General features: G+C 38.3%; 1 protein-coding gene across 1 annotated transcript; it reads right to left on the bottom strand.

The window, feature by feature from the left end:
- Window positions 1-14752: 14752 nt before the first annotated feature.
- SUCLA2 (succinate-CoA ligase ADP-forming subunit beta) lies at window positions 14753-63195 on the bottom strand. The gene is made up of 11 exons (XM_059903168.1): window positions 63072-63195; window positions 55958-56138; window positions 46976-47075; window positions 46591-46753; window positions 35481-35609; window positions 32638-32776; window positions 25890-26051; window positions 25653-25795; window positions 20945-21065; window positions 20119-20207; window positions 14753-15532 (listed from the first exon to the last, which is right to left on the bottom strand). Exons 1-11 carry the CDS (start codon window positions 63159-63161, stop codon window positions 15458-15460), a joined length of 1392 nt encoding a protein of 463 aa, XP_059759151.1. The 5' UTR covers window positions 63162-63195; the 3' UTR covers window positions 14753-15457.
- Between the last annotated feature and the right edge of the window lie 8894 nt (window positions 63196-72089).

Below are 72089 nucleotides of genomic sequence, written 5' to 3'. Positions count from 1 at the left end.
GGTTCCTTATCTGGTCCTCTTGAGGACCTCCAACAGTAAGAAAAGGATTAGATAGAAAGATTCAGATCTATGCCTTCCCCCTTCACAAGAGTCTTGGTGCACCAGACACAAAGTAATCATCACTCAAACCAGTATTTCCATTTCTTCCTTATCTGCCCGCACAGCCTTATACATCTGGTGTCAAATATTATAGCTTATTTTTCCTCTAGTAGAATCTGAATCATCAGAAAGAGGAAAGTTAAATTTTTCACAAATAAACAGTGATAACTTTGATAGCTAAATGACTGAAGGGGAAACTCCTTCACCTGTGATAACTTGTGCCATGGTTTCAACATTCTCCTACCCCAAGTAAAAGTTAAATAAAGAGTGTGTCTGTAAATGCTAATTTCATGTACACCGAAGAACACACAGGAAGTTGGTATATAATAAAGATGGTATTCTAAAATTGGTGGGACATGGATGAAAGAGTAAACAAATTGTGTTTGTGATGTTGGCCAGCCATTTAGGGGGAATAAATATACGCATTCATAACTCAAGTTCAGACCTTATGCCAAAATAAATTAAGCCTTTCAAAATATGTCACGAAAACCAGAAACCACAAAGACTGTACTTTTGATTATATTAAAAAATTACATATGAGAAAAATACTATATGATTCCACTTATATGAGGTATCTAAAATAGTCAAACTCACAGAAACAGAGTAGAATGGTGGTTTTCCAGGGGCTGGGGAAGGGGGAAATGAGGACCTGCTATCCAATGGGTATAAAGCTTCAGTTATACAAGATGAACAAGTTCTAGAGATCTGCTAAACAGCACTGTGCCTACAGCTAACAACACTGTTATGTGCACTTAAAAATTTGTTGAGAGGGTAGATTTCCTGTTAAGTGTTCTCACCACGATAAAAAACTACAAATGATAAAACATATGTAGTACAACAAATGGTTAATCTCAAATATGCAAAAAGTTCTTAAATATCAAAGAATAAACAGTCATTGGAAAAACAGTCAAAGGGCATGAAATGGAAGTCATACACATACACTCCTCCACAAAGGACTAGTAAACAGATGAAAGCCTAGTCAACATTCAACAGGAAGAACATGCTTTTTGCCCATTTGGAATTAGTGACGCGCTGTTGTCAAAGGTTTGGAAAAACCATCATGCACTGTGAATGGGAGAGTAACCAGTACAGATTTTCTGCAAAGCAGCTCAGCAACTGCCATGGAAATATTACATACAGTTATGATTCTACACAGCTATTCCACCTACAGGTTTTTATCTGAAGGAGAAATTAACCACGTGATAAACACAGGCACCAGGGCATTCACCTCTGTTATTTATAATGCTAAAAATGTAGAAACTAAATGTCAATAATGCAAGACTGGGTTGTGTAAGATGATAGTACATGCATTCTCTTGCGTGTGTAGCCATTGAAAATGATGCAGACCTATATCGGACACCATGGAAAGTTACCTAAGTGTTTACTGAAGAAAAGCAAATTGTAGAACATTATATATAATTTGATCCCATTTGTGTAAAAGTATATTCGTATGTCTGTGCACATATGTTCATATGTAGAGAAGACCAGAAGTATGTTTACCAAACTGTTAACAAGTTATCTCTGGGATCTGGCATTGCAACTGATTTTTACTTGTCTTGCACTTTCTGTATTGTTGGGGGTTTTTGTTTTTACAATGAGTGTGTATCATTTTCACTAAAACAAAGGTCTCTTTTTGTAAGACGATGCTAGTCTCATCAAACACATATATCAAAAACAGAATAAAAAGATGCTTTCTGTATTTGGAGCTCATCAGAGGAAAAATCATGCACTATTCAAGGTGTCTCCAGTTTCCTTCTTATGAAATGTCCATCCCATTACCCTGGAACATGTTGCCTGAACATGCAAGATCTCAACTGGTGGTCAGATCACTCCTACCAAAGACATTGATAATGTTAGTATTCAGTTAGCATCATACAAACCAGACATGAAACTCAGGCCACCCCTGGCCCTTTTACTGCATCCCCCTCTAATTTACTAAACTGATCGACTTCTATATTAGAGTCAACTAGACTCTAGAGCACACAGAAGTCACGTGGCTTTTTTGATGAATGGTAATTGCTTCAGAGATTTACAAAGCTGCGAGTACCATAATGTTCACTAGAAACTATTCAATGTTGAGCCTCTCAACCCTAGATGTTTGTTTACATCCTACTTCCAATTCGTGTGTTTACATCCTCACAGATTGGTGTGATAGAGTCTTCCTTGGTCCTACTCAAAATGTGATATGTGTGAACTCATGCTTATCCACGGACAGTTCACAAATCTCGAAGACATAAGAAGATATTTAAGAGTAATTAGAAACTCTTATAGCAATTTGAAAGAGCAATTTTATGCTGTTGAATCAAAAATAAATAAAAGAATTGGGGCTTATAATTTGTATGCTTTTAAAAATTTTATTTCTTTAGGAATAGTTTTTATTGTGTGTTATAAACGAATCAGTCCAAGACAGATTAGAAATGTTTAAATTGTTAACTTTTAAAAAAAGCCCCTTCACCTCAGTTTCGGGGGTGAAACTAATTTCCAGCAGTATGGATATGTTAGCATATTGTTTCCCATTGCTGTCGTAACAAATTACCACCAATTTTAGCATCTTAAAACAACACAAATTTATTATCTCCCACTTCCGTGGGTCAGAAGTCCCGGTGGGCTTGTCTGGTTTCTCTGCTCAGTCTCACAAAACCAAAATCAAGGTGTCAGCCAGCTACACTTTCATCAGGAGGCTCTGGGAAGAATTCACTACTGAACGCATTCCAACTGTTAGCAAAATCCAATTCCTTTCAGCTGTGGGACTGAGGTCACCCTTCCCTTGCTGGCTGTCAGCTGAGGGCCATCTTCAGCTAGAGGCCCCTCTCTGGTCCTTGCACGTGGCTCCTCCTTCTCAGAATCAGCAATGGTGCACTGAATTCTCATGCTTGGAATCTCTCAACTTCCCCTTCAGCCGCATCGCTCTTGCTTCCAGCTGGAGACTGTATTCTGCTTTTACGGGCTCATGTGATTTAGATTGGGCCTTGCTACAGACTATCTGTGTCCCCCAAAATTCATGTTGAAACTTAATGCCCAGTGTGATAGTATTAGGAAGTGGGGCCTTTGGGAGGTGCTCAGATTATGAGTGGGGAGCCCCCATGAACGGGATTAGTGCTCTTATAAAAGGGACCCCAGAGAGCTCCCTCACCCTTTCTACCACGTGAGGACACAGTGACAAGGCATCATCTATGAACCAGGAAGCGGGCTCTCGCCAGACACTGAATCTACCAGTACCTTGATCTTAGACTTCCCAGCCTCCAGAGCTGTAAGAAACACACTTCTGTTGTTTATCAAGCACCCAGTCTATGGTATTTTGTTATAGAAGCCCAAACAGACTAAAAATTGGCCTACAGGGATAATCCAGGATAATCTTCCTATTTTAAGGGCCACAGCATGAATCACACCTGCAAAGTCCTTTGCCATGTAATGTAACATAGGCACAGGTTCCAGGGATTGGAACCACAGGATGTGGACATCCGTGAAGGGGGCGTTATTCTGCCGACGACAGACAGGGCAAGGTCAAGTCCAGGAGCCCTCACATACTTGTTCTTCAGGTGGGGAACCTAAAGGCTAAATGAAAGGAATGAACAATAATGATGGAATGACAAACAGTGGAAGTGACCGTGGAGGACACATCAAACTCCCACAGGAAGCTGACCGACCTGACCCTGGCAAGGTAAGCCCTTCCAGTCTCATTTTTCCAGGATGGCTGCTTACTGAGTAGAGTCCGCTGCTGACTGCACCATCAGTGGGATTGTCAAGTGAAGGAAGACGAGTGGCGGTGGATCCCCCTGACTAAAGCTGAAGGGGAGGCAATACACAGGAAAACAGCAAAGTACACACACAATTGAAAGAAACGAAAAATGGAAAGAAGCTGGTTATGTGTGAAGAGACAAAAAGTTGTCCACGATCTTACCTCCTTATGAGGCAAAGTTATGAATAACAAAGGCCTTCAATTTCTTCAGAGCAGAAAAAGATGCTGACAAAGTCGGCTTTTTGAAAAGGAGAACAAAGACTGCCAAAGCCTCGATCCGAGAACATTCGGACAGTAGGTCAAATCCTGGCGCTCAAGGACAGTCAGCTCTATCTCCAGTCTCTTCTGCATCATCACGGACAGGCCTTCATTGCCCAGTTTTCTCCTCACCAGGCTGTCACTTAGACACCAACTTTCACATCATTATTATTTTACCCCTTCACGTTCACCGCTTCATTTTAAATCAAACTTTAAACAAAAATTGATTTACCAACCTCTTATCTTTCATTTTAGATTGCAAACCTCTAAATCTCATTTCAGGTTATCACCACACGATAAATTACATAAATCTGAAAATTGATTTTCCACAGGTTTTTCTCACCCTTTACGTTTCAACATGACCAAAGAGCATGATTCGAATTACAGCCCTGCACACCTGACCCACGGCCTGCTAACATTTACGCACATGATCTTTGAATTTCTCTAAACAGAATTCTTTGCCAGGCAGAAACAACTCACTAAAATGTAAATAGCTTCAATGTCCTGCTGGGGTTGTGAGTGTCGTTTCTCTCTTTTGGTTTTCTTGTTTTCTCCCTTAACATGTGTCGGCTTTTTAATCCCATCTGTTACAAAGCACCAGTATCTATCGGGCTTACTGTCCTAGGTTCTGTAGCTATAAAGTTGATATAATAGTCAAAATTGGTTATATTCTGTGTAGAAACTGGAGACGTTTATATGTATCTACTCAACTGTAACTTAGAGAATTTAAATGTTAAAGTAGGTTCTTCCACATGAAGCAGGTAGAGCTGTAGGGAAGGAAGCATCAAGACTGTATAAAGAATATTCATGGGTATACAGGCACACTGCGTTTTACTACACTTGACTTTATTGTGCTTCACAGATGCTGTTTTTTACAAGTTGAAGGTCTGTGGCATCCCTGTCTATCGGTGCCATTTTTCCAACAGCATTTGCTAACTTAGTGTTTCTGTGTCACATTTTGGAATTCTTGCAATATTTCAAACTTTTTCATTTTTATTTTATTTGTTATGGTGATCTGTTGGGATCGGTGATCTTTGATGTCGCTGATATGACTCACTGAAGGCTCAGAAGATGGTTTGCATTTTTTAGCAATAAAGACATCTTAATGAAGGTATGCATGCTGGTTTTTTTTTTTTTTTTAAGGAATTCCTTTATTTTATTTTATTTTATTTATTTATTTTTGGCTGTGTTGGGTCTTCGTTTCTGTGCGAGGGCTTTCTCTAGTTGCGGCAAGCGGGGGCCACTCTTCATAGCAGTGCGCGGGCCTCCCACCATCGCGGCCTCTCTTGTTGCGGAGCACAGGCTCCAGACGCGCAGGCTCAGCAGTTGTGGTTCAGGGGCCTAGTTGCTCCGTAGCATGTGGGATCTTCCCAGACCAGGGCTCGAACCCGCATCCCCTGCACTGGCAGGCGGACTCTCAACCACTGCGCCACCAGGGAAGCCCTGCATGCTGTTTTTTTTAGATACAATGCCATTGCACACTTAATAGACGACAGTATAGTATAAACGTAACTTTTATACGCACAGGGAAACCAAAAAATTTGTGTGACTCCCTTTATTGGATATTTGCTTTACTGCAGTCTTCTAGAACCAAACCCACGATATGGCTGAGATGTGTCTGTATGCGTGCTTGGGGGATGAGGTAGAAGGGTGTATAAGTAGCCAGCAGCCAGTTGTTTCCACTCTCCCTTCTCCACAGAACGGACTTCCTCCCCCACCATTACATTACAGTCATTCTTACCACGACTAGCTGTAGCCTGTTTCAACTGCACTAGATGGTTTCTGTCCCGTTACCTGACTTCTCAGCTGTAACTGATACTATCAATCGCTCCGGGTCCACCAGTTAAAGCAGGGTTTGAACATCGGCACCCACAGCCCTCTCCCTCTCAGTGGTCCGAGCATCAGAACTCTTCCAAGCTCCTAGACTCTCATTACTACCTCAGTCCTAGCAGTTACTAATCTCTGAGTGAACTCAGCATGCACTGTTTGCTTTCAGCACCCAGCAGGAGTTGTGATGGTTTTAAAATATGTCAATAAACTCCCTGATGCTTCCCCCTTCAAGAATGGAGCTGGGAGGAGCTTCAAGATGGCGGAAGATCAAGACACAGAGATCACCTTCCTCCCCATAAATATATCAGAAATACGTCTACGTCTACATGTGGACCAACCCCTACAGAGCACCTACTGAATGCTGGCAGAAGACCACAGACATCCCAAAAGGCAAGAAACTCCCCACGTACCTGGGTGGGGCAAAAGAAAAAAGAAAAAACAGAGACAAAGAATACGGACGGGACCTGCACCAGTGGGACGGAGCCGTGAAGGAGGAAAGGTTTCCACACACTAGGAAGCCCCTTCACGGGCGGAGACTGCGGGTGGCAGAGTGGGGGAGCTTCGGAGCCACGGAGGAGAGCGCAGCAACAGGGGTGCGGAGGGCAAAGTGGAGAGATTCCCGCACAGAGGATCAGTGCCGACCAGCACTCACCAGCCCGAGAGGCTTGTCTGCTCCCCCGCCTGGGCGGGCGGGGGCTGGAAGCTGAGGCTCGGGCTTCGGGTAGGATCGCAGGGAGAGGACTGGGGTTGGCGGCGTGAACACAGCCTGAAGGGGGCTAGTGCGCCACGGCTAGATGGGAGGAAGTCCAGGAAAAAGTCTGGAGCTGCCTAAGAGGCAAGAGACTTTTTCTTCCCTCTTTGTTTCCTGGTGCGCGAGGAGAGGGGATTCAGAGCGCCCTTTAAGGGGGCTCCAGAGACGGGCGCGAGCCACGGCTATCAACGCAGACCCCAGAGACGGGCATGAGACGCTAAGGCTGCTGCTGCTGCCACCAAGAAGCCTGTGTGCAAGCACAGGTCACTATCCACACCTCCCCTCCCGGGAGCCTGTGCAGCCCACCACTGCCAGGGTCCCGTGATCCAGGGACAACTTCCCCGGGAGAACACACGGCACGCCTCAGGCTGGTGAAATGTCATGCCAGCCTCTGCCGCTGCAGGCTCGCCCCGCATCCGTACCCCTCCCTCCCCCCATCCTGAGTGAGCCAGAGCCCCTGAAGCAGCTGCTCCTTTACCCCCGTCCTGTCTGAGGGAAGAACAGACGCCCTCAGGCGACCTACATGCAGAGGCGGGTCCAAATCCAAAGCTGAACTCCGGGAGCTGTGCGAACAAAGAATAGAAAGGAAAATCTCTCCCAGCAGCCTCAGAAGCAGCAGATTAAATCTCCACAATCAACTTGATGTACCTGCATCTGTGGAATACCTGAATAGACAACGAATCATCCCAAATTGAGGAGGTGGACTTTGGGAGCAACGATATATATATATTTTTCCCTTTTTCTCTTTTTGTGAGTGTGTATGTGTATGCTTCTGTGTGTGATTTGTCTGTATAGCTTTGCTTATACCATTTTTCCTAGGGTTCTATTATTTTCTTTCTTTTAGTATACTTTTTAGCACTTGTTATCATTGGTTGATTTGTTTTTAGGTGTGGTTGCTCTCTTCTTTCTTTTTTTATTACTTTTTAAATTTTTTTTATTCTTAATAATTATTTTTTATTTTATTTTATTTTTTCTCCCTTTTATTTTGAGCCGTGTGGAAGACAGGGTCTTGGTGCTCCAGCCAGGCATCAGGCCTGTGCCTCTGAGGTGGGAGAGCCGAGCTCAGGACATTGGTCCACCAGAGAGCTCGCAGCTCCACGTGATATCAAATGGCAAAAATCTCCCAGAGATCTCCATCTCAACGCCAAGACCCAGCTCCACTCAACGATCAGCAAGCTACAGTGCTGGACACCCTATGCCAAACAACTAGCAAGACAGGAACACAACCCCACCCATTGGCAGAGAGGCTGCCTAATGTCATAGTAAGGTCACAGACACCCCAAAACACACCACCAGATGTGGTCCTGCCCACCAGAAAGACAAGATCCAGCTTCATCCACCAGAACAAAGGCACTAGTCCCTTCCACCAGGAAGCCTACACAAGCCACTGAACCAATCTTAGCCATTGGGGGCAGACATCAAAAACAAGGGGAACTACGAACCTGCAGCCTGCGCAAAGCAGACGCCCAACACAGTAAGTTGAGCAAAATGAGAAGACAGAGAAACACACAGCAGATGAAGGAGCAAGGTAAACACCCACCAGACCAAACAAATGAAGAGGAAATAGGCAGTCTACGTGAAAAAGAATTTAGAATAATGATAGTAAAGATGATTCAAAATCTTGGAAATATAACGGAGAAAATACAAGAAACGTTTAACAAGGACTTAGAAGAACTAAAGAGCAAACAAACAATGATGAACAACACAATAAATGAAATTAAAAATTCTCTAGAAGGAATCAATAGCAGAATAACTGAGGCAGAAGAATGGAGAAGTGACCTGGAAGATAAAATAGTGGAAATAACTACCACAGAGCAGAATAAAGAAAAAAGAATGAAAAGAATTGAGGACAGTCTCAGAGACCTCTGGGACAGCATAAAACACACCAACATTTGAATTATAGGGGTCCCAGAAGAAGAAGAGACAAAGAAAGGGACTGAGAAAATATTTGAAGAGATTATAGTTGAAAACTTCCCTAATATGGGAAAAGAAATAGTCAGTCAACTCCAGGAAGCGTAGAGTCCCATACAGGATAAATCCAAGGAGAAACACGCCAAGACACATATTAATCAAACTATCAAAAATTAAATACAAAGAAAAAATATTAAAAGCAGCAAGGAAAAAGCAAATAACAGACAAGGGAATCCCCATAAGGTTAACAGCTGATCTTTCAGCAGAAACTCTGCAAGCCAGAAGGGAGTGGCATGACATATTTAAAGTGATGAAACGGAAAAACCTACAACCAAGATTACTCTACCCAGCAAGATCTCATTCAGATTCGATGGAGAAATTAAAAACTTTACAGACAAGCAAAAGCTAAGGGAATTCAGAAACACCAAACCAGCTTTACAACAAATGTTAAAGGAACTTCTCTAGGCAGGAAACACAAGAGAAGGGAAACACCTAAAATAACAAACCCAAAACAATTAAGAAAATGGTAACAGGAACATACATATCAATAATTACCTTAAATGTAAATGTATTAAATACTCCAACCAAAAGACACAGACTGGCTGAATGGATACAAAAACATGACCTGTATATATGGTGTCTACAAGAGACCCACTTCAGACCTATGGACACATACAGACTGAAAGTGAGGGGATGGAAAAAGATATTCCATGCAAATGGAAATCAACAGAAAGCTGGAGTAGCAATTCTCATATCAGACAAAACAGACTTTAAAACAAAGACTATTACAAGAGACAAAGAAGGACACTACATAATGATCAAGGGATCAATCCAAGAAGAAGATATAACAATTGTAAATATTTATGCACCCAACATAGGAGCACCTCAATACATAAGGCAAATGCTAACAGCCAGAAAATGGGAAATCGACAGTACAAAATCACAGTAGGGGACTTTAACACCCCACTTTCACCAATGGACAGATCATCCAAAATGAAAATAAATAAGGAAACACAAGCTTTAAATGATACATTAAACAAGATGGACTTAATTGATATTTATAGGACATTCCATCCAAAAACAGCAGAATACACTTTCTTCTCAAGTGCTCATGGAACATTCTCCAGGATAGATCATACCTTGGGTCACAAATCAAGCCTTGGTAAATTTAAGAAAACTGAAATCGTATCAAGTATCTTTTCCGACCACAGCGCTATGAGACTAGACATCAATTACAGGAAGAACTCTGTAAAAAATACAAACACATGGAAGCTAAATACACTACTGAATAACCAAGAGATCACTGAAGAAATCAAAGAGGAAATCAAAAAATACCTAGAAACAACAGTGAAAACACGATGACCCAAAACCTATGGGATGCAGCAAAAGCAGTTCTAAGAGGGAAGTTTACAGCAATACAATCCTACCTTAAGAAACAAGAAACATCTCAAATAAACAATCTAACCTTACACTTAAAGCAATCAGAGAAAGAAGAACAAAAAAACCCCAAAGTTAGCAGAAGGAAAGAAATCATAAAGATCAGAGCAGAAATAAATGAAATAGAAACAAAGAAAACAAGAGCAAAGATCAATAAAACTAAAAGCTGGTTTTTTGAGAAGATAAACGAAATTGATAAACCATTGGTCAGACTAATCTAGAAAAAGAGGGAGAGGACTCAAATCAATAGAATTAGAAATGAAAAAGGAGAAGTAACAATTGACACTGCAGGAATACAAAGGATCACGAGAGATGACTACAAGCAACTATATGCCAATAAAATGGACAACCTGGAAGAAATGGACACATTCTTAGAAAAGTACAACCTTCCAAAACTGAACCAGGAAGAAACAGAAAATATAAACAGACCAATCACAAGCACTGAAATTGAAAAACTGTGATTAAAAATCTTCCAACAAACAAAAGCCCAGGACCAGATGGCTTCACAAGAGAATTCTATCAAACATTTAGTGAAGACCTAACACCTATTCTTCTCAAACTCTTCCAAAATATAGCAGAGGGAGGAACACTCCCAAACTCATTCGATGAGGCCACCATCACCCTGATACCAAAACCAGACAAAGATGTCACAAAGAAAGAAAACTACAGGCCAATAGCATTGATGAACATAGATGCAAAAATCCTCAACAAAATACTAGCAAACAGAATCCAACAGCACATAAAAAGGATCATACACCATGATCAAGTGGGGTTTATCCCAGGAATGCAAGGATTCTTCAATACACGCAAATCAATCAATGTGATACACCATAATAACAAACTGAAGAATAAAAACCATATGATCATCTCAATAGATGCAGAAAAAGCTTTCGACAAAATTCAACACCCATTTATGATAAAAACCCTCCAGAAAGTAGGCATAGAGCGAACTTATCTCAACATAATAAAGGCCATATATGACAAACCCACAGCCAACATCATTCTCAATGGTGGAAAATCTGAAATCATTTCCACTAAGATCAGGAACAAGACAAGGTTGCCCACTCTCACCACTATTATTCAACATTGTTTGGGAAGTTTTAGCCACAGTAATCAGAGAAGAAAAAGAAATAAAAGGAATCCAAATCAGAAAAGGAGAAGTAAAGCTGTCACTGTTTGCAGATGACATGATACTATACATAGAGAATCCTAAAGATGCTACCAGAAAACTACTAGAGCTAATCAATGAATTTGGTAAAGTAGCAGAATACAAAATTAATGCCCAGAAATCTCTTGCATTCCTATATACTAAGGATGAAAAATCTGAAAGTGAAATTAAGGAAACACTCCCATTTACCATTGCAACAAAAAGAATAAAATACCTAGGAATAAACCTACCTAAGGAGACAAAAGCCCTGTATGCAGAGAACTGTAAGACACTGATGAAAGAAATTAAAGGTGATACAAATAGATGGAGAGATATACCATGTTCTTGGATTAGAAGAATCAACATTGTGAAAATGACTATAGTACCCAAAGCAATCTACAGATTCAATGCAATCTCTATCAAATTACCAATGGCATTTTTCACAGAACTAGAACAAGAAATTTCACAATTTGTATGGAAACACAGAAGACCCCGAATAGCCAAAGCAATCTTGAGAAAGAACAACGGAGCTGGAGGAATCAGGCTCCCTGACTTCAGACTATATTACAAAGCTGCAGTAATCAAGACAGTATGGTACTGGCACAAAAACAGAAATATAGATCAATGGAACAGGATAGAAAGCCCAGAGATAAACCCATGCACATATGGTCACCTTATCTTTGATAAAGGAGGCAAGAATATACAATGGAGAAAAGACAGCCTCTTCAATAAATGTTGCTGGGAAGACTGGACAGCTACATGTAAAAGAATGAAATTAGAACATTCCCTAACACCATACACAAAAATAAACTCAAAATGGATTAAAGACCTAAATGTAAGGCCAGACACTATAAAACGCTTAGAGGAAAACATAGGCAGAACACTCTATGGCATAAATCACAGCAAGATCCTTTTTGACCCACCTCCTAGAGAAATGGAAATAAAAACAAAAATAAACAAATGGGACCTAATGAAACTTAAAAGCTTTTGCACAGCAAAGGAAACCATAAACAAGACCAAAAGACAACCCTCAGAATGGGAGAAAATATTTGCAAATGAAGCAACTGACAAAGGATTAATCTCCAAAATTTACAAGCAGCTCATGCACCTCAATATCAAAAAAACAAACAACCCAATCCAAAAATGGGCAGAAGACCTAAATAGACATTTCTCCAAAGAAGATATACAGATTGCCAACACACACAAGAAAGGATGCTCAACATCACTATCATTAGAGAAATGCAAATCAAATCTACAATATCACCTCACACTAGTCAGAATGGCCATCATCAAAAAATCTACAAATAATAAATGCTGGAGAGGGTGTATAGAAAAGGGAACCCTCTTGCGCTGTTGGTGGGAATGTAAATTGATACAGCCACTATGGAGAACAGTATGGAGGTTCCTGAAAAAAGTAAAAATAAAACTACCATACAACCCAGCAATCCCACTACTGGGCACATATCCTGAGAAAACCATAATTCAGAAAGAGTCATGTACCACAATGTTCACTGCAGCTCTATTTACAACAGCCAGGACATGGAAGCAACCTAAGTGTCCATCAACAGATGAATGGATAAAGAAGACGTGGCCCATACATACAATGGAATATTACTCAGCCATAAAAAGAAACGAAATTGAATTATTTATAGTGAGTTGGATGGACCTAGAGTCTGTCATACAGAGTGAAGTAAGTCAGAAAGAGAAAAACAAATACCGTATGCTAACACATATATATGGAATCTAAAAGAAAAAAAAAATGGCCATGAAGAACCTAGGGACAGGATGGCAGGAAAGATACAGACCTACTAGAGAATGGACTTGAGGACACGGGGAGGGGGAAGAGTAAGCTGGGACAAAGTGGGAGAGTGGCATGGACATATATACACTACCAAATGTAAAACCGATAGCTAGCGGAAAGCAGCCACATAGCACAGGGAGATCAGCTCGGTGCTTTGTGACCACCTAGCGGGGTGGGATAGGGAGTGTGGGAGGGAGGGAGACCCAAGAGGGAAAACATATGGGGATATATGTATATGTATAGCTGACTCACCCTGTTATAAAGCAGCAACTAACACACCATTGTAAAGCAATTATATTCCAATAACGATATTTTAAAAATAAAAGAATGGAGCTGAATTCCCCTCTTCTTGGGGCCTGGACTTAGTGATTCATTTCTAATAGAGTGTGGCAGAAATGACAACGAGAGGAGAACACAAGTATCTGAGATCAGAACACAGAAGGAATTGTAGCTTCCTTCTTGTTCCCTTGGATCACTTGCTCTGGAGGGAGCCAACTGCCCTATCACAAGGACACTCAATCAGCCCCGAGGATAGGCGGACACAGGGAGAGACTGAGGTCAACAGCCATGTGTGGGGGCCATCTTGGGAGCAGTACTCAAACTTGCAAATAACTGCATCACCAGAACTACCACCCAGCTGAACTGCTTCCAATCTTCTGACACATAGAAATGATGAGATTAAAATTTTGTTGTTTGAAAATCACTAAATTTGGGGATAATGTATTATGCAAGAATAGATAACTAGAACACTAGCATTACATCCTCTCTGAAATACCAAGCATTGTCTTTAATTCCTGACTAGACCCAACCAATACAAATGCCAATATCTTCTGAGCTAATCACTGGCTGGCATTCTTTGGAATGGTTTTTTTAAAATTAAAAGCTAAAAACTTGGACTTTTAATTATAACTTTATCACAATTTTAAATGGTTTAATGGCTCTGATTTAGTGTTTTAATGTATAGGCAGGGAAGACAGACCAATATATAATCATATGATATACATATAGTATATATGTGTGTATATATATATATATATATATATATATATATATATATATTTCATGTGTTCTCTATATAATTTCCCTCCCTCTCTCTCTTTGCCTCTGTCTCCCTCTCCCCTCTAAATAATTCTAGTGAAGATGAGAGGAAACTGAGGTACACTGAAATTTAGAAACTTGCCCAACTTATATAGCTAGTAAGTAGTGGAGCCAAGATTTAAACCAGATTCAATTTCAAATTCTGCACTCATAATCAATTATGCTATGCTGCCTCTCATTGTGTGTGTGTGTGCATGTGTGCGTGTGTGTGTGTGTGTGTGTGTGTGTGAGAGAGAGAGAGAGAGAGAGATCACGTTTTAAGAAATAGGTAGAAGTTCTCAAATTCACCAGCATGTTTACATACATAGTCTAATGCTTGGCTGGTATTTCCTTCCATGGTACTTACACTGTTATTATCACATGGTTTGAACATTGTTAATAGTTAAATATCAACTGTTCTATGCAATGAAGAAAAGATGGACATGTACATATATACATACACACACACACATACACAAATTGGGACACAAAGGACAATGTGGGCTTTTTGGAGAAGGTACGAGATGGCACACATGTAAACAGTAGAATTCAACTGAAATATCTGTAGATCACTTTATAATATGTAATATCATGCCCCAGTACATGATCTACAAATCAGTTATTGAGAGGTGTTTAGTGCAATGATAAACACATCACCTTCACTGTGTTTACTTAAAAAAGAAAAAAAAACATTAATGCAAATCACATTGGGAGATTTTTTATTAATTTAAATTGACATTGTTAATTTTGTCTGCCAAGTCCTTAGTAAATATATCCTTACATGATACAAACCTACAGGTTCTTCTCAATACCACAAGATCATGAGGACTTGCAGATATCAGTGTTCTGTAATGATTAAAACAATGTTCAAATAATTCACAAGTTACTTTACTGAAATACTTAAAAGAATATTCTGGGGAGTGTTTGAAAGGTCTGTTTATAAATAGTGACTTGATATATTTAGTTAGGTGTTGAACATAGACACTTCTTATATAAACATTGTTTTAATACACTGCTCTACTAATGAAATTAGTTATTAGATATAATACATTTCTAACACTAAAGAATAAAGCTTTGTCTTCATATTTATTTCATTCATAAGACTCTTATCAATGAAGAATGCTGTACCCAACAATAATAAACGCATATTGCAAGTGACATTCTGTAAAACTGAAAAAGAAAGCTGCAACAAAACAAACTAGATAACTGCATTACACATTCTTTATACAAACAGCCCATTCTGAACAGAATTAAATGCAGACCAAATGCTTTTAAAAGTTTTTGTGCCTAGACGGTAATTACAATCTTCACACACTAAAGAGAAAAGGAACAATAATAATACAGAACTCAGTATTTTTAACAATTATAAGACATTTAACATCTTCAGTCAACCACTGGGTTCTCAAATCAGATTGGCAACTGAAATTTCACATCCACCTGGGCTTGCTTGGCTAAGGTCACTATCTCAGACAGCTTTACAACCTGAAAGGAAAAAAACAAGCTTTGTCTCTATTTTCATAAAAACATAGACTCAGAACGATTGGTCAATGTAAAATTAATTGCATGTTCAGTCTTTTTCATTTAAAATATCTGGGCTATTCTGACATTGTTATAAATCACTTCACAGTCTTATAAGCATTTGCCACTCTTGAAGGATAGTCAAATCTAACACTGTTCACAACCCACACCATAACCCACTGGATTTTATTCATATATATAATATCAGAAGGTATTAAATAGATACATATCTGATATATGTATATATCTCTGTCATTGCCTAAATTTTATCTATATTTTTTTCCTTTTTTTAAAATTATAGTTGATTTACAATGTTGTGTTAGTTTCAGGTGTACAGAAAAGTGATTCTGTATTTTATATATATATATATATATTCAGTTTTATATATAGATTCTTTTCCCTCATAGATACTGAATACTGCTCCCTGTGCTATACAGTAGGTCCTTGTTGGTTATTTTTTTATATATAGTAGTTTGTATCTGTTAATCCCAAACTCCTAATTTATCCCTCCCCATCTCCCTTTCCCCTTTGGTAACCCTAAGCTTGTTTTCTATGTCTGTGAGTCTGTTTCTGTTTTGTAAATAAGTTCATTTGTGTCATATTTTAGATTCCACATATAAGTGATATCATATGGTATTTGTCTTTCTCTTTCTGACTTACTTCACTTAGAAAGATGATCTCTAGGTCCGTCCATGTTGCTGCAAATGGCATTATTTCATTCTTTTTTATGGCTGAGTAGTATTCAATTGCATATTTATACTACATCTTCTTTATCCACTCATCTGTTGATGGACATTTAGGCTGCTTCCATGTCTTGGCTATTGTAAATAGTGCTGCTATGACCATAGGGGTGCATGTATCTTTTCCAATTATGGTTTTCTCCGGATATATGCCCAGGAGTGGGATTGCTGGATCAGATGGTAGTTCTGTTTTTAGTTTTTTGAGGAACCTCCATACTGTTCTCCATAGTGGCTGCACCAATTTACATTCCCACCAACAGTGTAGGAGGGTTCCCTTCTCTCCACACCCTCTCCAGCATTTGTTATTTGTAGACTAAAATACAGACTGGCCATTCTGACCAGTGTGAGGTGATACCTCACTGTAGTTTTTATTTGCATTTCTCTAATAATTAGTGATGTTGAGCATTTTTTCATGTGCCTGTTGGCCATCTGTATGTCTTCTTTGGAGAAATGTCTATTTAGGTCTTCTGCCTTTATCTTTAAAGACAGAAACAGTGACTGTCTTAGCTGGATACTACAAAATGCAAAGCACATCTAAATAAAAGCAATTCCCTAGTGGTCCAGTGGTTAGGACTTGGCGCTTTCACTGCCGGGCCCCAGTTTAATCCCTAGTCGGGGAACCAAGATCCCGCAAGCCTCTCAGTGCGGCCATAAATAAATAAATAAATAAATAAATCTTTTTAAAAATGTAAATAATCTTAACTTACAATGTTGGGATAGGAGCTTGGGTTTAGGAGTTAGTATTTTACTTTCTGTCAGTAAGTTAACAATTACCAAGCTGAATTCCAATGTTCTCTCTATAATCTGTCTGAGAATATCCAGCTGGTACCATACAACATATACAAATTAAACATATCTAAAACCAAACAACAGATTTAGCTTCTCTCCTCCCCAGCAGAGTAGTTAAGAGAAGGTTTTAAAGTTAGACACCTTAAGTTCAGATCCCACTCTGATGCTTATGAACATGATCCTGAATAAGTTAATTTATCCAGCCTCCGTTTCTTTATCTATAAAAATGGAGATTATTTCACCAAACTTGTATTAAATAAGATAATACTTGAAGGGAAAAAAAGGCTTAGCATTGCATGCACAATAAATTATAAATGGTAGCAGTTGCTAATATTATCATATTATTAATATTGTCATGACTTCCATAACCTCCTACTCAGTAGAAAAACACTACGGACACAACGAAAATCAACTGTTCACTTTTATCTTTCATGGTCTATTTGATCAAGCTCCTATTGATTCTTCTCCTTTCTCTCCATGTCCACAAAGCTTTTCTTAATTCAGGCTCTCATTGCAAACAAGCATATTTTCAGAGAAAAGTTCTAACCTATCCATTCCCTTCACCTCACAGCTAATTATTACACTAGCCAGACTCCTACTGTCTCTCACTCTTCCCTTCAACAATTGACTCCACATCTCAAAGTCAAAACAGGCTTTCTGAAACACTTTCTCCCTACCATTCCCTTGCTCAAAATCTTAATTTAAACTCAGAACTGAGTGTAAATTCCTCTGTCTCTAAACTGCAGTTGAATTTTATTTACTAAGTTTTTTCCCAAAGTATGTCCTAAAGAAGGAAATAAGACCTTTATTATTCTTATGAAAAGATATCACATTAACAAAGCAAATCTCAAAAGCCTAGTTACTGATTAAACCATATAGCACCAAAGAGTATTCTGTGAAACGTCTATAAACATAGGTGGGAAAGAATCAGAAGTTCTCATTTAAAAACATCTCAGTATCTACTAGGGAGTGTGCACCAAGATATAGTGTTAAGTAAAAGAAATGAGGTAAAATACATGTTACCATCATATAATGTGGGAAAGTGGAGAGATATATGTATATGTACATCTATATGTATACACATACATTATTTGCTTGTTTTTAAAAAAGTGAAAAGACGAACAAAAAAATGCTAAGAAAACGAAAAAACTGGTTACCTATGGGGAAGGAACAAACAGGAATAGGTATAAAGGCTAGATTCTCTAAGTATACCTTGTTTTACAGTTTGACTTTGGAAATATTATAACAAAAAAATTCTTAAGCCATTTCTTTAAAATAAATAAATGAAGCTAACCATGCATCAAAGGTGGGATAAAACAGAGAACTGTTTCATGTGAATTTTAAAATCCAGCAAATTATGGGAAATACTTCAAAGGACAAAAAGAACTGTGCATACAAGTCTTGAACTACTTTCAGTAGTCATATTGTTGGTATTATTATTCTAAAACTGTCATGTCTGTATCGAGGGACAAAGCAAAGGAATATTTATGTTAGTACAGAATGGGAAAAAAGAGAAACAGATATCAGATAAGAAAAAAAAACTGTACCTTGGATTTGCATTGGAAATATTGGAAGTATGTACTCATATGTTTATCTCTTTAAAAAATACATATTTTCCTAGATTTGTCACTTAAAAGTATCTAGAAACAATGAGCAACCCAATAGTTGTAAGTACCCTTAAAGCTTAAATTGTGCTGTCTATAAACACCATCTGGCTGATTCTAGGTCTGCAGCAAGAAATGTAAAGATGAGCCTGAAAAATCTCATCATATAAGAAAGCATATCACAGGGCACATAGGAAGGACTCAGGAGTCAACTTGAAGAGGTTCCCACTGACCAAAGGTGAGATAATCTAAGCATCAATAAAAATAACTAAAATGGACTGAACCATATCAAATATAAATCCATGAGTTCAAAATAGCATGTGCATACACGCGTGCATGCAACACACAACACACACACCTAAAAACAAAAACTAAGAAACAAAAAAGCCTGGGTCACTTTAGTAGGCCATAATGGAACAAACCCATTATTTTGAAAACTGATCAATAAAACCAAAGAATTAAGTAAGTATCCTGCTTTTTCTATGAAAAATGTACTTCACGCCAACAAATAGTTGATACAAGAAAGTTTCGCTTTTTATAAGTATTCCATATAATAAATAATCACAGTTAGAAAATCACCACTTTGCATAAACAAAATATTGGATCTAAGTTATGAATGTCAATGACTGCTAGTATTACAAAAATAGAAATTATCTGACATTTATATACCTCCTTATGGAATTACACAAAATCAACCATAAAATATTCTTGCTCCCCGCTCCTCAAAATCAAATACATATATATGATCAAACCTATAGATTGAACTACCAGTTTACAGGAAATACAGGAGCAGAGGAACATGTTAAATGACACCCCATGAATACAAACATTAAAATCCAGACTATAGGAATCACTACAAGACCATCAGCCTGGTTTTTTCAACAAATAAAGTTAAGAATAAAAAAAGAGGCAAGGGAGAATCTATAAAAAGAAATTTAGTGATATATTAACCAACTGCAAGCACAGACTTATTTTGATCCTAATTCTAACAAAGAACCTAGGCAAAAAATATTTAAGAGAATCAGGGAAATTTCAACACTGACTTGATTCTTTTTTTATTAAACATAAACATAACACCACTATCCCATCTGAAACAAGTAATAATAATTCCTTTATACCATCAATACCTGTATCTTTTACAGATACATGATGATAAGTGTGAAATAATAGAATGTCTGGGATTTGCTTCAACATAATCATGGGCAAGGAAGGAAGTAGGTAAGAATAAGATGAGACAAGATTGAGCATGAGCTGGTAATTGTCTAAGATGGGTGATAGGTATATGGGGTTCAATACTCCTAGTGTTTAGCTGAAACACTAATTATTAGCAATATTAGCTGGTTCAGTTTAGAATCTAAATGTTTATAAATCTTTCATACACTGCAAATTTATCCTCAGATCAACATAACCTGTTTACCATTTTAGCAGCTTCATCCAAGTCATCACAAGCAAGAATTTTAAGTCCACTGTCCGCTATCAGTGCCTTAGCATCATCCACTCGTGTACCTGGAAATGATTTATGCAAATACAGACATTTTAAATATCTACACAGAATCATTTAAAATGTTTGTCACAATATACATTTACAAATATGAAATTTCAACTAACTTCCGTCATTTAATACAAATGCTTCTAAACCAAAGAAAATACTATAAAAACCTGGAGTTACCTCGTGAAATACTTTGCCTTATCACATTAATGGTAATTCAGACAAGTAAGAATTCAAGATACACACAACAAATAAATAATGTATCAACTTACACCAAGCAAAACTATGAACAATTTTGCTCCAATGTTAGAATTTTTTTTTAAGCCACGTTTTAAAAATTCCCTACTATACTCTCATTTTAAAAATACAGCTATTGGGACAAAGTAAGAGAGTGGCATGGACATATATACACTACCAAATGTATAATAGATAGCTAGTGGGAAGCAGCCGCATATCACAGGGAGATCAGCTTGGTGCTTTGTGACCACCTAGAGGGGTGGGATAGGGAGGGTGGGAGGGAGATGCAAGAAGGAGGGGATATGGGGATATATGTATTCGTACAGATGATTCACTTCGTGATAGAGCAGAAACTAACACACCATCGTAAAGCAGTTATACTCCAATAAAGATGTTAAAAAAAATATATAGCTATTTAAAACTAAATTTAAAACTAAATTGAACCAAACCCCTTGGAATTATGAACTTTTAAGCAATTAGAGTTCACAGAACAACTGCAAGATCCTTTTACACTTACCTTGTAACCGTACCACAATAGGTATTTTAATTTCCAAATCCTTTACTGCCATGACTATACCCTGTGCAATAACATCACACCGCATGATTCCTCCGAAGATGTTGACCAGAATAGACAGTACCTGCCAATAAAATGTTTTAGTAGATTAAAATTTTAAGGGAATGACTATTTTTCCTTCCTTCCCAAGAAAACACTAGTATCTGTGCCTTATAATAAAAATTAACTCCGTGGAAACATTTTCAGACCAAACAGCCATACTCTCTGCATACAGCTCTCATCATTGAAGTCTGTGCAGTCCACCACCCAGCAAAACTTATTTCCCCTCCTTGGGTAATTTCAACACCTGGCTCACAGTCTCTTCTCTCCTGTCACATGTTAACAAGACCTCCTGATTCCATTTACTTGTTTCCTATTAAGCATAGCCATTACCAACATTACTAACCCAGACCATGTTGTAAGACAACATCATATGCAAGATCTCCAATTTAGTCCTCATTAACTATCATCTCTTCATTTTTCCCCATCAACTCTACCAAGTTTTCACACAAACCAGGCCCTCAAAATTACTCAACATCTGTATGGCCACTCCTGGCTACACATCACATCCAAACCTCAGGGCCTATTTGGGTTGGCATTCTTTCATCATCACACTGATAGTCTGAATCGCTGTTCTTCTATCCTTTAGAAAAAAACCTTATTTGTTTTTTAAAAAGAGGCTTAGTTTATTCAGCTACACTAGAACTTCTCAACCAGTGAGATACAAATGGGTTATAGACACACCAAGATATTGTTCCCCTCACCCCTTAGAGCAGGGGTCCCCAACCCCCAGGCCACGGACCGGTAGCAGTCCGCGGCCTGTTAGGAGCTGGGCCGCGCAGCAGGAGGTGAGCAGCGGGCGAGGGAGCGAAGCTTCATCTGCTGCTCCCCACCGCCCCCCACCGCCCCCCGCTCCCCACCGCCCCCCACCGCCCTCCACGCTCCCCCCTGCCCCCCACCTCCCCCCTGCTCCCCACCGCCCCCCACCGCCCCCCCCCCGCTCCCCACCGCCCCCCACCACCACCACCCCCACTCCCCATCCCTGGAGTTACCGCCTGAACCATCCCCCACCCCAACCCCATCCGTGGAACAACTGTCTTCCACGAAACCAGTCCCTGGTGCCAAAAAAGCTGGGGACCGCTGCCTTAGAGCAATTAGGAAGGTTCTGGGACAGCTGGCACCTTGAGCCAGTGGCCTCTGACAACAAGCAACCTTCCCCATGTACCTCCCGTGCCCCACTGAAATGTTACTTTCTGTGAATGCCATGACAGGAAAAAAGTTGAGACACACTGAGTTATACTACGCATTCCTTACCTTTACCACTTTTATTTCTATACTTCAAGAAATAAAGGTCTAGAATTCATAATGGAACAGAACTCACAGTGGACTCTGGCACCCTCCCATCTCACCCCCTCCCACCGCATTTGGGACAGCTACAGTATGCACCATAGGCATCATCTAGCACTTGAGCCTTAGAGTGACTGGAGCTCTACCGTGTCACTTTTACCTCCAGTCCGTATCAACTGATTACTACCAAGGACAAATCCTTGACCTGACCAGAATGAACGTCTCTAGAATATCAAATGTGTAAATCCCACTCTTGCTCAACCTCCTCTCCTTTCACTTAACGCCTTTCATCTCTAACTCTATCAAATCCAATCTTTTAAAGCCTCTAGTGCCTCAACCCCTTCCTAATCAACCAGTCTATCAGCTCTCCCCCAATCTGGCGTGCTTCACTATAGAGCCTAGAAGCCACAGCTGAGCAAATCAATGACACTGTTGTGGGCACACTCAGCTTCCTCATAGCCACTCCTCTCTCATACCCAGTCTACCTGCCATCCCCATTCAAATAATGCACGATTCCAGCCTATTAGTTTATCCAATCCAACTTCAAGAAAAGCAAAAGAGTGGGAAAAAACAAAACCAAACACCAAACCTGTGAAACACAAGCATAACCTGAAGAGCAGTATAATAATGATTCATCAGCAATAGGCTGACTCATACCTTAGGAATCTGACTCATACCTTTCAACTCTCTTCATGAGCCTCCTATCCCACTTCAAACTCTCTAACTTCTAGCATATGATCTTCCTTTTCCAGTAATACCTTAAGGAGTAACCTCCTCTCCAAAACTAACCTCATCACTAATTACCGTACTGTGTCTCCTCCAGGTCTTCACTCCTTTAGCTATATTCACTCTCTCCTTTATCTTCAAATCTCTTCTCCAGCTAGAAACAGCCCATCTTCTTGGTCTTCTGCACAAACACGCGTACACCGCACAGCTCTTCTCAAGCCGACCTCCACTCAACTGCGAGCACTACGTCCTTCTGTGCCTCCTCAGACCCCACCGCCGAAGGAGTAACTCTCCTGTGTGACTCCACACCCTCAGGTCCCAATCACAACTCAACCCACTGCAGCCTGGCCTCCGCCCCCATCTCCTCCCTTTCAGCATCTAACACTGCTGCCCATTCCCTTACTTCTCAGAACTCTTCACCCTGGCCTTTGATGTCACCACTCTCTCCTGATCTGCAACTATCTCTGTCAGTTTGTTCTCTCCCTCTTTTATTGGGTCTTCCTTCCTTATTCAATCCTTCAGCACTGGGTGGGAGGAGCCAGGTTCCATTCTTGGTTTCCTCAAATCACTTGCATGAGTCATATCACCAATGCCTAACACTTCAACTTTTCCCAATATACTGAGGACTCTCAAATACACATCTGACCATTATAGGAAGAATATCTTTACAACTATCTACCAGGTATAATCATCACAGGGCAAACTTAACACATTCATTCAAAAATACCAAATTTCTTTACTTTGCCTCTGACAGCACAAAAGATATCACCAACCAATGATTCTCTGCAGCCAGAAGTCCTAACCAATCCCTCACCATGCCACGCCCAAAAAGGAAAAAAATGAACTTAAGGATTCTATCTCAGCAGTGTAGGTTTCATTGCTTTATTCTTACTGACACTGCCTTTGTTATGGACCTCTTCATCCTTCCAAACAAGCAGGTATAATAACCAAATTGATCTCTCCTGCCAGTGTCTCCTTATTCTCCTTTTCAGCCTTTACTAGCAGAATTACCTTCTTTTTTAAAAATAAAAAAACAAAAAGGTAAGGAGTTGATATATGTATTTGTAAATGTGCTGGGGTAGAAGTGTTAAATTCAAAACTCCTTAGCTATAGATACAGGGATCTTCACAACTTGGGTCTCAATTTGCCAACATTACTTCTTATCATTCATCCCAATAATGCTATATCTTTATGCATAAGCATCTTACCAATCCATGAACACAGTGGCCCTCTCTGGACCCCATGCCTCTGCACATTTCCTTCCCCTTGCCCAACTCATTCAATTCTCAACACAGTTCAAGGTATCTTGATCCCTACCAATGACAAATTCTCAGTCTAAATTCAGTAAGACTAGTTTACACGAAGGCCATTATCTTATTTCCATAAGCCTTAAAAAACCCACATTGGTCACACAGTAGATATATTCCTTAAAAAAAAATCTGATGAATGATAATATGTCTGTTTCTTGGATCACAATGCTTCACATCTCTTGTATTCTGATAATCATTTATAAATTCATAATTATAAATTATGGCATATCTATATATGACAGATTATGCAAACATTACAATGAGTGTTTTAGAATAATACTTTACACAAAAAGTGCTCAAGACATGTTAGCAAAAAAAGACTCAAAATGTGTGTATTAAAAGATATATATATGAATGGGTGAAATATATGGCATGTGAATTATATCTTTTTTTATTTTTGGAAGCTGGGTTTTGTTTTGTTTTGTTTTTTTTTGGTTTATTTTTATTTCTATTTATTTTATTCATTTATTTTTGGCTGCACTGGGTCTTTGTTGCTGCGTGTGGGCTTTCTCTAGTTGCGGTGAGCGGGGGCTACTCTTCCTTGTGGTGCACAGGCTTCTCCTTGCGGTGGCTTCTCTTGTTGCGGAGCATGGGCTCTAGGCACGCAGGCTTCAGTAGTTGTGGCACGCAGGCTCAGTAGTTGTGGCGTGCGGGCTCTAGAGCGCAGGCTCAGTAGTTGTGGCACACAGGCTTAGTTGCTCCACAGCATGTGGGATCTTCCCGGATAAGGGCTCGAACCCGTGTCCCCTGCATTGGCAGGCAGATTCTTAACCACTGCGCCACCAGGGAAGCCCCGTGAATTATACCTTAATAAAGCTGTTTCTAGAACGATACATATGCAATGTGTATGATTGTATGTGTGAAATATATAAGCATTAACAAGTCTTAAAGAAAATAAATCAAATCAATAGTAACAAAAGTTATGTCTGGATAGAATTAAAGATGATTTTTATTTCCTTTTTAGCTTTACAGACTTTCCAGATTTCTGGCTTTTTTGGTCAAATAACATCGCCAAAATTTTTTCTATAGTAATGGGTTCTCATGCCAAATCACTACCATTTATAGTATTATCTAATACCATCCAGTATTTCTTCACCTTGTTTTCTAAATCACAATGGGAAAGTTTATCTTTCTTTCTTGCTAACTTTTATTTTATTGATTTCAGCAAATTTTTCCAAACTATTGAGGACTTTTGAATTTTAACGCTCAACTACTGTAACGACCACATTTACTAATTAATCAAGTTACTTCTCGCCATTCAAATTCTAAAACATAAGTTCTGCCCCTACCTTTTTATCTGAAGTGATAAGTTTAAATGCTTCTGTTACTTGATGGACTGTGGCACCACCACCAACATCAAGAAAGTTGGCTGGAGTCCCTCCATGAAGCTTTATTATATCCATTGTGGCCATTGCCAAACCAGCACCATTTACTATCAAGAAGGGAAAATGATTTGTATAAGCAACAAACACAGAAAATAAATTAAGCTTAGCCAATCCAACTCTTAACACAAAAACAGGTGGTACCTAGACAGCCTATATTTCCATCTAGGCCAATGTAGTTGAGATCTGCCTTAGCTGCATCTTTGTCCCTTTCATCTTCCTGGGTCCAGTCCTGTAGGTCAAAGATTTTCTTCTGGCGATAAGCTGAATTAGAATCAAAATTGATCTTTGCATCCATACATAGCACTTTGAAGGAAAAAAAGAAAGTGATGTTAATTTCAAGACAGACACAATAAACTATACAGTAATCAAATGTTTTTGACTTCAGAAGAAAAACACATTTTGTTACTTACTGAAAGTATTTCAATTTATGTTCACAATTAATTCAAACTGTTTCTTGAAAAAGAATATGTGAGAATTAAAACTGTCCCATCAAAGTTACTGGTTCTACACCTATCCTAAGCAACAGATAAAGAAGCGAAAAAAAAAACCCTCAAAAGCATTTAATTTTCTTTTTAATTACCAAGAATTAACTGTCCATGCTCCTAGCTAACTCCTTTGCTTGGGCCCAGGGTCTCAACTCAAGGGGATTGTTCCACTAATTCTGTCTTTCCTGCACTGTAAATTCCACCCCACCCCACTTTGCTATTGGCTAAATCAAACTGACTTGTTAAAATGCTGTTCTTTCCCCCACCTTAATAAAAAGAAAGAAAAAACTCTTTACTCCCTACCTCCCCCCACCCCCTTACTCTCGTCTTTCTATACAGCATAACTCATGGAAAGAGTTGTCTCTTTAAACCTGGGGTCAGCAAACTATGGCCTATGGGCCAGATTCAGCCTGTGCTGGTTTTTTTATGGCCTGTGAGCCTACGAAGGGTTTTATATTTTTAACAGGTTATGAAGAAGAAAGAAGAAAGAAAGGGTAAAGGAAGAAAGAGAAGAACAAGTAGAGAAACAGCAGTAACTGAGACTACATCTGCCAAGCCCTGCTTAAAAAACTCCCCGTACCAAGTTTTTCTCCTGCCATTCTCTCTTAAATCCACTCTAATCAGGCTTTTACCTCCAGCACTCTACCAAAATGGCCCTTATGAAGGTTAATTCTCTGACTTCATCTTTCAATATGTACTCTATCCCTTCCTTGCTCCAATGTAACTACAACTTTCTCCTTATTCCTGAACAGATAGAGGCTAAAAGAACTGAGCAGTTTCAGCTGCTGCACAAAACAAAAGACAAAGTTTAGAGTCAGCCAAGTTAACTATTAACAACAAAAAACAACATTCTTTCAGAGGAAGATGATAGAATTCAGTCTCCCAAAATGTCTAGTATACAACTAGAAATTACTAGATCTGTGAAGAAACAGGAAAATGTAACCAACAGCAAAGAAACAAAGCAGGCAAGAGAAACCAAACTCAAGATGACTCAAATTTTAAAGTATCAGAGGACTGTGAAATAGCTATTTTAAACATGTTTAATGATTTAAGGGAAAATATGGTCATAATAAAGCACCAGGTAAGTAATCTCAGCAGAAAATAAAACTATGAAAGGAACCATATTGAAAATTTGGAACTAAAAAGTACAATATCTGAAATCACTGGTGAATGATAATATGTATGTTTCTTGGATTATGATCCTTCAGATCCCTTGTATTTTGATAATCATTTATAAATTTATAGTTATAAATTGTGGCATATCTATATATGACAGATTTTACAAATATTAAAATAAGTGTTTTAGAAGAATGCTTTAGTAAATGCAAAAAGTGCTCAAGATATGTTAGCAAAAAAATCTGCATATAACTTTACAGTTGGCCCTCCATACCTGCAGTTTTGCATCCACAGATTCAACCAACCACGGATTATGCAGTACTGTAGTACATACTTATTGAAAAAATAATCTGCTTATAAGTGGACCCTCACAGTTCAAATTCATGTTGTTCAAGAGTCAACTGTATATCTATTAAATTAATAAAATTAACATGCCATTCAAAAAACAATGAGGAACACATAGTAAAGGCATTAATCCTTAGTAGGCCTCTAAAGTATATAGACTCAAGACGATAAAGACAGGTTCACTCAGGTGATGGTGATTCTCCAATAAAAACATACTTGGGGTGAAATACCTAGGAAGCATATTTCCTAGACCCAAGCTCTGCAACAGTCAGTAGAACCAGCCACTGACAACTCTGCTAACAGCAAGGGTATGTGTAATATCAGTAAACAGAGCCCATACTTAATTCATAGTGTTCAAAAGAGGAAAAACTTTTAAGAAATGTACATTTTGGGTTTTTTCCCCCCTAGAAGTCACAAATGCACCAGGCCAAAATTAATTCCTTACTTGGAGATTTCTCTCAACTGATTTCAGGTCCATAGGTAAGATAATCAAGACAACTGGCATCCTGGGGAGACTAATATCAGTCCATTCTCTTTCATTCAGCTTTCACTGAGTTTCTGCCATGACCCTTGATAAAACGAAGTACATGGTTCTGAGAACATTATTATGCCTGAGATCACTGTCCCTGGCAGTGGGAATGGCTTGAGTTCTGCGGGGGTTTTTTTCTCCAAATTTGGTAATTGAGGGCCAAAGCTGTGGTAAACTTATATGTATTATTAACCTTTTGTACACTTTTAGAATTCAGGCACATAAGAGATCTGAAATTCAAATAATATAACTTCTGAGATCACAAAGAAACTCTACCCATTCCTATGACAGACAGTCCAAACTGCCATGGCTAAAAGAATTTAAAAACCATCTAGAATTCATAACCTCTCATTCAATCAAAATATTTATGAAATTAGAAAGAACATTAATTTCTTTGAACTTCTAACTCAGATAAGAGAATGTGACTTGGGACTTCAGTTCTCTAGGTCCTCTGGACTTTTATCACATTTGGACTTTAAATCCAGCTGTGTCTTTATGTAATTTACTAACAGAGTATTTTAATGCCATAATCTAATCTCACTGATGAACTTTTGAAATTCCAATAGACAACCTGACTGAACATAATGTGGTGTCAGAAACAGAAAAGAATAAATTTTCAGAATTGAGCATAACACTTTCTTAAAGCTGATACCGGTGTACTATTTTGACGCATTTTAGAAATTTCTGGGGGTAAAAATCCAAACTACCTATAGATGCTCCCATAATAGCCAAAGGAACAATGGCTGGGATTGGAAAGGCAGCCTCAAAGTCAGAACAAGATTACCCAAACAGACAGGTAACCTTTCCTCCCTCAAGAGCTCCACATCCACCCTGATAGATCACAGGCTTGATGGCTGAGCTCAGTGGGTAAAGAAAATACTAAGGAATGTTTGGGGAGGAGGGGGCGGGATCAAATCTTCCCCACTCCTGATGCTTCCTTTCACATTCAAAGGATTCACTTAGTATAAGATCTGTCTCTCACTGTCTCTTTACTTAATTCTTCCCAGAGGAAAGGAAGCAAATTATCTGTCTAGTTAATCTAGATATTATAAAACTAGGCATGCATAATTCTGCTCAATCCTTCTTCCTCTTGGAGTAAACTTCCCACAGCGAGCAACCATTTCCAACTGCTATTCCCAAGGCACAGTCTATCCCTGAAAGGACTGCCCTGTTAAAGGCTCATATTTGAATAGATTTATTAAGTCTGTCTAATTGTGTAATTTAGTTGTCAGATCCATTTTAATTAGAACTCTGTCAGGGAAGATCAGTAATCACTGGAAGATCTCTCGGAAACTCCAATGATGGCAATGGTATGATAAGCTATTTAAGCAACTGTATTCAAATATATATATATATTTTTTTTATATTACCCTATGTTTTCAGAGCGTTACTAGGAAAATAAGTCTAGAGTCTATAAGCTTTCTTCTTACAATTATTCAAACAATTAAACCGATACAAATTAAGAGGTATACTTCATTCTATGCAGCATATATATTCCAAAAAAACTGTGCACAAAGGAAATAATTCCAAATTTAGTCATTCAAAATATCCTTAAACTACTATTTTAAGGAATACTATGATAATTTCCCCAAATGTATATTCTATTTTGTCATATGGTAACTTAGTACCAAAAGGAGATAAATATCTATATTTTCTATTTTTTTAAATATTACTTTTGAAACTCAATATGAACCTTATAAATAAAACATATCAATCTGCATATGTTTATAACTACATAGTCTGCATTGGTCTAAAGCCTCCATTCAAAATATATAAAGAAAGTACTGTGAGAAATGTAGGTCTGCTAACAGAGCCTGAGCTTGAACTCATCTGTAAAATAAAGCCTTCTCCTTTCCATTCCCGCTGCCTTTGTTACCTCCTGCTTGGACTACTGCTACAGCTTCCTAACCTAAAAGATATACCTTATCGCTAATCTCTTCCTACTCCAATAATGCTGATATACTACTACTCTCTACCCAAAATATCCCTGTCATACAACTGTGTCATATGTAAGAGTACAAATTCTGCAGTTGACTGTTTAGATTCACCGCCCATTTCTACCACTAGCCATGTGTCCCTGGGCAAGTCACTTAACCTCTTGGTAACTCAGTTTCCTAACCTATAAAATAAGGATAGTGATAGTATCTACCTCACAGAACTGCTATAAACATTTAATGAACTATAGGGGTCCATATCTGAAAAGTTCTTACAATAGTGCCTAGCATATAGTATTTGCTATGTTTTCGTTAAATAGAGGGAAAATATTTTTTAAAAAAATAAACTTTACTATAGGAAACCAAAGTATACTTAGAATGTCTCTTCTGTATGGTCAAAATTCAAAACTATGTACTACGAAAGAAGAAACTGAAAATAAACCAAAACATGGGAGACAAGCTGAAACTGAATAGAGATATTTTTCAAAGACTAAGGAAAACAAATACAACAATAGAATTAAAATCTTCAAATGAAGAACAAAATCAACAGTCTCTGTATACCAGCAATAAACAGTAAGAAAATACAATGGCAGGGGCTTCCCTGGTGGCGCAGTGGTTGGAAGTCTGCCTGCCAATGCAGGGGACACGGGTTCGAGCCCTGGTCTGGGAGGATCCCACATGCCGCGGAGCAACTAGGCCCGTGAGCCACAACTACTGAGCCTGCGCGTCTGGAGCCTGTGCCCCGCAAGGGGAGAGGCCGCGATAGTGAGAGGCCCGCGCACCGCGATGAAGAGTGGCCCCCGCTCACCGCAACTAGAGAAAGCCCTCGCACAGAAATGAAGACCCAACACAGCCATAAGTAAATAAATAAATAAATTTATAAAATTAAAAAAAAATGATAATGGCAGTTAACTTAAAAAAAAAAAATACAACGGCAGAAAAGATCCCATTCAAAATAGCAACAAAAATGTATTTCTACAAATAAATCTAAAAAGAAATATAATACCTACCAAAAGAAAATAAGTCTTATTTAAAAAAATATAAATCAAGACTTACATAAATGGAAAAATAAGGTATTTCTAGTTGGAAAAACTGATTACTAGGAAGATGTTAATTTTTCCCCAACAATTTATAGGATGAATACAATTCCAATAAAATTCCAGTATGATCGGTTTTGAAACCTGACAAAAGGATTCTAAAGGTTGCCTAGCAATAGGAGTTAGTAATTTGACATCCAAGTACCAAATGCAGGACCAAAGGCTTCAAGGAGTTTGAGAACACCTAAACTTCATGAAAAACAGTGCATATGCACATGCACACATGGGAACACTGGTGCAGACTCCTTGGTGAGGGTTACTCGCTTTCATGCAATTTTCACTGCGTTTCTTAAAATTTGTCCTTGACCCACGAAGGGTTAAGTAATGCCAATCTAAAAGAATAAATAGGTAAGAACTGCCTCCCTTAAAAAAAAATATCGGTTTCATACAGATAATTCTCCTTCACTGGACATTTCATTTTTAAAATGTGCATCAGCCCTCACTCTTTAAAAAAATTTAATTATTTTTAGTTTTATAAACTACCTCTACAATCACAAGAAAATTTACTCATTTTTCTTTATACAACCATATAAATGACCAGCTAAAAATTGACTTCTATAATAATGAATATAACTAATTAGAAGTATAAAAGTGAAAGAGATCTACAAATGCTTAAGAAGATTAGAAATGTCCAAAGAGACTTGAAACAAAATCAAACAAATCACAGCAACAGAAGCACTTAATGTAAAATATCAAGAAAAATTTAGGCTACAATAAAGCAACTTATATTTTTAGAAAAACTATACATGGAAGGCATGATAATTCAAAACCTGATTTACCTTTTAAACATACGTAAAAGAAAAGCTGTCAAAGTGACAAGCTAATCTTACTTCCCTAATATTAAAGGACTATAGTATCAGAATACACACTTTGTACAATAACAATCATGGTGTCTCTAAAGTTTGAAACCTGGGGAGACTAAAATGGCTAATTCCCCAAAACTACAACTATATATTCACTACCGTAGTGGATACTCTAATCCATCACTGCCCAACAGAACTTTCTGCAATGATGAAATTGTTCTTCATGTCTGCTGTCCAATACAGAGCTGTCCAATACATGGGGCTACAGAGCACTTGAAATGTAACTAGTGCAACTGAGAAATATTTTAATCTTATATCATTTCAATTAATTTTAACTGCCACATGTGCCTGGTAGCTGCCATACAGTGCAGCTTTAACCCCTCTGTGTGTACATAAATATATATTTAAGGTGTTTGTTTTAAAGGGTCTCTTTAATATTTGTTCACATTCACTCTTTTCATTATAAAATAAGCTTCTACATAGAAATGAGTTCACTTCCTTATGAGTTCAACTTCCTCAGTGAAGAATATGATAAGTGGATAAACAGACAATCAATGTTTGATAAAAGAAGATACTTTACCAGCTCCGTCTGAATCCTCTACCATTGGATTTATTTCTACCATGGTTGCATCATATTTCAGAAAAAGGTTGTAAAGCTTGATCATGTTTTCTGCTGCAGAATCCACAATGTTGGCTGGAAATCCCATCTTCTGTGCAAGCTGAAAGCAATTTGTCTCTTTATTATAGGAATGCTGTATACATCCAATCAACATTAAATTATTACAAATAAAAACCTTGTAGTTTATCATTTAAATAATAAGCATGACTCATTTATGGTCAAACATTAATCACTGAAATAGCATCTACTATCACTAAATGGTTAAACAAAAGTTTTTATTCAAAATCCTCACAAAGCAGGTAGTATGCCCATTTTACAAAGAAAGAGATCCAGAGAGGTCAAATGACTTGTCATTCGCCTCAATTCCTGTTCCTGTGTTATTCCATAGCCTCCATACTACCACTAAGCCTTATGGCCAACCTAAACTGAAAAAAGAGGCTTATATTTTATTAAAACTACATATAAAAGGTAGACTGATAATCCAAATGGTCTAAAAACAATGGCCAAAATATTAACTCACCCTATTTTACCTTTTAGGTAATTTATGAAGAGTGTCTACCAAGCAATGAAGACACATCGTCAAACAAGTATTATCCTATTCATTCAAAAATCTACTGAACACCTAATATATGCTACATTCAAAAGATATACAGGTACTTAAGCTTCTAATCTAGTAGAAGGGTTTACAGTCTTGCGCAGAGATTCCTCCCTAAATATACCTGAAGAGCTTTTTATTTCCTTTCAATTTTTATTTATCTATTTATTTATTTTTGGCTGCGTTGGGTCTCCGTTGCTGCACATGGGCTTTCTCTAGTTGTGGCGAGAGGGGGCTACTCTTCGTTGCGGTGCACGGGCTTCTCATTGTGGTGGCTTCTCTTGTTGCGGAGCATGGGCTCTAGGCGCGCGGGCTTCAGTAGCTGTGGCGCATGGGCTTAGTTGCTCTGCGGCATGTGGGATCTTTCCGGGCCAGGGATCGAAACTGTATTCCCTGCATTGGCAGGCAGATTCTTATCCACTGTGCTCTTCAGGGAAGCCCTGAAGAGCTTTTTAAAAATACATACACCAAGGTCTCAACCCAGAAGTTGTGGTTCACAAGTTCTATAGTGGACCAAAAATCCATAATATTTTAAAGTTCTATAAGCAATTCTGAACCACGGGTATAGAAGCCACATGTCTCTTTTTTTATCCTAACTGTTGCAGCTGCTCAGGAAAACTATGGAGTAGTTTTCTCCTCTCTTCCAATTGCTATCTAAGGCTACGATACATCTGACTTTCAATAACAGAAAATATTAAATTCTTTGAAAGTGAATGTGATTCTTGCAAGAAGACAAATGCAAATAATCAAATGAAAATAAAGTGGATGATCAAACTAAGAAATGTAATTTTGGGTTAAAACATTTCAAAAAAAGAATAATGAGAAATAAAGTGCCATTTCATTTAGAAAGATTTTCACTAGGTTATAATCTACTGTTTTAAACGTAAACATCTGAGAATTGCAAAAGAATTCTGATCAGCCCAGTATGACATTAGTTTGTCTAGCACTGTGCTGGGAACTATTTCTGTTCATCCATCACTCAAAAAGGTACAATCTTAGTAGATTATTCCTTCAAGTATTCTTGTAAATCAAGTGTTTTCTTTCTCATTTAAATTTAAGTCTCCAGTCATCACTCTCACATAACTACCTAATAAATCAAATCTCTGTCCCCTTTAAACATTTATACCATTCACTTGCCTAAATGACGTGCTTCACGCTTTAGCAGGGAAATCTTTGTATCAGTCAAAATTCCTGCTCTACTGTACTTCAATACCATAAGCTTCTTTTGACAGTTTCCTAATAAGAGATGTTAATTTCATTCAATTTAATATTCAAACTTCTTTTTAAGATGGGTCACTCATTTTTTATATATAAACTAAACAATTTAATAGCAGTATTACAAACATTAACAAGCAACTCTCACAGGCCATAATACTAAACTTCATGGTTAAGTTTTTGTTTGGGGGGGCTTTTTTTTGGGGGGGTGGGAATCGAATGGGAGGAAGAGGCACACAAGAAGGATGGTACAGAAAACTAGTGAAACTGTAGGCAAAATTTACTGAGTATGTGCATACACTGAGAGAAAGTCCACAGCTTTAAACAGATTCTTAAAAGCGTCCATAAAACTTCCCCAAAATAAAATCACTGATCTATCATAGGGATATATGAGACAGTGTCCCTACCATTCCATACAACTTACAGGAAATAAAGGGGGGATAGGACATGTTAAATGCCACCATGGGGATGTAAAATCCAGACTATGAAAAACGATAAAGTATAATTAACCCAGGTTCTTCAACAAAATGAAAGAAAATGGATGAAGAAAGTGAGGGAAAGGAAACCTATAAACTAGAAGAAGACCTATGAGACCTATTAACCAACCACAATGAAAGAACTTATGTGGATCCCAACTCAAACTGTAAAAGAAAAAAAAAAATTGAGACAATTAGGGAATTTGAATGACTGGGTGAGTGATGATATTAAGAAGTTATTGTTAGTTTTACTAGGGATGGCAATGGTATAGTGGCTATTTTAAAAGAATCCTTATCTTTACTAAAGATACATAGTAAAATATTTATGGAGGATATGAAGAAAAACGCTTTAGATACTTCTAAAAAGTTTCAATTTCAAACTACATATTAACATGCCTTGACACTCAAAAAAATTTTTTAAGAAGTTTTGTCAATCACTTCACATATACAGAGTTAATTCTCTTTAAGGGTTGTAATTATCCAATCAAAAGCTAGAAATGTTTCGGAGTACAACATACCCGAACAGCTTGTTCCTTTTTGATGCCTTCTTCAATATCAATAGGTTCTTTAACTATGGCCTCAGGAGTCTCAGCAGCAACATCTTCAATGTTGACACCACCTTGAGAACTTCCTATCAATACAGGACCCTAGCAGGAGGGGAAACAGCCAAAATATCTAGATTTTATTTTGGAACCGTCAATAAAATCTTAAAATCTATTTGTGTACACTATCAGACTTATACACCTATCACTCCCCACTATTTTTAAATTCCCTTGAGAATTTATCCTTGCACCTCCTGCACAATCCCCCCTAAGTGTTCAACTGAAATAATGGAAAAGAAGTGAAAAGGAAGAGGAAGACAATGGCTCACCTGTGAGGGAAAAAGATTAAAAATAGATACAAATGTATACCAAACAACTTAATATAAACATATACATATGTGAAATATAACCAACGCATTTTTCACAAGAACTGAAGGGACATTGAAGTATTGTTTAAAGAACATTAAAAAAATCATAAAACAGTTTACTGATATTTAATAGGGAAAGCCTAATGAACAAAAGGTCCTGATTTTGTAAGCTCTAGCCCTACTGGAAGTCAGTAAAAAAGAAAGCTACCTACCTTGAAAGAATAGCTCTGGCTATTATCATGAGCAATTAAGAAGGTAAGATGATAAATACCAAACAATTAAGTTAACTTTTAAGTCTTCTAAAATCAATCAAGAAAAAACAAAGTAAAATTATCTAATAGATTTGCTAATTTATGCACAAAACCAGAAATAATCTTAACATGCAAAAACAAGGAAATGGTAAAACCATGCTACTAAAGATTATTTAATGCATCTGGAAAGGAAAATGATCTCAGCAGTGTAATCTGGGAAAAAATGATACAAAACCTTAGATTCTATTCTCAACTGTGTTTTTTATAACATAAAGTGTGTTTAAATATGCAACCTCCCACTATTCACACAAGCAGAATAAAGATAAGAAATAAAACATTAAATGATAAGATTTTTGTTATTTTATGTGTCACTACTTTCCAAAAAAAATTTCTACAGTGAATATATTATTCTTAATCCAGAAAAAAAACACCTCAAAAGACTAATTTCACTTTTCTATCCCAGCACCTAAGTGTTTCAGTAACAAATTCATTTCAAGGTATAATGTAAAGAAATAATATTATATTCATTACTGTTTGGAGAACAATACAGTCCTTCAAATCCTCAAAATATGGCAATAGCCAAAGGGACCAGGGTGGGGGAGGCTGGGGGGATGGAATTTATTATTTTTTAAAGAGAGTTAACTGTTATTTAGGCAAAAAAAGATTTAAGCATCAGCCTTCCAGGAGAAAAACTGGGTGGTTGAGGAACAAGGATGGGTGGAAGATTTGTATTTCCCTGTACATCTTTGTACCTTTTAAATTTTATACTGCCTGACTAGATTTCAATATACATGTGTAATAAAGAATTTGGCTGGCCTTTGTCCCCAGTGCGTGGGAGGCAACTTCTAAACCCTCCCCTACATCTGAGAGTTTATGTTAATGAGGTGACTCACAATGGACCCCTAGATAATACAAAGGAGATGACTCAGGTGGGCACTGACCAGGTCAGAAAGACTAATGATGTGATTAGAAGGTTGGAGCTTTGAGCCACATGATATCAGCCTACACTTCCAAGAGGGAAGGAAGCCTGGAGATTAAGTTTAACTCAGTGGGCAATGATTCAGTCAATCATTCCTACTTCATAACCCCTGCACACCCCCACTGCCACTACCCAAAAATACTCTGGACATCAGGATCAGCAAGATGGTGGAAAATAAAGCCCCAGATTTTGCTCTCCCACAGAAACACTAACTTAACAACAATATATGACCCCAAATGCCTATTAGAGAAAACCAGAAACCAGTTAAGAAGTTGCAGTACCCCATGCAAGTTCAACTGCAAGGAAATGGGTAAGAACCGTCATTTTGTTCCCTCTAAGTGAGCCCCTCCCCCAAGCCAACACAGCTCAATATCCGAGAAATAGCCCAATGTGGGGCTTCCCCCTTGGGAGGGAAAGAGAAGAATGAAATGTTCATCCAACATTTCTGCTTTTCAGGGGTCTGTCCAAGGAACTGGTTCCTGTCTCACCTGACTTGGAGGGCTAACAGGGAACCTGCAAACTCTGAACGTCTCATGAGGGAGAGGCATTGAGAACATAAGAAAGCTCAGCAGCTTGTGACAGCACCAGAGAACTTGTAATACTACAGACAGAAGCCAACACAGCTCACCAAAGTTGGAGGAAAGCACCCAACTCATGGCTTTCTTTTTAACAACTCAAGGAAGTACAAAAAGAAGAACAAACTGAACCCAGTAGTGTTAGCAAAAGGAAGGAAATAATAAAGATTAAAGCAGAAACATATGAAATAGAAAATTTTTAAAAAAAGAAAAAAATTAGCAAAACTAAGAGTTGGTTTGTTAAAAAGATCAACAAAATTGACTAACCATTAGCTAGACTAAGAAAAAAAGAAAAGATTCAAATAACAAAAATCAGTAGTGAAAGAGGAGACATTACAACTGATGCCACAGAAGCGAAAAGGACCATAAGAGACTACTATGAACAATCAAACACCAACAAATTGGGTAACCTAGAAGAAATAAATTCCTAGAAACATACAATCTACCAAGACTGAGCCATGAAGAAATAAAAAATCTGAACAGGCCTATAACAAGGAGATGGAATGAGTAATCAAAAACCTCCCAACAAAGAAAAGCCCAGGACGAGATGGCTTCACTGAAGAATTCCACCAATCTTTCTCAAACTATTCCCAAGAAAAAGAAAACTGAAGAGGAGGGAACACTGCCAAACTCATTCTATGAGGCTAGCATTACCCTGTTACAACATCAGACAAAGATACTACAGGAAAACTACTGAGCAATATCCCTGATGAATATTGATGCAAAAACTCTTAACAAAATACTAGCCTACCAACTTCAATAACACATTAAAAGGATTATATATCATGATCAAAGGGGGTTTATTCCTGGAATGCAAGGATGGTTCAATACAGGAAAATCAATCAGTGTACCACACCACATTAATAGAATCAAGGTCAAAAACCACATGACCATCTCAACTGCTGCAGGAAAAGCATTTGAAAAAATTCAACACCCTTTCATAAAAACACTCAACAAACTAGGAAGAGAAGGACTACATCAACATAATAATGGCCACAGATGAAAAGCCTACAACCAACATCATATTCAATGGTGAACAACTAAAAGCTTGCCTTCTAAGATTAGGAAAAAGGCAAGGATGCCCATTCTCACCATTTTATCCAATATAGTATTGGAAGTCCTAGCTAGAGCAACCAGACAAGAGAAAGAAACAGAAAGCACCCAAATAGGAAAGGAAGAAGTAAAATTACCTCTGTTCACAGATGATATGATCATGTATATACAAAACTCTCAAGAATCCCCCAAAAAACTGGCTAAGAATAAATGAGTTCAGCAAAGTTACAGAACAAAATCAACACACAAATATGTCTTGCATCTCTATACAATGACAATGAACAATCCAAAAAGGAAATTAAGACAATGATCCCATTTATTGATATAATAGAGTCAAAAAGAATAAAATACTTAGGAATAAACTTAACCAAGGAGACAAAAGACTTGTACACTAAAAACTACAAAACAATGCTGAATGAAATTGAGGAAGACACAAATAAGTAAACATCCTGTGTTCATGGATTGGAAGACTTAATATTATTAGAATGTCCAATACTACCCAAAGCAATCTACAGATTCAATGCAATCCCTATTAAAATCCTAATGGTATTTTTTCCCCCAATACAATCTTTTCTCCACTGTCCATTTTCTGCAAAAATAAGGGGAAAAAAATCCTAAAATTCACATGGAATCTCATAGGACCCTGAATAACCAAAATATCTTGAGAAAGAAAAACAAAGCTGGAAGCCTCTTACGTCCTGATTTCAAAACATATTACAAAGCTATAGTAATCAAAACAGTATGGTTCTGCCACAAAGACAGACCTCAATGGAATAGAATAGAGAACCCAGAAATAAATCCTCATATATATGGTCAAATGGTCTTCAACAAAGGTACCAAGGCTACACAATGGGGAAAGGACAGGCTCTTCAAAAAATGGTATTAGGGAAACTAGATACCACATGCATAATAATGAAGTTAGACCCTTACCTTATACATATACAAAAATTATCTCAAAATGGATGAAGGACCTAAATGTAAGACCTGAAACTGTAAAACTCCTAGAAAACACAGGGGAAAAGCTTCATGACACTGGATTTGGCAATAATTTCTTGAATAAGACAGAAAATCACAGGCAACAAAAGCAAAATATACAAATGGGACGATATCAAACTTAAAAACTTCTACAAAGCAGAAGAAACAATCAACAAAAAGGCAACTTAGAGAGTGGGAGAAAATATATGCAAACTGTATGTGAGAGATTAATATTCAGAATATATAAAGAACTACAACTCAACCAGAAAACCAAACAACCCAATTTAAAAATCGGCAAAAGACTTGAATAGACATTTCTCCAAAGGAAATACATGTCTTAGCTTAGGATGCTATAACAAAATACCAGACTGGGTGGCTTAAACAACAGACATTTATTTCTCACAATTCATGGTTCACACCCATACTAATCTCCTTATCAAATGGTTCTTCAGCCACACCCTTCATAATTATCTTCCAAATAGCTTTCTAGTTTTTTGCAATATAGGCAGGCTGAGAATTTTCCCAAACGTTTAAGTTCTGATTCCTTTTTGCTTAACAATTCCTTCTTCAATTCATTTCTCTCTTCTCAAATTTTACTATAAGCAGTAAGGAGAAATGAAGCCACCCCTTCAATTCTTTGCTTAGAAATCTCCTCAGCTGGGACTTCCCTTGTGGCGCAGTGGTTAAGAATCCACCTGCCAATGCAAGGGATATGGGTTCGAGCCCTGGTCCAGGAAGATACCACGTACTGCAGAGCAACTAAGCCCACACTCTAGACCCCGCGAGCCACAACTACTGAGCCTGCACCACCACAACTACTGAAGCCTGTGCACCTAGAGCCAGTGCTCTGCAACAAGAGGAGCCACCACAACGAGAAGCCTGTGCACTGCAATGAAGAGTAGCCCCCGCTCGCCGCAACTAGAGAAAGCCCATGCGCAGCAACAAAGACCAAAAGCAGCCAAAAATTTTAAAATTAATAAATAAATTTGTTAAAAAAATCTCCTCAGCTAAATATTTAATATCATCACTCCCAAGTTCTACCTTCCACAAAACACTGGAACATGAATACAATTCAGTCAAATTCTTTGCCACTTTACAACACAGATCATCTTTTTGCATCATCCAAAACCATGTTCTTCATTTCTGAGACCTCACCAGAATGGTCTTTACCATCCGTACTTCTACCAACATTCTGTTCATGATTATTTATATAATCTCTAAGAAGATGGAAGCTTTCTCTGTATCTCTACTCTTTTCTTTCTGAGTCCTCACCAGAATCAACTTTAAAAGTCCTTTCATGGCAATCTCAGCTTTTTCTAGCATGCACCTCAAAACTCTTCCAGTTACACAGTTCCATGACATTGGCGGTTAGGGCTTCAATATATGAATTTTGGGGAAGACATAAACATTCAGTCCATAAAAACATACAAATGGCCAACAAGCATGTGAAAGGGTACTCAATATTATTAATCATTGGGGAAATGCAAATCAAAACCACAATATTACCTCATACCCATTAGGATAATTTCTGTCAATAATAATAATAATAGTGTTTGTGAGAAAGCGGAGAAAATGGAACTCTTGTACCCTGTTGGTAGAAATGCAAAATAGTGGACTCACTGTAGAAAACAGTATGGAGGTTCCTCAAAAACTTCAATATAGAATTACCATATATGATCCAGCAATCCCACTTCTGGGTATATATCCTAAAAAACTGAAAACAGAACCTCAAATAGATACTTCCATGCCCATGTTAACTGCAACATTATTCATAATAGCCAAGATGCAGAAGAAACCTGGATGTCCACCAATAGATGAAAGATAAAGAAAATAATGTACATACATACAGTGAAATATTATTCAGCCTTTAAAAGTAAGGAAATCTTGACATATGCTACAACATAGATGAACCTTGAGGACATTATGTTAAGCAAAATAAACCAATCGCAAAAAGACAAATACTGCATGATTCCACTGATATGAGGTATCTAAAATAGTCAAAATCTTAAAAACAGAAAGAATGGTGGTTGCCAGGAGTTGGAGGAAGGGATAAAGGGGAAGGTGCTTTTCAATGGATATAGAGTTTCAGTTTCACAAGATGGAAAATGTCCTTGATCTGTTGTACAACAATATGCACAAAGTTAACATTATTGTACTGTACACATAAAAGCTGTTAAAGATAGTAAATTTCAGGGGCTTCCCTGGTGGCACAGTGGTTGGGAGTCCGCCTGCCAATGCAGGGGACACGGGTTCGAGCCCTGGTCCGGGAAGATCCCGCATGCCGTGGAGCAGCTAGGCCCGTGAGCCACAACTGCTGAGCCTGCGCGTCTGGAGCCTGTGCTCCGCAACGGGAGAGGTCGCGACAGTGAGAGGCCCGCGCACCGCGATGAAGAGTGGCCCCCGCTCACCGCAACTGGAGAGGGCCATTGCGCAGAAACGAAGACCCAACGCAGCCAAAAATAAATAAATAAATAAATAAATTTATTAAAAAAAAAAAAAAGATAGTAAATTTCATATTCTATGTTTTGACCACAATTTAAAAAATAAAAACAACTCGACTAGAAACTCAGTGAGGTTTTGTGGTTGCCAATATTCTGTGTATTGTCACATATCAATATGTCAGGAGGGTGACACATCCCTGAAGCAAATGGAAACTTTATGCTTGGGACTCTCCCAGACATTGCCCTATGCATCATCTGTCCATTTTGCTGGTTCTGATTCGTATCCTTTGGCAATAGTAAACCTGTAACCACAAGTATAGTATTTTCCTAAGTTCTGTGAGTCATTCTAGCAAATTATGAAACCTGAGGGGTACTAGGAATTCCCAAACTTGTTGCCAGCTCGTCAGAAGTGAGGGTGACCTGGGGACCCCCAAACTTGAGGCTGATGTCTGAAGTGAGGGCAGTCATGTGGAGGACTGTGTCCTTAACCTGTGAAGTCTGGCTCAGTTCTGGTTACTTGGTGTCAGAACTCACTGCAACAAACACAAAAAAAATTTAATAGAAGAATTCATTGTGCGTTTCTGAGACTAAAGAAGAGAATAATGGCATGCTTAAGTCAAGGGAAATGTTTGAAATTAAAGTCTAATTTTTACTTTCTCTATAAACTTCAAATGGAAAGGTATTCTTCATTTCCTCCCTAGAAAGGCAATTCATAATTATAAGCTTTTACAGAGATCTAAAGAGAGAAGAAAAAACTCAGATTTAAGAAGAATCTATCAACTACTGTCATGCTATTAAAGTAAAATATAGATAAATGAATCTACTGCCATGCTACTGAAGTATAATATAAGTAAATTAATCTACAGATAACCCCCAAATACAATTTTATTCAACTGAAAAGGTAGAATCAACAAACTTTTAAAGTATTTGAACATTTTATTCTAGTTCTACTGTCCTTTTCTTTTCATATCTACTGATAAGAGAAGTGAAGAGCCACATAAAAGGCAGCACTACTGGGGGAAAAAAGTTAATATTAAATTCTCACTAAAGTAATGATTAGATCTCCAAGAGTTTGCTCTAAGTTAGAGAAAAGTCTAAAAAAAAAAACATACGAAATAATAAATATATAAAAGAAAGTGAACAAATTCTCTTTGTACTAATTCCCTGACCAACTAGAAAGAAACCCCAAAATTTATAGCCAATTAGTCAGAAGAAAGCTTACATAGGTAAATAAAATAGAGATCAGTTAAAACAATGACTGTAGTTTTGCATATGGTCATGACTGCTGAATAAATTGGTGCTTCTGTTTAAATGATTTGGTTTTAACTTTTAAATTTTAGTAATAAGCTTTCAGAACAATTTAAGTTCTAGCAAAGAACTGTAATTTCAAATAAATTAATAATGCTGTTTTCACCTTCTTAACCTAAATTCCTCTTTTCCTGTTGGTCTTGCAAAAGGTTTTGCCTTAAAATGGATTTGAATTTAAAATCATATGACAAAGAGGCCACTTAAAATAAGTATCTCTTTTTAAGGAAATAAAAGTGTGGAAAATAAAATTTGGAATTCTCGCAGCACATTTTATATTTAATCCAAGCAAAGTAAAAACCTGACACAGTTAAACATACCATTCATTTACAGCAGACTACAATGTTTTACTAGGAAAATAAAGCAGCAAATGTGATTTGTTAAATCAGATTTGTCTCAGCCCAGAAGTTCCCAACAGGTACTGGGCAAATGTTAAGAAATCTGACTTTTAAAAAGTACCAAAACACAGAATAGGAATTTAAATTGATTTTTTTTTGGCACATCAACCCCATGGTACATATCTGCCCAGGCTTCCTGATGCAATACATACAAAGAATACCAGTAGAGTTTATGATTCATCTCCTGAAAACAGATAAGCAACAAAAGCAATTTTTAAAGATCAGTTAAGTCCTGGACTTCCCTGGTGGCGCAGTTGTTAAGTATCCGCCTGCCAATTCAGGGGACACGGGTTCGAGCCCTGGTCCGGGAAGATCCCACATGCCACAGAGCAACTAAGCCCGTGTGCCTCAACTACTGAGCCCACGTACCGTAACTACTGAAGTCTGCGCACCTAGAGCCCGTGCTCTGCAACAAGAGAAGCCACCACAATGAGAAGCCCACACACGGCAACAAAGAGTAGCCCCCGCTCACTGCAACTAGAGAAAGCCTGCATACAGCAACCAAGACCCAACGCAGCCAAAAATAAATAAATAAATAGTTTTTTTTTTTAAAAAGCCCACATATTAAAAAAAAAAAAAAAGATCAGTTAAGTCCTAAGCATATGACTTTAATTCAGTCAAAATGGGCTTTTCTTTTTAAATAGCCAACTTATTTTTTGTTGTTTAATAGGAACCTGTCCAGAGGGATTCCCAAAATAGTTCTTTTTACCCCAAAAAGTAACACCAACCAACTCCACATTGGCCTAATATGATAGCATCAAAGCACATTATAATGTCTTTGGCCAGATGGTTCAACTAGTACTATTGAATTTTTAGCATGAATTATTACAACTATGTATTACTTGTGCAAATGAAATAAAAACATTTTTCCTTAATAAGACTCAGAGTTCTCCAAAAATTCAAGTTCTTAAAATGAATTCAAATTTGATCATTTTTCCTAATGCTTTAACATATCTTTAATACAATATATTCACTGTGTTATATTCATATCTTTTTTTTATTCTTTTTTTTTTATTCATATCTTTAATAACACATATTAAGTTTGCTACATTTATTCTAATCAAGATGAGCTACTCTGTGCAATATTACAGGACTCATATCTCAAACTGTCCAGGCACATATACCTTGTTCCTGGCTATAACAGAAAGTAAAAACATTAATAACTAACAAAATGATAGATGTTGATATATAACCTCAATGAAAAGGAAAAGAAAATGTAGTGAAAATAAATGAATTTGTAAAAACATAGTTTCTGCAAATATTTGTAATATATAAGGTTATTGTCATGGGATTTCTAAAGTAACTTACAAAACTAAATTCTATCACATCAAGAAACCTACAGAGGTAAAGACATCACTTATGAACAAAACACTGTTCTTTAATCTTATATTCTGAGTGGGTTTTTACTACCATCTAGTGTTATACCTTAAAAAATACTTTCTTATAAAAATTCAAAGTTACGGGCTTCCCTGGTGGCGCAGTGGTTGAGAATCTGCCTGCCAATGCAGGGGACACGGGTTCGAGCCCTGGTCTGGGAGGATCCCACATGCCACGGAGCAACTAAGCCCGTGAGCCACAACTACTGAGCCTGCGCGTCTGAAGCCTGTGCTCCGCAACAAGAGAGGCCGTGACAGTGAGAGGCCCGCGCACAGCGATGAAGAGTGGCCCCCGCTTGCCACAACTAGAGAAAGCCCTTGCACAGAAACGAAGATCCAATACAGCCAAAAATAAATAAATAAATAAATAAATAAATAAATAAATTTATAAAAAAAAAAAAAAAAAAAATTCAAAGTTACAAAAGATATTTTATAATATCACTCAAACATTACAAGAAAACTTAATTAACTGTAAAAAAAATCACAATATGGAAAATAGCTATTTTTTAAAAAGCTGTTTTATATAAGAAAACATTTTCATGACCCCTTAAAATTTTTGTTACATTACTAATTATGTAATTAGTGATGTTCTACATCAAATCCTGACTAGGGCTACCAAATACGTACCCAGCCTGCTTCAAAAGACAAGTTAGTTACTACACAGATTCAGCTCATAAAAGTTAACCAATGCACTCAAAAAGCCAGATAATTACACCATAAAATCACTGTCAATGCCCTTTCCAAGCCCTAGGTCTATGAGGGAATTTTCTCTTCATGTGATGCCTTAAGTTCATTGCTAGCATTCTAAGTTCCATAAAGAGAGCAGAGCAGAATAAGGTTATGCTCCTTAGAAGCATACTGTTTGCTATTGAATGCCATCCTTGAACCTACCAAGTATCAAATCCTCTTGTGAAACAAACCACGAACTATAAAAAATACGAAGAGGTTGAAAAAGAAAAAGATGAAGCCAGGGATACACATTCTCTTAGCGGTTCCAGGAACTTTCTCTTTGGTTAGAATATCTTACTGTGCTAGAAATTATTTTCTCAGTCTATGGAATCTAAAGGTGAATCAGAAATGATTTAAACTGCTCTTAGCAAATTAACAATTTGGAAATTCTGTGGATTTTATTTCAGCATGGTTTTGCCTACAGTTTTTATTACCACAATATTATAGTATTAAGTTTGATGGCATTAATCATGTTGGTTTTTAAAAATGACATAAAAATAATGTTCCCATGACATATACAAATAGATTATGGACCATACCTTTTTAACCCTTCCCATACAAATAGAAATAATAATCAACTTTTGAAATTGAATGTAATAAGATCATCCTAAATGTATCATGTCTACAATTACTCACTTGAAATGACCTTTCCATTGTAATAGCAAAGTAGTATTCTCTCCTGGGATATCTTCGCTCACAAACCAATACTTGATTGCATATTCTGCCCTTTTCTCCTGTTTGCTTGGTAAACAACTTTCTCCCAATCATCTGTGAGGAAACAGCTTTTGCTTCTTCTGGACTAAAATAAGAAAAAGAACTCAAACTCTTTCCTCCTCCAACTGAGAAAAACAAAAGCACATGACAGCCAAAATCTTATCTCATCTAATATTTAAATCTCAGTATTTTTATCAATTCAATAATAAGGGGCAAAAAATAATAATAATAATAATAATGGGCATCTTTTACAAATATACATTGTTTTCTTTAATAATGATGTTCGTATGTTTAAAACATAACTTACGAGAAAACTATCTTCACTCCCCCTTTGAGGCCACTTTCAAATGTTCCTTTTCCTCTACCACCAGCTAGAACCTGTGCCTTTATCACAACATCTTTTGAACCTAGAAGAAAAACACTTCTATTAGATACAAAGCACGGAGCAGCATGCAACACACAATATTTTGTTATTAAACATACATATTAAGCAGTGTTATTAAATGTAGTAAAGTCTCATTTACCCACAATGTCAAAAAAGGAGGCATTCCATGTACATAGACTTTCTAGATTAGAACACTAAAACATTCACCACCTAAAGACCCACAAACTTAAAAAAATGAGCCACTCATATTAAGCCATTTCTTAAAGCATACTGAAAATAATTTTACCTTTCCTTGATACTTTAAATATCTAGTACTTTGCAAGGTACTAAAAGTACAAAATTGAGGGTCAAATGTCTTCCTAACAATTTCTTCCCTCTATTGATATGTAAACTTACTACACTATGACAATTTGAGTTATAAATGCTGCTTTGAGTAGAAATGTACCATGACTTTCAGGGAAAGTGCCACTATTGATACCAATTCACATTGTCCCACTAACAGAAAGTCCTGTTAATATACATTCTTGAGCTGTACTGTTGTGAGGAGGACTATCAGGAGTTAAGGTATGTTTATCAAAAGATTCTAGAATGTTACACTTCTAAGTCTTTAAAACATTTTTTAAGAAATACTCTGAATTTTTCTTCTTTAACAGGTAAACTGGTCTCTCTCTTTTCTTCCCCTTTCTAGCATGCTGAAGAAAATTACCAAACTAGCTGTTTAAGCCTAGGTACTACTCTTCATGATCCAGAGCAATGCATCTTAGAGGGGCATTCTGTCTCCCGAGATGGGCAGAAGTTCAAAGCCTCCTCATGTTGCTTCTCATAGTATTTTGCCCATACTAGCAGTGTAACACCAACATTACATTATGAAAAACAATTAACCTTTGATGTCAGGGTTAAGGACATTGTCTTATTCCTTGTATCCCTAGCACAAAGCAGTTCCTGGGATATAACCACCACTCCATAAATGTGTATCTGAATAGGCTAAAGATGGGAATTCTACTACTGGGGAAAGGCCACTCTAATGCGCATATACCAAGCTGAACGAGAGGGCACTCCCACCTGATCAAGGAGGTAACAAATAGTTTGTGATCAAACAAATAAAAAATGACCAAAAGTTAACACTTAAACAATTACTACAAAATGTTTAGAAAATTAATGATATAAATGTGTCCACACTGGAAATGTACACTTAAGTCAGAAGACGGCCCTATGAATCAGTCCAGGCAGTGTTTTTTAAAAAAAAAACCCTCTCATACTCCACATCCATTCAGTCAGGAAAGCATAGTGGTTCCACCTTCAAAATGTATCTAGAATCTTGACCACTCTTCATCACCTCCATTTTAGGCCCTGGTCCCAGCCACCATTACATCTCACCTAGATTACCCTTGTCCCCAAAAGAATATTCTCAAAGCAGCAGCCAAAGTGCACATATAACTCCTCTACTTAAAACCTTGCACTGAATGCCCACTTCACTCAGAGTTAAAGCCAGAGTCCCTACAATGGCCTCAAGGCCCTGTGTAATCCCCCAGCACCGTTGTCCTTTGTATCATGCCCTCTTCATTGTTCACTCCACACCAGCAACTCTAATCTTCCTGTTCCTGGGCGTGTTCCTCCCTAGGACTTGGCACTGATGCGCCCTCTCTCTCTGAATACTCTTCATCCAGGTATCCGTTTGGGAAAGGTCCTCATTCCCTTCCAGTTTTTCTTTAAGTCTAAATTGTCCATGAGACTTACCCTGATCACCCTACTTAACACTGCATCTGCCCACCCATGACCAATCCCCCTTAGCCCACTCATTTTTTTTCATAGAAGTCATCACCTTTGAACATAACATATAATCTTCCTATGTTTATCATTTTTGTTTTGCTCCCCCACTAAAATATAGACTCCAGGAGGGCAGAATCTTTGTTATGTTCATTGATGTTTGCAAGGTCCTGGGAGGGTTTCTAGCGCGTAATATTTTCTGAATGATAAATAAAAGAACATTTAGAAATCAAGAGAATTCTTATGAATCTAGATCTTCCACTGCTCTTGAGAAACACAGAACTGGAAATCCTGGGCCCTGCAACTAGAACTGACCGCAAGTGCCTTGTTTACACAAGACATCATTTCAATTTGCCACAGTCCCCACCATTCCCAAGTGCCACAACTAATACCAGATGAAGGTTAGAGAAAGTTTAGAAATTTCCTTAAAAGTAACAATAATTTTCTTACTGAGAAGACAACAGGTAGCCTCAGGGACTATGGCAAATTAGAGAGTTCATGCCCGAACTAAAAGGAGCAGCCACTAGTCATTCTACCTGTTTCTGGTTACCTGTCAAGTCAGTTTTCTAGTACTTCAGCAATATTCATTTATCTCCAAAGAGGATACCTATAATCCAAACAGTGTAAATGTAATGTAAAAATGGACAACAGCTAAACTGGTGCTTTGCTGGGCTAAATTCAAACATTCTTATTAATTAAGCTGGGAACTTAACATACTGAGCTATTAAGTAAGAGTAATGAAGCTCTATTTTTTCAAAAACATTTTATAAGACAGAGGCTCTTCCCCAAAGCGTCAATTTTCTTTTTTTAAGAAAATAAACTCCTTAAGGGCACAGATGATTCTTCAAAAAAGCCCTTCACGGGGACTTCCCTGGTGGTCCACCCTGGCCAGGGAACCAGATCCCGCATGCATGCCGCAACTAAGAGTTCACATGCCATAACTAAGAAGTCCATGTGCTGCAACTAAGACCTGACACAGCCTAAATAAATAAATAAATTTTTTTTTTTTTAATAAAATAAAAAAGACCTTCACAACAAAAGAAAAACAAAAACAAAAACAAAAAAGTAATGACATACAATCTCATCAACTATCAAGACAGGAAGAAGAATTAGAAGATAAATCTGAGGACAACTGACTGAAACAAAGATTTTATTCAATTCCATTAATTCAGTCAACAGTTGCATCTACATACCAGACACTGTGCTGGAGTTGTAGATATAACAATGAGCAAATCAGTCTTGCTAGATTTGGCCCTTTGCTCTAGCCAGACAAGATCGTTTATGGATCCCAAGATTGTCTTTAAAATATATTCACCATCCCTCCTAGCTTTAGTCATTCACAAACGTTGTAAGCATTCCTCATTTACAGTCATCTAATAAAACAATGGAAAAAGGAAAAAGAAGGCAAAGTCCTACTGTATGCCATTAGAAATCTCCCTCTGGGCTGACATTCATTAATTGACACCCTCTGCATGTTTATTCACCCAGAGAGAAATTCTACGTTAACTATACTAGAATCCAAACTATATTTCCACAGTCAATAGGGAAATCATGAGAACTCTGCCAAATGCCTTACTGAAATCATATTTTCTTGTAACTACAAGAAGGAGGTGGGAATCTGCTCTTAGAACTGACCCTAAATTATAACTACTTCATTTCTCTGTGCTTAACAACCATCACTTTGATAATCCATTCCAGAAACTTCTCCATGATCTTCCAGCTCATCAACCTTCATTTGTGGACTCATACAGTATTTTAAAATATTGGAATTAAATTTCTTTCTAACCATTCTTCCATCCCTAACTTCAGTTATTCACAACAGGTAAAACTTGCCTCCAGGACAGTGTTTTCCAACTTTTATCACACCATGACACACACAGAAAATGACAGAATTTGTAGGGAATACTGGGGAAAGAGGTCAGAGCTATTTTGGGAGGAGTTACCAGCTATAGGGCTAAGTGGCCCCAGTCCCCATGTTAACTCAGCTTCTCTTGCCACCCACAAAGACAAGCAATAGTTTGTCACACCTGTAATGCATTTATGCCCTAGTATATTGCTTGATGAGGTAAGACTTTTTAAATAACTGGGAATTAACATTTTATGAATTTTGCAGTAACTGAGAAGCAAAAATTAGCCAAAGTCAGCACTGGGAATTGCTAGCTAGATGGAAAGAACCAGGTGTATTTCTAGGGCACCTCATATCACACCCTGTGCAATTATATCCCATAATCAATATCTTCTGATATTAATGACTCACCACAAAAAAAAAACTGTCTCAACATCCTCAAAGTAGTTAGGAAATACATCTTTTAAAAAGTAGTATTTCTGCTCCTCTAGATTTAAAGGTCCTTATTAGTCACTAATCCCACTCCCATACTGCAATCATCATTTGCAGCCTTCTTTGACAAAGACACACTTTCCTTCTGTTCCAAGGAGCTGAAAATCAGAGCTGCCTACCTGCTCCTTACTACTTGTAAGTCCTGGTTCCAGAGAACTTGTCAGAAATACTCACAGTTACAGTATATCCTATACATATTAACTATTCCTTCTTCTACAGCTAAAAATCATTAAATATTTTTACAATGAGTAAAGAAATCAAGAGACTGGCATCTGAATAAATTCTACTCGTTTTATGAAAAAGTCTGTACACAAATTATTTTTTTCTGACAAAATAGTAAAATTTGACTAAATGAGAAAACATATGGAAAACTAATTAAGAAAACCAATTATAATAATTTGGAAATAGAAAAAGAAATACTAGCTTTCACTGACTTCATTAAATCAGGCCCTTTAATCAGTGGTATGGAAAACACTTAATGCCTTCAGCATTATTAAGAAGGAAAGAACTGGTAAACAAAACATGCATCACTCAAGAGATTAAACTAACAAAATTAAAAGAACAAAGTCAAGGGTCATCCTTAAGGATAGAAGGGTAGGATAAGAAAACCTTACACTTTCTCAATTACATTTCCAAATTTTCCTTCTCACTTAGCTGGGTCTTCTTTAGAAATTAACATGTAGGTCATATATATAAGATTGAATCTCAAGAAGGTAGTTAATAAAGTGCCTTTGCAAGAAATACTACAGAAATACAATCACAAGTTTTCTTTAAGCCTTGACCCTTAAGAGCCTCTAACATACATGGCGTTTTAAAGGTTAAAATGAGGTTCATCTTTTACCATGGACAAGTTCAAACTACAAGTCACCAATAATTAACAAAAATTTCAGCAAAAGTAGTACGAATTTACATAAGGCTTTTGCTGAATAAAAAGAAGCTTGCTTGTAATCTGAATAAAAAGAATTGTTGTTCTAAGCTTTCGACAAAATTCAACACCCATTTATGAAAAAAACCCTCCAGAAAGTAGGCATAGAGGGAACTTACCTCAACATAGTAAAGGCCATATATGACAAACCCACAGCCAACATCATTCTCAATGGTGAAAAACTGAAACCATTTCCTCTAAGATCAGGAACAAGAAAAGGCTGTCCACTCCCACCACTATTGTTCAACATAGTTTTGGAAGTTTTAACCACAGCAGTCAGAGAAGAAAAAGAAATAAAAGGAATCCAAATCAGAAAAGGAGAAGTAAAGCTGTCACTGTTTGCATATGACATGATACTATACATAGAGAATCCTAAAGATGCTACCAGAAAACTCCTAGAGCTAATCAATGAATTTGGTAAAGTAGCAGGATACAAAATTAATGCCCAGAAATCTCTTGCATTCCTATATACTAATGACGAAAAATCTGAAAGAGAAATTAAGGAAACACTCCCATTTACCACTGCAACAAAAAGAAAAAAATACCTAGGAATAAACCTACCTAAGGAGACAAAAGACCTGTATGCAGAGAACTATAAGACACTGATGAAAGAAATTAAAGATGATACCAACAGATGGAAAGATATACCATGTTCTTGGATTGGAAGAGTCAACATTGTGAAAATGAGTATACTACCCAAAGCAATCTACAGATTCAATGCAATCCCTATCAAACTACCACTGACATTTTTCACAGAACTAGAACAAAAAATTTCACAATTTGTATGGAAACACAAAAGACCCCGAATAGCCAAAGCAATCTTGAGAAAGAAAAACAGAGCTGGAGGAATCAGGCTCCCGGACTTCAGACTATACTACAAAGCTACAGTAATCAAGATAGTATGGTACTGGCACAAAAACAGAAATATAGATCAATGGAACAGGATAGAAAGCCCGGAGATAAACCCACACACACACGGTCACCTTATCTTTGATAAAGGAGGCAAGAATATACAATGGAGAAAAAACAGCCTCTTCAATAAGTGGTGCTGGGAAAACTGGACAGCTACGTGTAAAAGAATGAAATTAGAACACTCCCTGACACCATACACAAAAATAAACTCAATATGGATTAAAGACCTAAATATAAGGCCAGACACTATCAAACTCTTAGAGGAAAACATAGGCAGAACACTCTATGACATAAATCAGAGCAAGATCCTTTTTGACCCACCTCCTAGAGAAATGGAAATAAAAACAAAAATAAACAAATGAGACCTAATGAAACTTAAAATCTTTTAAACAGCAAAGGAAAACATAAACAAGACAAAAAGACAACCCTCAAAATGGGAGAAAATATTTGCAAATGAATCAACTGACAAAGGATTAATCTCCAAAATTTACAAGCAGCTCAATATCAAAAAAACAAACAACCCAATCCAAAAATGGGCAGAAGACCTAAATAGACATTTCTCCAAATAAGATATACAGATTGCCAACAAACACATGAAAGGATGCTCAACATCACTAATCATTAGAGAAATGCAAATCAAAACTACAATGAGGTATCACCTCACACCGGTCAGAATGGCCATCATCAAAAAATCTAGAAACAGTAAATGCTGGCGAGGGTGTGGAGAAAAGGGAACCCTCTTGCACTGTTGGTGGGAATGTAAATTGATACAGCCACTATGGAGAAGAGTATGCAGGTTCCTTAGAAAAGTAAAAACAGAACTACCATATGACCCAGCAATCCCACTACTGGGCATATACCCTGAGAAAACCATAATTCAGAAAGAGTGATGTACCACAATGTTCACCGCAGCACTACTTAAATAGCCAGGACATGGAAGCAACCTAAGTGTCCATTGACAGATGAATGGATAAAGAAGATGTGGCACATATACACAATGGAATATTACTCAGCCATAAAAAGAAACAAAATTGAGTTATTTGTAGTGAGGTGGATGGACCTAGAGACTGTCATACAGAGTGAAGTAAGTCAGAAAGAGAAAAACAAATACTGTATGCTAACACATATTTATGGAATCTAAAACAAAAAAATGATTCTGAAGAACCTAGCGGCAGGACAGGAATACAGATGCAGATGTAGAGAATGGACTTGAGGACACGGGGAGGGGGAAGGGTAAGCTGGGACGAAGTGAGAGACTGGCATGGACATATATACACTACCAAATGTAAAATAGATAGCTAGTGGGAAGCAGCTGCATAGCACAGGGGGATCAGCTCGGTGCTTTGTGACCACCTACAGGGGTGAGATAGGGAGAATGGGAGGGAGACACAACAGGGAGGAGATATGGGGATATATGTATATGTATAGCTGATTCACTTTGTTATAAGGCAGAAACTAACACACCATTGTAAAGCAATTATACTCCAATAAAGATGTTAAATAAATAAATAAAGTAAGTAAGTAAGTATGCATATGCCCTTCAAGCCAGCAGTTTCACTCCTGGGATTTTGTACTAAATAAATAAAACCATCAGTCCTTAAAAAAAAAAATTGTTTCTCTGATTAACAATAAACAAAACTGTAAATTAAAAATCATGCTTCCTTGACATATATACACTACCAAATGTAAAACAGATAGCTAGTGGGAAGCAGCTGCATCACACAGGGAGATCAGCTCGGTGCTTTGTGACCACCTAGAGGGGTGGGATAGGGAGGGTGGGAGGGAGACGCAAGAGGGAGGGGATATGGGGATATATGTATACGTATAGCTGATTCACTTTGTTATACAGCAGAAACTAACACAACATTGTAAAGCAATTATACTCCAATAAAGATGTTTAAAAAAAAAAATCATGCTTCCAAGTCAAGGAAATCAAGGCTACCTCATTCAAAAACATATCATATAATATATGACAACTTTCTGATCTTCTACATGCCTCACTTTTGAAAGAAAAACCCATTCTAGAAACAAATAAGTACAAATAGAGATGAAGACTTTTACAATTTCAAACAGTTTAAAATGTTCCACATCTTTCTCGAAAAACTAATAAAAGCAAAGTCTCCACCAAAGCACATTTAAAGCCATATTAATCAAATGTACATACAAAGGAGATTAATTATGGTAATCTACATAAAATTGGTGGGATTTTAAATACTACTACTAAGAAAATGCAGTGTATAGCTATTACATTACTCATTATCATGGTCTCTTATTAAATCCTTAAAAATATAATGTGAAGCATACTTTCCAAACTCAACATTTATTTTTTAATTAAGAGATTAATATAAATTCAAATTAACAAAACCTATTAAGGTTTCTGTTATCAATAAAATAATCTACTAATAAACATAGGCAACTATTTAATTCATTTAACGATATTAATATTTATTGATTACCTAAGTGTCAGGCCCTCTTCTAAGAGATTGGGATATATCAGTGAACAAAATAAGACAAAGAAACCCTGCTCTTATAGAGCTTACATTCTAATGCTCAACTTCTTTTTTCCCCCTTCTGGCTCTCTATTTTTCATGTCCAAAAAAAAGGACAGGAGAAATACTGGACCTCTCTTTACAATCGCATAAACAGGTAAGATTTTCCGTCACCATTTCCCTGAAGAATCATCACAGCCAGAATTTTCTTCCCCATAGTTATAACTAAAAACAGGACTTCAGCTTCCTGAAGCTTTGATTCTTAAGTTATCAGCACTATGGGAGCACAGAATAATCTCATAATAATTTTAGGATGCCAACAATCGTTAAGTTCCACCTTCTCTTTTATATTAATAAAACTTATTTTTTAAATACAAAATAAAAGCCAAAAGTTGTTATTAAACCAAAAGTAAAGTTCATATCTTATCAAAGATCCCATGTCGAGATGGCATAAGTTTTTCTTAATTTAGTACCTAATTTTTTGGCAATTGCATAAGCCTCATCTGGTGACTTAGCCACGTGTCCTTTGGGAATGGAGACGCCAGCTTCTTGCAACAATTCCATACTCAGGTATTCATGTAGTGAGAGATTCCTTTGCTGTTGCTGCTGTATTTGGAGTCCATGGTTGTTAAATAATCCAGAACTTCCCAGAACCTAGAGAAATTGGGGACATATTTATACAGAGAGTGATTTAGCAGTAATTCTTGTTAAAAACACCTTCTCAAAATACTTTATTTAGAGTACTCCATTCTTCAAAACTATAACAAAATTATTAAGACATCAAAATATAATACTCAGAGTAAATTACAACACAAAACTAAGAGCTAATCTACTAGCTAATATCAAATGTTACCGTTGTAGTTTTAACTATTTCCTCATCACCTCTAGTCCTTATCTTTTATTTGAGCTTTACTACCATATCTCTAATGATCTACAGAGCATTTCTACCTCAAAGTCAAATTTTGCAGATCTAAAACCAATCTCCTATTTCCACCAAATCAAAAAACCTTCCCATCTTTCTTCTCTCCACCATTCCTCCGGCACCTAACAAATTGCCTGACACTAGAGATAACTGAATGATCTGGTACCATTAAGCTTTCGTGCATTCAAAGCTCAAACCCCTACTTCATCTGTAGTGCACATTGTGGTGTGCTGCCCAGATCCTCCCTTGGGACCAAGGCATTCATAGCTCAGCTGCTGGGAGTGTTGGCAGCTGACAGGTCTCAGCTGAGTCCCCTCACTGGAGCCTCCCTGCCTTAAGTCATACCTCCTTTCCCACTGTCAGCCTGCAGCCAATGACTGGCCAATGAGGGTTAAGGGAAGGATGTAAAAACCTGGCACCCGGGCTTCCCTGGTGGCACAGTGGTTGAGAATCTGCCTGCCAATGCAGGGGACACGGGTTCGAGCCCTGGTCTGGGAAGATCCCACATGCCACGGAGCAACTGGGCCCGTGAGCCACAATTACTGAGCCTGCGTGTCTGGAGACTGTGCTCCACAACAAGAGAGGCCGCGATGGTGAGAGGCCCGCGCACCGCGATGAAGAGTGGTCCCCACTTGCCGCAACTAGAGAAAGCCCTCGCACAGAAACGAAGACTCAACACAGTCATAAATAAATAAATAAATAAATAAATAAATAAATAAATAAATAAAAATAAATAAATAAATAAATAAATAAATAAATAAATAAACGAACGTGAATTTCTTTAAAAAAAAAAAAAACCTGGCACCTCACCCCAATTTGGGACAATTCAGGACCATCCTAGCTGCAGACCTCCCATAGGAAGAGCAGAGGTCCCCAATGCACGGCACCACAGTTCTATGACTCCCTCTATTCAGTCCTCCTTCCTTCACTCTCCCGCAGGTGCCGCAGGTGTTGATCCAGAGATCACTTTCTAGTAAACTTCCTCCATGAAACTCTCCATCTAATAGTCTGCAAATTACAGCTCAGAGAACCAATCTGCAACATCATCATCTTTAATGCATTCCTTCTAAATGATTCCTTTAACTGGTGTCTCCTTTACAAACCCAGTTCAGGCGTATGTCCTTCACAACTGGACTGCGAAAGCTTCCAAGAAAGAAATGCCCTACAAACTTCCCTTTTTCAATCTACATAGAACATTCATTCATTCAAAAACTTACTGAGCACCTAGACACTGGAAATAGTGAGGCGAACCCAACAAAACCCTTGCACCTAAAGCTTACAATCTAGCGTGTATTTGTGTGTCGGGGGTAGGGGGAGGCACAGACAATAAACAAAATACATCAAACAGTAGCAATAAGAGTAAGGAGATAGAAAATAAAAAATAAGAAGTGCTATTTTATACAGCTGGAGGAGTTTTCGCCACTAAAATATCCCTCAGTAGAGCTGAGTAAGAATTATTTTTTCAAAAAGAAATAAGTAGGAAACAGAAATAAGATGTCCCTCTACCAGCTGAATAAGTCACTGCTGAAAGACAAAGGAGTATGAGAGCTGTCAGCCACCGGTGGCAAGGCCACAACAATGAGAACTATTGAAGGAAGGATGCAATCAGAAAGATCTCCAGCATCTATGGTCCCAAAGCTCCACTAAGTTCGAGCCTAGTCTTAGCCCATCATTAACAACACACAGAAACACCTCCCTCCCTTTTTTTCAAACTCCTCAATCCTATCAACTTCATTTGGCAATATGTAGAACAAATTAAGTGCTATGAAAGCCTTGGAAAACTGCACTGGAATCACACATTTAAGTGTTATCCACCCATACATTCCCATTATCTCCACACAGAATACAGAATACTGAAACATCGTACATACGAAGCAGTATCATAAGAACTGAATTGAAAGAAATCTTACAGAAAACAGTCTGATTCTTAAAGAGAAAAGTCTGCATCAAAATTACCTGGGAATGCCTCTAAAAGTGCAGATTCCAGGGTCCCCCTTTCATCTACAAAATCAGAGCCTCTGGACTGGGCCACAAGAAATCTGCACTTGTAAAAAGTTATTCAGCTGATTCTTAAGCACGCTACAGTTTGAGAACCACTAGTCTAACAAATCAATCACATAGAATAGCAAGCTATTTCTGATTCATCTGGTAAGCTAAAATCCTGGCTCACATTTCTCTTGGATAGCTCAATTCCCTGATTTAGTTTCACTTTAATATTAAAAACCAACAACTTCCCAAACTTCAGTATACATCTACCTTGCGAAATCCCATTCCTGGGTATATACTCAACAGAAATGAGTGCTTAGTCTACCAAAAGGCATATATAAGAATGCTCATAGCAGGCTTATTCATAATAGACAAAAAAATGGAAATGACCCAATTGCCCATCAATAGAAGAATGGGTAAATTGTAGTATATTAATATAATAGAATACTACAGAGCAAAAAAGAAGAAACCTACTGCTCACAAAACAATGGATTAATCTCACAAATATAATTTTAAGGGAAAGAAGACAGACACAAGAATACATACTTATGTGATTTCTTTTTATATAGTTCGGACCCAGTCAGAATTAACATACAGTGATGGAAGTCAGAATAAGTGGTTACCTTCTGTTGGTGAGTATTGGTAAAGAGAGTGCCTTCTGAGGGCTAAAAACATTGTATGTATATCTTGATCTGAATGGTGGCTACACAGATGGACACATACATAAAAATTAATCTAGCTGAAGTTGTACATAAATTACGCACTTTGCTGTACATAAACTATACCTCAAAATAATAAAAATAAGGGGGAAAGGGGGAGTACCTAGCATAAGCTTGGCGAAAATAGTCATACACTGAAACATTTTTGAATGCCTATATACCAGACACTGTACCAGGAACACATAAAGAATGAGGCCAACCACAGAGTTCACAGATGTATAAATAAACAGCTGCAACACATATAAGAGCAATCACAGTCACTAGGTGGCACCTAATTAGCTGGACAGACCAGAAAAAAATACCATAGAGGCCTGATCCTAGTTTAAAAAAAAAAAAAAACTACCATTTATAGAGGACACTTTGGGGACAACTGGGGAAATATGAATCTGACTTATACACTAGATATAAGTATTTCAGCAATTTTAAATTTCCTAAGTATGATAACTATATTGTGGTTATTTAGGAGAATGTCCTTATTCTTAAGAGACATACACTGAAACATCTAAGGGTGAAGAAGTGCCATGATACCTGCAACTTACTCTCAAATGGTTCAGCAAAAATAAATGAATATAATTTGTACATACATACATATGTATATAAATTATATGACTGCATATCATATAATTTTTTTAAAGATAAAGCAAATGTGGTATAAAGTTAAATGTAGGTGAAGGCAATATGGGTGTTCAATGTACTGGTTGGAACATACCTATCAGTTTGAAATTTTTCAAAAAAGGCTGAGGATAAATCCATGATGCAAAACTCTAAGTATACTTTTATGGTTTCTTTCAAATATCTACATCTATTTTCAAATATCTTTATTTACAAAGAATTAGTAGTACTCATAAGGTATTGCTGATAGCTTTTTATACCACTTTAAACTTTTTTTTAAATATCTGAAATATTTTGATAATCCTTTCCTTGCACCACTAGAAGTTGTAACTTGAAATATCATCAGCTGTGAATTATGTTGGTAATACAAATCACTGCATAATCACAAAGATTCCCATATTTAAGTATTTTTCTTTCCTGATTTTATCACTTAGAAGATTCCTACTGCCAAAAGGCCACAAATTCCTGGCCAAATTCCTACCCCACCACCTATCCAATCACATACCTAGTTTAAATAATACTTAGTCAAAAGTGGAAAAATGTAGTTACTGGGGAGTATGATTCACAACAAACAAGAAGATACCTTAAATTATTTAACCTGATCTATTTTTACCAAATATACACGGGACAAAAGATACAGAGAAACTAGAAAAGGGTCAGAGAACTAAACAAAATGTTTAAGAGAATTTGCTAAACTCAGTGGGTGACCTTGAACAAGATTCCTTAGGCCCTGCACCTCTATGTCCCCATGTACAAAAGCAAGAGGTTAGACCCAATTTTCACTGCAGCACCATTTACAATAGCCAAGACGTGGAAGCAACCTAAATGTCCATCTAAAGACGAATGGATAAAGAAGATGTGGTACACATATACAATGAAATACTACTCAGCCATAAAAAAGAATGAAATAATGCCATTTGCAGCAACATGGATGGACCTAAAGATTATCATACTAAGTGAAGTCAGACAGAGAGAGACAAATACCATATCATATCACTTACATGTGGAATCTAAAAAAAAAAAATTTGATACAAATGAACTTATTTACAAAACAGAAACAGACTCACAGACACAGAAAACAAACTTATGGTTACCAAAGGGGAAACGTTGTGGGGGGGGAGGTGGAGGGATAAATTAGGAGATTGGGATTGACATATACACACTACTATATATAAAATAGATAATCAAGAAGGACCTACTGTATAGCACAGGGAACTCTACTCAATATTCTGTAATAACTTGTATGGGAAGAGAGTTTGAAAAAGAATGGATATATGTATAACTGAATCACTTAGCTGTACACCTTAAACTAACACAACACTGTAAATTAACTATACTCCAATATAAAATAAAAATTAAATTAAAAAAAAAAAAGCAAGGGGTTAGACTAAGGTGATTCCAAACTCTAAAGCTATATTACTTAATGTGAGGGTGGAAGAGAAGGTGTTTAAGACAATATATTAGGCATCTCTATATGGAGAGATAAAAACTTTTAAAGGAATTTCCAAAAGTATAAAGACAATGTTTAGAATGGAAACATATTTGTTCACCAAAGTCTCATTTTCTAAAAACTAGACAGCCCCCTTTAAGACCCATAAGACGGAAGTTCAAGGCCAAAAAAGAATCACTTCTCCTATTAGGAAGCAAACTCACAGAATTCACTAGGTTGAAAGTATGAATAGCTTTAAAAAGAAAAAAAAAAAAGTCTAAATCAATTCATTTATGGCATGTCTGAGGTTACTTCAGAACACAACCTAAAGTTCTGGAATTGACTTAGGAAGCTAATCATGCCCTTCCACAAGTTTATCAGTGTCAATGTTGGAAAGAATTGTTTAATTCTTATGCTCTAGGAAAAACCGTAGAGCAGATTCAAGTACACAGGTTTTGGAGCCAGACACTTCTGGAATTAAGCCTCAGCTCTGACCTCACCTGCTTGGTGACCTAGACCAAATTACTCGTTCTCTTAGCCAAAGTTTCTCCATCAATGATGCGGAAATTAATGACTGACTTACAGTGTTGCTGAAAAGCCTACTGAGAGATTACATGTAAAATGCTTGGCACAGTTCCTGGCCTACAATAAATGCTCCAACTGAGCCCTCCTACAACCAAGTCCCCTTACTGAACTTATAATTAATCTCTCTACCCAAAAGCTTATTCCTTTTCTTGTCCCCTCCAACTTCAATCCTGTGCTAACTGAACACTAATCAACCAGAGTCAGATGACTAAAATTGCTGTGTTGATAACATCATTAACGCACTAAAATTGCTATTGCAGATACCATCATTAAAGTACAAACTCAGGTTGTTTCTCCAGGGCAAGATGAGCTAATAGGCCCCCAAGCCATGGACCATTTGGCCAGAGAACCATGAACAGGAGACAACCTGACCCTCTGAAACTGGAATTAAGAAGTGTCACAGAAATTACACAAGCCAATGATTAATCCCAGCTTCTTTGTTCTTCCCCTTTAAAAACAACTCCTAACTTAAAGACCAAGTTGTAGTGGATTTGTGACTTGTCTCACACTCCCTTGCTTGGCGCCCTGCAAATAAACGCTTACTTTGCTGCAAACAACCCCTGACAGTTTGGCTTTCTGTGCCACGGGCACACAAGCCCTTGCTCCGTTACTTACACTCACACACACACCCTGCGTCTATTATACACACACACACACACGCACACACCCTGCCGTCTATTATACTATATTCTATGCAAAAATGAAGTGATCCAAAAGACTATCTTATTTCCCCAGTTGGTAAGCTGGTAAACATCATCTCATTACCGCTATTAAACAGAACAGTACACCACTACTTGGGGGAAATGGGAAACTTCCCGGCCTCGTCCCAGAAAAGGCCAGTCAGCAAGCACGGCTGGTTCTGCGAAGCCACTCCTACGTGTGACAGCTTCCAAGGGACGCAAAAGTACATCTGAAGGGCATTTTCCCCCTCCCCAAAGAGGGGCCGCGGAAGCCTCGGCCCACCGCGCCGGACGCCGGAGCAGCAGGAGAAAGCGTCCGGCCGCCGCCTCTCCACACGGAGCCCACCCTGGCTCCCCGCCGCCCCCTCAGTAACTGGGTGAGCAGCCCTCGCCAAAATGCTGGAGCTCCTCGCAGACTTAAGCCTGGAACAGAAAGGCGTAAACACGAGCCCGCTCGCAGTCCTGGCGGGCAGCACTCCCGGGCAAGCAGCCCGCCGGCCCGGCGGGGCACCCCCTGTTACCCAATGTCACCGACTGCGGGGTGACCCCGAGCCGGTCCCCGGATCCCCTCACACCTCGCCCACAGGAGCCAGTCCCCCACCTCGCCCTTTCTCCTGCCGACCCTCAAAGCGAGAGCAGGCTGGGCCGCAATACCTGGGCGGCGGCCCGCAGCGCCGTCCGGGGCCGGTGGCTCCTAAGGGTGGCGGCAGCCAACAGCCGGCTGTAAAACATGGGGGCCGCCATTTCTGAGTCCGACTCTGGGCGCCGCGCGCAGGCGCAGAAAGCTCTAGGGGCTGGCGACGCAGCGGCTCCTGACACGCGGACCGCCCCTGGCCCCGCCCATGGGGCGGAGTCTCGGGTTAACTCTGCTGTGGCGGCTCGCCCCGGGCTGGCAAAGCAGGAATTGCTCCTGAGAAGCTGGGCTTGGCGGGCGTGGAGCAAACTTTGACCTTTGTGTCTGTTCACCGCAGCCTCAATATACGACCTTCGGCCATCGCTCAGCAACCTGAAGTTTTCCTAGCGAAATGTAATGGAGAGACGACCAGCGCCACCACCTGTGTGATCTTAAGTTTTCTGAGCCTCAGGTGCCTCATCTCTTTAAGATGGGGTTCATTCAGAAAATAAGAACTGCTTGTCTGTTTTGTGCCAAACACTGCAGGTGAGCTTTGGGATACAGCAGTGAGTAAAACAGCGCGGTTCTGCCCTCTAAGAAGATGCTCAGCCGCTGGTTACTGAGAACTGTTGCCGGGAGACCGCCTCTAAGATAGCTCTGAGGAACTGCTCCAAAAAGGTAAGGGAGGAGCCAGGTTGTACAGGAGTTTTTTGCTGGGGAAAAAAAAACATGCAGTCGAACATAAAAGGATCACTGCTAATCACAAAGAGCAGACATCTCAAGTTAATGATTTTAGTGCCCTTCTAGGTATGGGAAGATGCAAGGATCTGGGTTCATTGAAATTATTCCTCAGAAATGCATCTTAACTAACTAGGACCAGTATCCAGAGCACAGAATGCTTCCTGTTTTTCTCCATCCTGAATTCCCCTCGGGGCACACCCAGGAGAGGAGGTGTGTGTGTCTGGGGCTCCGGTGGCTGATGATGGCTTGATCCTTGGGTAAGTGGAATGGGGGGCAACATTCGCTGTCCACATTACCAACCCAGAGGATGTATCAGAATCACCTGGGAAGCTTTTTTAAAAAAATACTTTCGGGCTTCCCTGGTGGTGCAGTGGTTGAGAATCTGCCTGCTAATGCAGGGGACACGGGTTCGAGCCCTGGTCTGGGAGGATCCCACATGCCGCGGAGCAACTGGGCCCGTGAGCCACAACTACTGAGCCTGCACGTCTGGAGCCTGTGCTCCGCAACAAGAGAGGCCGCAACAGTGAAAGGCCCGCGCACCGCGATGAAGAGTGGCCCCCGCTTGCCGCAACTAGAGAAAGCCCTCGCACAGAAACGAAGACCCAACACAGCCAAAAATAAATAAATTAAAAAAAAAATACTTTCACCAGAACCCATCTAAGGAGTGGAGTCAGGGCATCTGTATTTCTTAGAGTTCTGCAGGTGAATCACATGCACACATTGTGCATGGAAAACCCTGAGATGACATGTGCCCCACCAAAGAGTTGACCACTGGACAAAGGACTGGGTGCCTATTCTGCTCTGAACAGCGAGCTTTAAAACGTGTCAGAGCGATTTCTGTGGGCAAGATCTTAACCTAAGAGTAAGTGGGCGTTGCTGACAGACATTAGCCAGGCTCTGGCACCTACCTCTGATGCACAGTGACCCGATCCACAGAACAGCACTGTGCAAAGAAAAAGTGAATCTAAAACAAGCAGCCTATTGAATTAGGGAATGGAAAGGAGCTTTTTGCATCCCCCCTTCCCCCCCACCCAAATCTCTTAAGTTCTTAAAGGTAGGACTGTCTTAAAGACTTTATTGTTTCATTGACACTCATGCGGGGACTGACCTCAAGGCTCCTTTCATCACTAATTGATATTTTGTGCAGTTAGAAACAGGAGGAGGGGGAACAGACATTAGCAGTTCAGATGTCTCTTGCTCCACCTTTCTACTGCCCAATCTAACCAATCAAATAAAATCTGGATAGTGTCCCAAAACGCAGCATTGAGACCTACCAGTTTCTGTTAGGAACAGCTATCCCATCACATACGAATAGAGCTTATACTTATTTTCAAGCCAGCTCTTTTTAATTGTCAGTAGTTGAGCTACAAGTACCACCAACCGTCTGAGTCCAAGGCCAGTTATTTAAAGGGCACCTGGGTAAACTCAGAATAAGTCAGCATACTAAAATAAGATGTAATGCGATCGCCCGGCTAGGATCCTGACTGGGTTAACTTTGCTTCACAAGCTTCAAGTCGGTCATAGGTGATTCATTAAAGGAAACATCTCCACTGCCATGCCCTCTGCAATACTGGCTCAAAAACAAGAACAGCGGCAGCAGAAGTAGGGAATAGCAGCAGGACTGAGAAAGAGCACATGCAGGTCCCATGGGCCCCAGCTCCTTTGGAAGCGTAGGCAAGGAGGTGGGAGCAAACTCGTCCCACAGCATTTCTTGGCTGTGCTCAGAGCTCTGTACCTCTAGATAGGTAGGTAAAATGATGCTGGGAGTCGTACCTGCTAAGTGCTTCACCACTACACAACCAGCCTTAAAAAATGAAATCATTTTATCAAGAAACTACTTTTTGCACAGCAAAAACTTGTGCAGTCCTTATCTACAAGGATCTTAGAAACTAGTAATGAGCAGTAAAGGATAGCAGAATGTGATTAAGGAAAATAGACGCTGAGGTCTTGGTGTGCTTTTTTTTTTTAAGTTGGGAGAGGTAGGAGGGAGAATCCTTGAGGAAGAGGGGAAAGGAAGAATTGTTCTTCAGGTACAATGGCATTCCTATCCTTAACCTTTAGTCTCCCCCTTTGTCTATCTCTTCCTTTTACTAGGTGATTAATGGTAGGATGGTATGCAGGAAAAAAGGCAAAAGAAATTTCCTGAGGGAAATTTAATTTTTAAATTAAATTTTTCACAGTTTTTTAAAAACATTAAAGGTTTACACCCTCTACATTTCAACGCCCAGAGCAAAGCCTTAGCTAAACTGTCCTATTGTTAACTATAGCATTAACAGAATTACAAAGTGCTGTAGAAACAACTTGCAACGTATCTGCTTACCCCAAACTTCTGAGGGCTAAGATGAATAATAGCCATCTACTGAACACTTAGTTTTTAGTGCCAGATTCTTGGTTTTCATCTTACTCCATTTTACACATCCAACCTCTGCAAGAGAAAGAAACCAGATGTATACAGTCTCTTGAACTAAAGTTTGGGGGTGAAGGAAGATCAGTAACACAACATGGGACAGCTGGATGTTTATACAAGATTTCTCTTAGTTCTCTTGAAGCCTCAGAAATGGGAGAAGGAGAAACCTCATCTAGCCCACCCTTGAATGGCTGTGGCAACAGAGAGAGAAACATACATTTGCATATTAATCCTCACAACAAATCCTGCATTTTATATAAAGGAAAACTGAGGCTCAGAAACAGTAAGTAACTTGCCCAGTGTCACAGCTTTTACTTGACTGTTGCAGCACAATATTTGAACCCAATTCTGGGTGGCAAGATGAGAATTTGAGATAACAATTGAGACTCAAATCTTCTTCTTTTCTTTAATCCTTCACCTTTCACACCATTTAGATAAAAGTATTCATCACCTAAAGAAAAAAATGATAGTGCAGACCAGCAGAGGACAGGTTTTGAATTGCAAGTTCAAGAGCTTTGAATTGCAGGAGACTGAACTTTAAGTCAAAGTCTAGTAGGACTCAAGGAAAGTTTATGCCTCAGAAATAGAATTGGAATTACCTTGCCTCTTGAGACAATGGGCAGGAGAGTAGAAGGGAAGCAAGACACTCTCTGGCGGTTCCTTGAGGAAGGTCCCCTTGCTGTGTACTTGCCAAAGCCATTGTCTCCAGGACAAAAGGCAATTCCACCCCCAAAGAGATTCAGGAATCTAAAACAAGGAGCACTGGAGGGAGACCCAAAATCCCTTGAGTACAGGGATGGCAAGGGGTGGAAACCTCTGGCAGGCTGGTGCACCCCTGCAGAGGGAGCTGAATAATATTCTCAGGATTTGCGAAAGTCTACAAGGGCTTTCTGAACCCTTGAGAGTTATGTCGACAAGCATGGGGAGCCAGCAGGCCAGAACAAGAAAGGATAGACCTGTAAGGAGAAATGATCCAGAGCATTCAAGAAGAGGGTGAATCAATATATGCCAGCTTAGTTAAGTATATGCCAAGGACTAGATGTTCCCTGCTGATCTGTCCAGCATGTATCTCCTGGATCTAAAGAGGAAGGAGAGAGAGAGATCCTAATTTAACAAAGGTTAAGTTTCTGGCACTTGATGTAATAACAGTTAATAACAGAATTCAAATTCAAATGTAGAAAAATATACAAATATTTTCATAAACATGAATATATGGAATGAACTTGGAATCACTGCACCGCTGGTTCTCAACCTTGGCTGCCCCCTAGCATCACATGGAGAGCTTTTAAAAATACCTTTCCTTGGGCCCCACCACCAAAGAGTCTAATTCAGTCGTCCAGGGTGGGTCCTAGAGTGGTATTTTGTAAAAGTTCCCCGAATGTTTCTAATAAGCACCCAGAGATGACAACCACTTCTGTCTTGCTCTTTCTGTGATCCTCTCCGTCTCACTGAGGGAAGGGGCTCAGTAAGGGAGGAGGCAGCCACGATGGATGAGCATTGGATTTAAAGTCAATAGACCTGGACTTGAATTCCAGTTCGGCCACCTGCCAGCAGTATGGTCTTAAACAAGTTGTTTACTCTCTCTGAGTTTCAGGTTCTACATTTGTAAACGTGGGTGTATTCATTTCCAATAGCTGCTGTAACAAATTGCCACAAACTTGGTGGCTTTAAAACAGCAGAAATCTATCCTCAGTTCTGAAACCAGAAGTCCAAAATCCTTATCATTGGGCCATATTGAAGGTGTCAGCAGGGACATGCTCCAGCTGGAAGATTTAGGGGAAAATCTGTTCCTTGACTTTTCCAGCTTCTGGTGGATACTGGCACTCCTTAGCCTGTAGCCACATTACTTCAACCTCTGCCTCCTTCTCTTCTATCTGTGTCAAATCTCCTTCTGCTTTTTTCTTATAAGGATACATGTACATTTAGGGCCAACCATAATCCAGAATGATCTCCTCATCTCAAAATCCTAGTTTAATCACATCTGCAAAGTACTTTTTGCCATATAAGTTACAAAGTATGTAAGGTAAATGCAGATAGGAACAACTAATATAAGTATGTGAAAGCTCCTTAAATTTTAGACAAATATAAGCTGTAATCAATATTGCCAGTTTTCATGACTCAGCTTTTAAACCCCCCAATGACGTGTGCTGTGCCCCTAGCAGCCCTGGCAGCTTCCCAGCTGCTCTCCTAGAACATCTCCCTTGAGGCAGGACCAGCACCACCCCAAGTCTATACAGTCCCTTATGAGAATTAGAAAGGGAAGTGACTCTATCCTCAAGACACTTCACTTCTGCCTGTTGGAAAATTAACAAAATATATTCTACCATCTCTCAAAAACTTGTTGTAAGAGGAAATTGAGCAAATAAGTGGCTATATTAAGAATAGTGGGAGCCAGCTTTCTCTCGATCAAAGAAGGAACTTAAAGCATAGCAAGAAAGAATTTCCTCTCAATTGGAATTAAGTATTAGTGTAAACTCATGGTTTTCAATATATAGATATAGATATATAAATAAATATACATATTATATTAGGATTCTCCAGAGAAACAGAAGCAATAGGATATGAATATATATAGAGAGAGATTCATTTTGGTAAATTAGCTCATTCAGTAATGAAAGCTGGCAAATCCAAAATCTACAAGGTGAGTCATCAGGCAGGAAACCCAAGGAAGAGCTGATGTTGTGGTTCAAGTCCAAAGGCCATCAGGCAGGAGACACAGGGAAGAGCTAATGTTTCATTCAAGTCCAAAGTCCATCAGGCTGGAGAATTTACTCTTTCTTGGGAGAGGTGAGTCTCTTGTTCTAGTCAGGCCTTCGGATGATTGGGTAAGGCCCACCCACACAATGGAGGACAATCTGCTTTACTCAAAGTCCACTGATTTAAATGTAAATCTCTTACAAAAACACTCTCATAGACACATGTAGAATAATGTTTGACCAAATATCTGGGCACCATGGCCCAGTCAAGTGGACACATAAAATGAACCATCACAGATATTAATATGTGTGTGTGCTCTGTCCACTGAGAAGGCCTGGGAGCAGCAACCCCCAATAAAAATAAGCACATCTAGTGCCCATATATAACTACCCTCCTCCACTAAAAGGTACTAGAGCTTCTTAGAGAAATGGCTGCTTACAGGATTGGGCAGGGAAAGTACAAGATGAGCCTGGAATATTTTGTTAGCCCAAAAAGTTAGGATGTGTTCAAAGAATGATGGAAATGCATCAGAAATATGCAGAAGCCAATTTGAAGGGTCTCCCAGTGGCCAGTTATGAGACAGTTTCAATAACAAAATAAGTAATAGTGGGGAACATGGAGCAGATGTACTTTTCCTATTCTTCCCACTTAGTACAACTAAAAACTGTAGACATTATATATAAAACAATCATAACAAGACTCTGATAGGAGGCGAGAAGAAGACAAACCAGCTAGGGACCTCTGGAACCAAGGAACAGCATGGTGGTGAGTTCCCTGGGTTTTCCTTTCTGCCCTATATATCCCAAATTGGTGCTAAAGAAGCTAGCAAGCCAGAAATGCCATTGGGTGCAGACCAGAAAAAAGCACTCCCATCCAAGCCAGCTCGCTGTAGCTAAAAGACTAGGAAATGTACAGCCTAACAAGATAGAAAGTTTTCAGACAACAACATTCTACTCTGGCCAAACACCACAAGTAAAACTGTGGCCCCGCTTCCACCAATGCCAACAAAGTCTAAGTGGGGCATCAAGAATTTCATCCTTGCAAGAGTGTAGCTAGTTACTCCAGCACCCCACTAAGGGTGGTGTGTCAGAGAAAGACACTGAGAACCTTATTTCCACTGACTGACATTGAGTCCCCCCCATCCCTCAGTGTTAGTAGAGACCATACAGGGAACCTGGACTTCAGCCCCAACCCAGAAGTAATGAAATACTTCTCCCCTTCCCCACTGGGGTGGTGAAAGAAGAAGCCTAATGGAGAGTCAGTACTTTCATCATTGAGGAGTGGTAACAAAACGACCTCCACTGTGGTGTCAGTGGAAACCAGAACTCCCATTCCCATTCAGCAGTAATAAGGATCTCCCCACCTTGGGGGTCAATGAAGGCCAAGAGGAGAACCTGGTCTTCTACCTCTACCTGGCAGTATCTAGGCAGCACTCCCCCTTTTCCCTGACAAAGCAGTGTCAAAAAAAAAAAAAAAAGTTTAAATAAAATGCAGAATCTCATAACATAATACAAAATGTCCAGGGACTCAAAAGACTGAATATTTATGACATCAGAATTCAGAAGGAGAGAAGAAAGAGGACAGGGCTGAAAAAGTACTCCAAGAAATAATGGCTGAAAACTTCCCAAATTTGGCAAGAAACATAAACCTATAGATTGAAGAAGTTGAGCAGACTCTAAACAGGACAAACCCAAAGAGTTCCACACAAGACACATCATAATTAAACTTATGAAAACTAAAACAAAGAAAAATCTTGACAGCAGCCAGAGAAAAATGATTCTTACCTGAGGGGGGGAAAACAATTCAAATCATAGCAGATTTCTCATCAGTGATCTTTGAGGCCAGAAGGAAATAGCACAATATTCCTCAAGTGCTGAAAGAAAAGGATTGTCAACCCAGAATCCTATACCTAGTAAAAATATCCTTCAGGAACAAAGAGGAAATCAAGACATTTTCGAATGAATGAAAACTAAGAGAATTTGTCACCAGAGAACTTAAGACCTAAAAGAAGGTATAAAGGGAGTTCTCTAAACAGAAGGGAAAGGATCAAAGAAGAAACCTTGGAACATCAGTAAGGAAAAAGAACATGGCAAGCAAAAATATGATTAATACAATAGGTGTTCTTTTTCCTCTTGAGTTTTCTAAATTATGTTTGATAGTTGAAGCAAAAATGATAACACTGTCAGATATGGTTCAAAATGTATGCAGAGAAAATGTTTAAGACAATTATATACTATAAACAAATGACAGTAAAGGGACATAAATGGAGGTAAGTTTTCTATACTTCACACACCTGAAAAAACACCAGTATTCTATGGTAAGTGAAGTATGTATAATGTAATACCTAGAGCAACCACTAAAAAAGCTATAAAAAGAGACACAAAAACTGTATAAGTAAATAAAAATAGAATTCTAAAAAGGTATTCAAGTAACCTTCAGGAAGATGGGAAAAGGAAAACAGAAACAAATAACAGAGAACAAACAGAAAACAAAAAATAAAATGGCAGCCTTAAGTCCTAACATATCAATAATTACATTAAATGTAAATGGTCTAAATGCACCAATTAAAATACAGATATTGACAGGGTTGCTTAAAATACAACTCAACTATATGCTGTCTTTGAGAAACACTTCATATATGACAATGTAGGCAAATTGAAAGTAAAAGGATAAAAAATATGTCATGCAAATATTAATCAAAGGAAAGCAGGAGTGACTATATTAATATCAGGTAAAGTACTTTAGATGAAAGAAAATTCCAGAGAAAAAGAGGGACATTATATATTATAAAAGAATTAGTCCACCAAGTCATAGGAATCCTAAATGTATAGGCACCAAACAACAGAGTGCAAAATATGTGAAGCAAAAACACAGAAGTGAAAGGAGAAATAGACAAATCAACAATTATAGTTGGAGACTTCAATGCCCCTCTCTTAATAATTGCTAGAACAACTATACAGAAAACCAGCAAGGATATGGAAGAACTCAACAACATTCTCAATCAACAGATCTCAGTAGACATTTATACAGCACTCCACCCAACAACAACAAAATACACATTCATTTCAAGTGTGTACCAAGATAGATCATATCCTAGGCCATAAAACAAATCTCAGCAAGTTTAAAGGAATTGAAATCATACAGAGTATGTTTTCTGGTCACAGTGGACTCAAACTAGAAATCACTAACAGAAGGATAACAAAAGAATCTCCAA

Source organism: Balaenoptera ricei, chromosome 18, assembly GCF_028023285.1.
Source record: "Balaenoptera ricei isolate mBalRic1 chromosome 18, mBalRic1.hap2, whole genome shotgun sequence".
NCBI lineage: Eukaryota > Metazoa > Chordata > Mammalia > Artiodactyla > Balaenopteridae > Balaenoptera > Balaenoptera ricei.
This window is presented reverse-complemented; position numbering and strand designations above follow the sequence as displayed.

What these genes read in the sequence shown, in the direction of transcription:
- SUCLA2 (XM_059903168.1), bottom strand. Translation starts at nt 63,161, where the DNA reads ATGGCGGCCCCCATGTTTTACAGCCGGCTGTTGGCTGCCGCCACCCTT. An exon ending in AGAGGATTCAGACGGAGCTG is followed by an intron (nt 26,052 to 32,637) that starts GTAAAGTATCTT and finishes TTTCCTTCAAAG; the next exon opens with TGCTATGTATGGATGCAAAG. An exon ending in TTATCACTTCAGATAAAAAG is followed by an intron (nt 21,066 to 25,652) that starts GTAGGGGCAGAA and finishes TTTTATTGGCAG; the next exon opens with GTACTGTCTATTCTGGTCAA.